This window comes from Bidens hawaiensis, unplaced genomic scaffold, assembly GCF_021521415.1.
Source record: "Bidens hawaiensis isolate Kalapana, Puna unplaced genomic scaffold, B.hawaiensis_p1.1 tig00028735_1, whole genome shotgun sequence".
Taxonomy (NCBI): domain Eukaryota; kingdom Viridiplantae; phylum Streptophyta; class Magnoliopsida; order Asterales; family Asteraceae; genus Bidens; species Bidens hawaiensis.
Window position 1 is genome coordinate 148692 of NW_027494701.1, and position 72089 is coordinate 220780.

Here is a 72089-nt window from a genome sequence, read left to right on the forward strand (position 1 = left end):
GCCGGTGGGGATGATAAATGAAGGCGAGAAGCCGATGGGTGTGAAAGATGAAGCTGATCATGAGAAAGAAAACTAATGCATTTTGAATCTGTTATAATATTATTTTTACGTGTGGGATAATAGGATATCAATGGATTACTTTTGTGTTTTGATCATTTTGTTGGTTGCTAAGTGGCTTAGTGTTGTCACTTTAGTGTAAAACTGGAGCCGAGTTGAAATGTAAAAAGTACCAAAATAGGTTCTTATTCTTTGCAGCGTGGTTATTGTTTCAAGAAATTTGTTTTTGTGGAGCCGGAAATCATTTGTCGCATTTTCTAGAATTTTGTTCACGAATCCCCGACGTAATTTTACTAGGAATATTATCATGTGAAATGTTAAGATCACTTCTAAATTGACTTTTTAAATATGTTCAATCAAACCAAAATTGGAGGCAATAGAGGCTGTGAGTGCAGAATTAGGATTAAACGAATAAATGGATGGTTTTTTTACTGTTGTTGGAAGGTTGATAGTTAGTTAAAACCGCTTTTATAACCATATAAAATCATAATGGCAATTGTGTGTCTGAAGAGGTAGGTCCCAGCAGAGCCCAGTTGGACCCGCAAGACTCACCTTGAACAGGGACGTCTGCGCAACGACCAACTGCTCCCGCAGGATCCACCATGCTCAGAGAAAACCTTACGCGCAGTACGCCAGCTGTACCCGCAGGGAAAGCCTCCCAATGGTGAAGTACCCCGCCTGTTCCCGCAGTTGCGGATACAAGCCATCAGGGAAGGCTACCCGCACTAACAGCAAGGCTACACGCACAAGGCACTAGCTACTTCAGTAGTCACATGAAGGAATGAGCAAGGCGGGAATACTCCCGCCTAAATGAGCCAGTCCGTATGCTTCTGGAAGATCTTTTGTACTATACCTGCTAAGGTATGGGCAGAACAGATGATCTGACCAGAACAGCCCATGAACCAATCACAGGGTGACAGCTCACCGACAACAGTACGAGGAGGAGTACCCTCTAGTACTGTTTGTCACTATTAGCTGCTGCCTACTCACCAACCCTTACTATAGGACGTGCGCAGTCTACAGTTGGTGGAACAGTGCATAGCCGGCAGTAAAGGAACAGTGTACAGCCGACCTTGTTACTGTCAGCCGTAGCCTATCCACCAACCAGCATGGCCTGTGCGTAGTCCACTGTTGGTAGAACAGGAATACTATTCAGCCGGCTGTACCTTCTAGGAAACCTACCTTCGGCTATAAATACTCCAACACCTTGGAATGGTAAGGACATCATCTGATATCTCATCTTATCTAGCAATCTCTTAATATACACTTATATTCAGAGCAATCTAGTCTGATTCTCACGCCGGAGGGTGGTCACAAGGAGGAACCCCCCCTTCTCAGTGACGAGCTTACGGTGTCTGTTTTGCAGGTCATCTGAAGAACAATCTTCTCTGCTGAACCTCATCCTCGTGGGAAACATTACTTAACCCCAAGATTATCTATAATCTGCCCCGGGTCACTTAGTGTTTCTTCAGTGTCCAAGAGAGAGAGATGTACAAATATACTATAGTTGAACACAAATATTCAAAGCCAGAAACGTGATGAAGTTGGGTCACCGGTGATATAGTTAGATGATGCCATTTGTTTAATATATTTATTAAACAATAGATGAGTTGTATGTAATTAGCATACTATTGTAGGTAACTTCACATTTATGTTCAAAAATACCAAGTTGAGGGACTTTAATGTGACTTTTATAAGAAGAAATACAAAGTGTGTTGGTTTTTTGTGATATTTCCCATATTTACATATATTAGTCTATTCAAAATATAATCGTATCCGCTAAGTACATAAAATTAAAAACTATTTAGTTTGTATTGTTAATTTATTTTTAATATTTTATTTTAATATTATACATTTGGCTCCTTGGCACCGGAAGCTATCCGTTTTCTAACCAGGGTCCAACAGGTTGTGCATAGCAATGTGTCGACTCCAAAGGGGCAGGGGTATGTCTTTAGTTTGTTAGGGTTTGCAATTCAGAAAGGGGTGGCGGCGCAGCTTGTTGCCCGCCTACCTGCTATATTGATGTAATATCTATGTTTCTACATATTGGAACCCAATTTTTGACAAAAAAAAAAATAGTGCCAACATTCGTATTAGTCACACACCATAAATAAATAAAAACAATTTAATATTAATTCCATCTACAGCTTCTTGTATAAACGACATGACAAATGAAACCTTCGAGTATTATCATATTGACGGAATATATTATGAATATTAATCTATTTTCTTGTCACATCGTTCACGTGTTCACATGATGAAAAACGAGAAACATTCAAAGTGGTGCAAGAACCAACAAGGATAGATGCAGATAAGGCATTTGGTTTTCTTAAATAACGTTGACTCGTAATATGCAATTTGGCACAAAGCATGGTCACCGAAAAGACTAAGAAACGTGATGCAGGCGAGCATCATATTAGAGGATTCCACTTGTGTTATGTGGCATAGGTGGTGCCTGACATCCCACATCGGTTGGGGAGGAGAACCAAGTCTTCTTTTTATGAAGGTGGATACCTTCTCATCATAACATGTTTTAGGCGCCTAATGGTAGTGGATGAGAGGATAATTTTACAGTTAAGTGTGCTCAGGTGGGATTAGTATCATGATGGTTGTTGGGGATTCTAGTACTCGTGGTTCGGATAATATACAAGGTAAAGGTAATACCTTGCTTCTTTGTTTCGGATAATATACAATGATTTTAACTTTAAGCTTACACGAACACTTAATCAAACACATATTTATGTTCATGTTTGTTTATTTAACAAATGAACATTGATTACTCATCCAGGTAATATTTAATTATTTTCTATTAATACATAAATAAACAGCCATAAACAAACGAACGTTCATGAACATAAATGAACGAACGGAATATATAACTTTAACACATTCCAAACTCATTACGCCATTTATTCCATTACATTATGTGTAATATCAAAGAAAGAAACTCATGAGACTTTGAAAAGGAAACCCAAAAACAAGTGTTTTTGAGACCGAACCAGTTTGACTAGGGATCGTTAATCCGACCGTTCTGGTATCATGTAGTTCGCTCGTTCTTAAAAAACCGGTTGGTTTGGAACGGTTCACTGGCCCGATTGGAGAATCAGACCGGTTGAACCGGTTTACTATGAAAAAAAATATTTTTAAATTTAACATTTTTTTAACCTTAACTGTCATTTTTTTTTTCATGTTTGTTTGTTTATTAAATATACGAACTTAATTCCCACCGAATGGTTCATGAACGGTTCACCGAATGTTCAGTTCGTTTACAAGCCTAAATGCAAGAGAAGCTCAAGCAGGTTAATCGTGAGTGTCTTAATATGCAAGAGAAGCTCAAGCAAGTTAATCAGGAGTCTCTTAACATGTAAGAGAAGCTCGAGCAGGTTAATCGGGAGCTTGAGGCAGAAAGAGAAAATTGCGCATTGTTAGAGGAGTTTCCAGAGATGTCACTAGAGCGGATTTCGAGTCTTGTTGAAGGTTAGGTAAATTGCAAAGATGAAGTTGACCTGAAAGAAAGCTAATGCAGTTTAAATCTGTTTTAATATTATCTTTGTTTTGTTGGTAGGCTGTGTATAATCCTCAGTGGGCTTGGTTTCGAGTCCAGTGGCGAAGCTTGGGCTTAGTCGCGGGGTGACCGAAGTCACGGACTCAAAAAATTTTGGGTCGATGATTTGGTTCGGATCGGGTCGAATCAAACAATATGACATCTATATATCTAATGTTTCTTCATTTAGTCAAACAATTGTTCTTACAACAAAAAAAACAAAATAATATTTTAACTAACAAAGACCTAAAATATTCATGATGATGCAAGAGGAAGGGTGAGTAGGGATAAGCAAATTCGGTATCGATGCCGGTACCGAAATCGGTACAAATTTGGTACCGTCGGTACTGAATGGATACCAAAGTTTTGAGTTTTGGAACCGGTATATCTCAAATTTTACCTTCAATACTGGTATCGAACCGAATATTTTGGTATCGGTACCGGCACCGGTACGATACTGATCTCATCCCTAAGGGTGAATACCTAGAAGAAGAATTACAAAGACCTAAAATATTTATAAAAACAAATCTTTTACCATTCGACTACTATTTTGTAACTTTTGTTTATAAATATTGCGAAGTTTTAGAAAAAAAAAACAAAAGATGGGGCATTATATTTAAAAACAAATCAGTAGTGACCGGTAGCATTTTGGAAAAATACATCGGGAGTGCCGCTATTAATACCTATAAATATTTTCGAGAAAAATTACAAAATTTACCATACTAACGGAGAAAACGGTAGTGGCCGGGCCACCCCTGGTCCCCAAATAACTTCGCCCATGTTCGAGTCAAAACTCAAAAGTGTAAATTGACTGTTGATAACTTGATTGATAAAGATGAAAGTTCAAAGTAATCTTCTTTCTGCATCTGATAATTTCGGAGAGTACATGTCCTTCAACAAGTCCAAAACGGTTGTTTATAAAATATATAAATGAAGCATTTTTTTTTCTAACGTTTTCTTTGGATTATTATATTTTTTCCTTTTTGCGCTTCTTTAAGATCGACACACATAGGGTTCCTGAAGTATGTCGTAGGGAATCTTATGGAAAGAGTGTTGATGTTTTCTCGTTCGCTTTGATCGTTCACGAAGCAAGTCACACTCACTTCTTCTTACTGCATGGTTTGACTTTTACTTTTTGACTTTTAAAGTCAAAAGTATGCAAAGACTTGACCTTTGTGATTTTATCGGTATTTATGTTTGCATATTTAAATCTTGTGTCTATATGTGGCTTTAGATGTCTCTGGGTGGACCGTCTAATAGCGAAGAACCACCCGGACATGTGGCGGACCAACGCGCATATGAGGCCAACATTATCTTCGTACCTATACCGTGAACATGTCAGGCGCATACTGACACTCTCTCAATATCTCTCTAAATTCTAAAATGGTTACGCTTGTATTTAGTATTTAAAAGCGTTTGATGGTTATTAAATGTCTCTCTTAATATCCCTCTCAATAAAATGCCAATGGTGTAGATTTAGGATCTAATGGTTGAGATTAATAATTTTCAGGATATTAAATAGTTTTTTAGGTCTAGGATTTAGTCTAAGATAATTTCATAACTTCAAAGTTTATGTTCTTTTTCTTACCGTTCTTTAGAAACTATTTATTTTTATTTAAACCATTCTCTCTCTATATATAATTTTAGAATTAGAAATGAAAGAATATATAACTTTAACACATTCCAAACTCATTACGCCATTTATTCCATTACATTATGTGTAATATCAAAGAAAGAAACTCATGAGACTTTGAAAAGTAAACCCAAAAACAAGTGTTTTTGAGACCGAACCAGTTTGACCAGGGATCGTTAATCCGACCGGTCTGGTATCATGTAGTTCGCTCGTTCTTAAAAAACCGATTGGTTTGGAGCGGTTCATGTAACACCCCGACCAAAGGCGGATTATACATCGGGGCGCCACATATTGTTTCATTACTCGTGACACTATTGGGTGTCAATATTTAATAAATACGTTCATTCGCGCACGCGCAACGTAGACACAAGATAACATAAATCACATAAATCAATATATTATAAATCATAATATTCGAACAGCAATAACTTGTCTTGATACATTTTAATCTAGGTCCAAAATAAAGAAAACTTCCTACGTGTCCTCAAGCTCCAAAACAGCTACAGCAAACCTGAACATGTGTTAAAATAAACGTCAAACACTTGCGTGTTGGTGAGAAATCAAGTTTAATAGATAATCATAGATAACAATAATCACTGCGCGCAACATGTGTATGTCTGGTTTTCAACATGGGTGTAATCTGATCGGGACCAACTCTAAGATTCATAGACTGCCAGTGCTCACTATTGAGCTCACAAACAAGACAAACTGTGCATGTGTAAACAAAAGAGAAAATCATAAACGATAGTTCTCCCGTGTTCATCAAATGGTACCATGAGAACTGCGGAATAGACCGACAAGACGGTTAATGATCCACACATACAAATAAACAGCCAAGTCTACGTCCTCAACACATGGGATACTGCGCGACTAAAGTTCATAAACAAGTTTAAGACTCTAAGTTTGTATGAACACATGAACATCCCAAAACATTAAAAGCAAAAAGGGATTAGGTACGAGATTACTCACTTGATAATCGGTGTGAAGATAGGTAAAGCAAGAACCAAACAAGCAAAGTTAACCTATAATTAAAGATTATTGTTTTAACGATTTGTTTTAAATGCCTGGATTATAAGTTAGCATAATTAATAAATAAATTATTATATATAATATATTACCGGAAAAGCAGGGCAGAACAGGGAGGAAGACGGAGGCAGAGAGGAGACGGCAGAGAGAGCTGGGAGGAGATTAAATTAAGTGTTTGTGTGTGATGTGTTAGGAAAAAATAATATTATTATTTATAGAGAAACCCTAGGAGACATGAATCCAGAAAAAGGGGAAAAGATCTCCAAAAAGTAAAAGATTCCAAAAGCAAAAGATATCAAAAGATATGGCAGCTGCAGGGGGCAAGGGAAAAGCTGGCAGGGAACTGTAAAAAGCATGGGCGGGTCAGATAAAGGTACCGGTCAAAGCATGGAAAAGCAGATCTCCAAAAGATAATGTCAGTCACTTTTTTTCTGTCAACCAATGGGGTTGGTGCGCATGCTGCGCCGAAAGTAACTTTTCAGACATAAGACAGGTTAGGTCAACAGCTCAGAAGATAAGACATCACAAAAGCAAACGGCTAGATTAAACAGGAGAAAAGACTCAAGGGTTAAGCGCGAGAAGGCATCGAGCGCGAAGGCAAAAGTGCGCGAGCGCGAAGGCAGACAGAACCAACCTTAACGCGTCGCGGGAAGAATTATATTTCTAAGCGCGCCGCGGGAAGAACTTCAATTCTAAGCGCGTCGCGAGAAGAACTATATTCCTTAGCGCGTCACGGGAAGAACAATATCCATAGCGCGCCGCGGGAAGAACTAAAATCCTTAGCGCGCTGCGGGGACAGTTCGTCTCGCGTATCGCAGTAACAGGTGGTCTTCACGCAGGCTTCCTTGTAAGGAGTCTGGCGCGTGGAGCTGCGCAGACAACCTTAGGCGGGAAGGAACAAAGGACAAAAAGAGGGTTCAAGGCTTAAGGGCGGGACGGCGACAAGAGGGAAAAGGAGGCGGAAAGAGAGAAGAAGAGGGACGGGACGGCGGGAAGGAAAAGAGAGAAAGAGGCGGGAAGGAAAATATATTATCATTATTAAAAAGTAAAGTATAAGCATAAATAAATATTAAATCATAAAAGAAAGAGATCGGGTCAAAGAAACGGGTACCTGGGTCGGGTCGGATCGGGGCAGATGTCACAGTCTCCCCTACTTTAAGAAATTTCGTCCCGAAATTTATCTCGAAGTAAGCTGCGCAGAGAACAGGTGCGGGTACTTGATCTTCATTTGATCTTCCCTTTCCCATGTAAACTCGGCTCCGCGCTTGGACTCCCAGCGAACTTTAACAATAGGGATACGACTGCGCTTGGTTTGCTTAACCTCGCGATCCAATATCTCAACAGGCTTCTCAACGAAATGCATGGATTCATCAACTTGAACTTCATCAAGTGGAATGTGAAGATTCTCGTCAGCTAAACACTTCTTGAGATTGGATACATGGAACGTTGGATGCACATTGCTGAGCGCGGGCGGCAGGCCAAGTCTGTAGGCAACTTTTCCTACACGCGCGAGAATCTTAAATGGTCCAACATATCGAGGAGCAAGCTTACCTTTCTTCCCAAAGCGGACAACACCCTTCCAGGGCGACACTTTGAGGAGAACAAGATCACCAACTTGAAATTCGAGAGGCTTTCGCCTACGATCTGCGTAACTCTTCTGTCGGCTTCGGGCAGTCAGCAGATGATCACGGATCTTGGCGATTTTATCGGTTGTCTCTTGAACAAGTTCGGGTCCTGTTATTTGAGCTTCACCCACTTCGCTCCAACAAATCGGAGAGCGGCACTTACGACCGTAAAGTGCTTCAAATGGGGCCATACCAATACTGGAATGATAGCTGTTGTTATAAGAGAACTCGATCAAAGGCAGATGCGAATCCCAATTACCTCCAAAATCAAGAACACAAGATCGAAGCATATCCTCAAGAGTTTGAATAGTTCGCTCAGACTGTCCGTCAGTCTGAGGATGATATGCCGTACTCATGTCCAAGCGAGTTCCTAACGCAGATTGGAGAGATTTCCAAAAGCGGGATATAAAACGGCCATCGCGATCGGATATGATGCTCAAAGGAGTGCCATGGCGGCAGACAATTTCCTTGACATAAAGCTGCGCGAGTTGCTCAACACGGTAGTTTTCACGAATGGGCAGGAAGTGAGCAGACTTAGTCAATCGATCCACTATTACCCAAATGCTATCATGTTTGCTTGCTGTCAAAGGTAACTTGGTAATAAAGTCCATCGCTACACATTCCCATTTCCACGTAGGAATTTCTGGTTGTTCGAGCAAACCAGATGGGCGTTGGTGTTCAGCTTTTACTTTAGAACAAGTCAGGCATTTAGCTACGAACACAGCAATATCCTTTTTCATACCGGGCCACCAATAAGTAATGCGCAAATCCTTGTACATCTTATCAGCGCCGGGATGAATAGAATACCGAGATTTATGCGCTTCACTCAGGATATCAGCGCGAAGATTCTCATCACAGGGAATCCAGATGCGGTTGAGATAACAAAGAATTCCACTCAGATTAGGGACAAAATGCGCTTCCGCGCCACACGCTAACTCGGCGCGAAGATTACCATTACTGATGGATGCGCGCTGCGCGTCACGAATGCGTGATTCCAGATTGCTCTGAATCGGCGCAAAGTGAAGCTGGGTGCGCGGCAAGATACAGTTAAGCTGGCAGGGTTTTCGGCTGAGCGCATCGGCTACCACATTAGCCTTACCAGGATGATACCGGATCTCATAATCGTAATCGCTGATGAGTTCGTTCCATCGGCGTTGCCTCATGTTAAGTTCCTTCTGATCAAAGATATGCTGAAGGCTTTTATGGTCAGTGTAGAGGATACACTTAGTACCATAAAGGTAGTGTCTCCAGATTTTCAAGGAAAATACAACTGCGCCTAGTTCGAGGTCGTGAGTTGTATAATTCTTTTCATGAACCTTGAGTTGCCTTGATGCGTAAGCGATAACCTTGCCTCGTTGCATAAGAACACAACCGAGACCTTGGTTGGAAGCATCGCAATACACGACAAAATCATCATTACCCTCAGGTAGCGCAAGAACAGGAGCTTCACACAACAGACGCTTGAGCGTTAGAAAGGCTTCTTCTTGCTTCGAGCCCCAAATATACGGTTTACCTTTGTGCGTTAGAGCTGTTAAAGGCAAAGCGATCTTTGAGAAGTTCGAAATGAAGCGCCGGTAATAACCAGCTAAGCCCAGAAAGGAACGGATTTCGGTAGGAGAAGATGGCGTCAACTAGTTCTTGATTGCTTCAATTTTGGATGGGTCGACATGAATACCCATCTTGTTTACAACATGACCAAGAAACTGTACTTCATCAGACCAAAATTCACACTTGGAGAGCTTGGCAAAGAGCTGCTCGGCTCTAAGCTTTTGCAACATCAATCGAAGATGTTGCTCATGCTCGGCCTTGGTCTTAGAATAAATCAGAACGTCATCGATAAATACAATCACGAATTTATCCAAGAAAGGCCTACACACCCGATTCATTAGATCCATGAAAACGGCGGGTGCGTTGGTTAAACCGAAGGACATGACCAAGAATTCAAAATGGCTATAACGAGTTCGAAAAGCAGTCTTCGGAACATCTTCATCGCGGATGCGCAACTGGTGATAGCCAGAGCGGAGATCGATCTTGGAAAAACAAGAGGCACCTTGGAGTTGATCAAAGAGGTCGTCAATACGCGGTAAGGGATATCGGTTCTTAATGGTGAGTTTGTTCAACTCGCGGTAATCAATACACATGCGAAACGATCCATCTTTCTTTTTAACGAACAACACCGGAGCACCCCAGGGCGAAGAGCTAGGGCGGATGAATCCTTTAGCAGTCAACTCTTGAAGTTGGCTGGCCAATTCTTGCATCTCAGCGGGCGCAAGACGGTAAGGAGATTTAGCTACGGGGGAAGCACCAGGGACAAGATCAACACGAAACTCGACTTCACGAGCGGGAGGGATACCAGGAAGATCATCAGGAAAAACTTCAGGGAAATCACGCACAACAGGGATATCGCGAAGCTTCTTCTTTTCTTCAGCAGGTTTGACCACATGGGCTAAGAATGCAACACACTTCTTCCGCATAAGCCTTTGGGCTTCGGCGCAAGACATAAGCTTAAGACCGCGGGAGGGTTTCTCGCCGTAGATATGAAGATCACCAATTTCTCGAGGTATGCGAATCATCTTCTTGGCGCAAATAACTTCGGCGCGATTCTTCGAAAGCCAGTCCATACCAATGATAACATCAAAACTTCCAAGAGGCATGGGGATGAGGTCGATTAGAAAATCGTTTTCATTAAGGTTAAGCGTACAATCCTTGATCACAGAGTTTATTAAAATAGTTTCACCATTAGCCAATTCAACTGAAAAATCTTCTTTTAAGTTATCGCGCGGTCGCGCAAGCTTCTGCTCAAAGGCGCGAGAGATAAAACTTCGATCGGCGCCAGTATCAAAAAGTATAGAAACATAATTTCCGTTAAGTAAAAATGTACCATTAACTACGTCATTATTCGCTTGCGCTTGGTGCGCGGTTATATTAAAAGCTCGTCCACGTGTCACTTGGTTTGAAATCTGGTTCACCGGATTCGCTTGTGTGATTTGCACTTGTAGCCTCGGGCACGCGTTCCGGAAATGACTGGGATCACCGCAGTTAAAGCACGATCTGGGTCGTGGATTTTGGTAGGTTGGTTGTGGGTTCTGCGGGTAGACTGGTGGTGTTGGCGCAATTGGATTGGCGGGAAGGACTCTACAATTTTCAGCAAGGTGACCAGCGCGGCCACATCGGTTACAAAGTCGACACGGGGTGTGAGCTGGGTGATGAAGTCTACAAGTTGGGCAGAAGGGGTGGTTTCCTGTGTAAGGTTTCTTAGTTGGCGGAGCAGGGAGTGCTGGATTGGTTAAGGCATAGTTGTGGACTATAGGGGGAGTTGGGTAGGCTGACAGTGGGTTAGGCGCATAAACTGGGTGTTGGTAGGTGGGTTGCTGGACAATGGGCGGGTTGGTAAGCCCGTAAGCTTGTCTGCGCCTACGTTTCTGGTTATGGTTTGAGGATTCTGGTTTGGTTTCTGTTGGTTCAGGGGCAGTTTTGGTGGGTTTGGTCTTCTCAGCTCCCCGCAGGAACAAGGTTCCTGCTCTGACATGGTTGTCGCTGAGCACAGCGGCCAACTCAATGGCGTCAGGGAGGGTTAGTGGGTTTCTGGCCCATACAGAATCTTGAATTTCCATGGGGAGACCCCCAAGGAATTTCTCGATTGCTCGGCGTGAAGGGGTAACAAGATGAGGGACCAGTAAGCTTAGCTCGTGGAAGCGCGTCGCGTACTCGCGCGCTTCTCCACTGTATTGCTTCAGGTTCCAAAATTCTTCCTCCAGGCGCTTTACTTCGTTGGGAGGGCAGAATTCTCGCGTCAAGAGATCCTTAAATTCCTCCCAGAGTATGCTGGAAGCAGCTTCTGCGCCACGCGCATGGGCTACTCCATTCCACCATGTAAGCGCTCTGGATTCCAGGACACTGGAGGTATATAGGGTTCGTCTGACTGAGGGGCATTGGGTGTGGAGGAAAGTGTTTTCAATTTTCTCAAGCCACTGGAGCATCACGGTGGCTCCTTCAAGACCTGTGAACTTTGGAGGGTTACCCGCATTGAAGGATTTAATGTTGTAACCGGAGGTGTTGGTATTGTTTTGGCTCAAAGCTTGGGCTATTGCGGCGGCCATTTCCCGGGAACGTTGCTGCGATCGTCTGCGCGAGGCTTCTCTCCTCTGATGACGGCGAGATAGCGGAGGCATTCTATAAAAGTTTTAATTTTTAGTTAATATCTTGGTTTTAGCGCAAGGTATAATCTTATAAAGCTTGGTTTCGCGGGGTTAGATACCATCAACAGTTAAAGTAAAATAAATGACCCTAAATGTAGACTTAATAAAGGTAACAAATTCGAATCAAGAATCGACAATTCATGTATCACCATGACTTTCCGAATTCCCAATTTAAAATGTACGAGCAAACGGGTATTGGAGATTGACGATTCATGTATCACCATGACTTTTCAATCCTCTATAAAATATACAAGAAAATGAGTATTGGAGGTTGACAATTCATGTATCACCATGACTTTTCAAGTCTCCAACCTCAGAACATAATCGTAATTGAAAATTGAAAATCAACTATTCATGTATCACCATGACTTTTCGGATTTTCAATCCCAACAAACGAATATGTAAGTAAAATCAATAAAAATCGAAATATCGCGGAATAAAACATAAAATCATATACTGCGCAGGCGCGAGCACATTCATAAATAACGAGTAATTAACAATAAGCGCGCAAACATGAGATTTCTCTCATGCGCGAGAGGGGACTCTTAGGTTTTCTAGGCCGTTACGTCTAACCACCTATCCTAAAGTCAACGAGCTCTGATACCAATCTGTAACACCCCGACCAAAGGCGGATTATACATCGGGGCGCCACATATTGTTTCATTACTCGTGACACTATTGGGTGTCAATATTTAATAAATACGTTCATTCGCGCACGCGCAACGTAGACACAAGATAACATAAATCACATAAATCAATATATTATAAATCATAATATTCGAACAGCAATAACTTGTCTTGATACATTTTAATCTAGGTCCAAAATAAAGAAAACTTCCTACGTGTCCTCAAGCTCCAAAACAGCTACAGCAAACCTGAACATGTGTTAAAATAAACGTCAAACACTTGCGTGTTGGTGAGAAATCAAGTTTAATAGATAATCATAGATAACAATAATCACTGCGCGCAACATGTGTATGTCTGGTTTTCAACAGGGGTGTAATCTGATCGGGACCAACTCTAAGATTCATAGACTGCCAGTGCTCACTATTGAGCTCACAAACAAGACAAACTGTGCATGTGTAAACAAAAGAGAAAATCATAAACGATGGTTCTCCCGTGTTCATCAAATGGTACCATGAGAACTGCGGAATAGACCGACAAGACGGTTAATGATCCACACATACAAATAAACAGCCAAGTCTACGTCCTCAACACATGGGATACTGCGCGACTAAAGTTCATAAACAAGTTTAAGACTCTAAGTTTGTATGAACACATGAACATCCCAAAACATTAAAAGCAAAAAGGGATTAGGTACGAGATTACTCACTTGATAATCGGTGTGAAGATAGGTAAAGCAAGAACCAAACAAGCAAAGTTAACCTATAATTAAAGATTATTGTTTTAACGATTTGTTTTAAATGCCTGGATTATAAGTTAGCATAATTAATAAATAAATTATTATATATAATATATTACCGGAAAAGCAGGGCAGAACAGGGAGGAAGACGGAGGCAGAGAGGAGACGGCAGAGAGAGCAGGGAGGAGATTAAATTAAGTGTTTGTGTGTGATGTGTTAGGAAAAAATAATATTATTATTTATAGAGAAACCCTAGGAGACATGAATCCAGAAAAAGGGGAAAAGATCTCCAAAAAGTAAAAGATTCCAAAAGCAAAAGATATCAAAAGATATGGCAGCTGCAGGGGGCAAGGGAAAAGCTGGCAGGGAACTGTAAAAAGCATGGGCGGGTCAGATAAAGGTACCGGTCAAAGCATGGAAAAGCAGATCTCCAAAAGATAATGTCAGTCACTTTTTTTCTGTCAACCAATGGGGTTGGTGCGCATGCTGCGCCGAAAGTAACTTTTCAGACATAAGACAGGTTAGGTCAACAGCTCAGAAGATAAGACATCACAAAAGCAAACAGCTAGATTAAACAGGAGAAAAGACTCAAGGGTTAAGCGCGAGAAGGCATCGAGCGCGAAGGCAAAAGTGCGCGAGCGCGAAGGCAGACAGAACCAACCTTAACGCGTCGCGGGAAGAATTATATTTCTAAGCGCGCCGCGGGAAGAACTTCAATTCTAAGCGCGTCGCGAGAAGAACTATATTCCTTAGCGCGTCGCGGGAAGAACAGTATCCATAGCGCGCCGCGGGAAGAACTAAAATCCTTAGCGCGCTGCGGGGACAGTTCGTCTCGCGTATCGCAGTAACAGGTGGTCTTCACGCAGGCTTCCTTGTAAGGAGTCTGGCGCGTGGAGCTGCGCAGACAACCTTAGGCGGGAAGGAACAAAGGACAAAAAGAGGGTTCAAGGCTTAAGGGCGGGACGGCGACAAGAGGGAAAAGGAGGCGGAAAGAGAGAAGAAGAGGGACGGGACGGCGGGAAGGAAAAGAGAGAAAGAGGCGGGAAGGAAAATATATTATCATTATTAAAAAGTAAAGTATAAGCATAAATAAATATTAAATCATAAAAGAAAGAGATCGGGTCAAAGAAACGGGTACCTGGGTCGGGTCGGATCGGGGCAGATGTCACAGTTCACTGGCCCGATTGGAGAATCAGACCGGTTGAACCGGTTTACTATGAAAAAAAAATATTTTTAAATTTAACATTTTTTTAACCTTAACTGTCATTTTTTAGAAAAAAAAGTTGCTCGGCCGGTTAAACCAGTGAACAGGTATCCTGTACGGTTTGTTGTCTGATCCGGTTATAAAGACATCGCCAAAAACAGAGAGATATGGTCCATATGGATCATTTACAATCCAAGTTGTTGCATGTGGTTTTCTTGACCTCATGACTTTTAAAAGCTAGTAAAGCAAAAATAAATAGATAGGGCCTATTTAGATCCAAGTTGCTCCCTGGAGCTTTCTTAGAAATTATATTGCTATTTAATTTTGTCACTTGGATTGTTTGTACTTAATTAGTTGCGAGGAATTTAAATTTGTCACTTAAAAAAGAGTTGATTACACGAAAGGTCTATATAGGTCCCTAGGTGTTATAAACATTTTTAACAATGTAATACAACTCTAAATATACAGATTAAATACATATATAAATGAATTTATGTTTAATATTTTTTATCATGTTACTGATTTTTAGGAAAATGGTAAAATACAAAGAGAGACAAAAATGAGAAGTGCGAAAAAAATTTATGACCTAAAAAACCTCTCAAAAAAATATAAAGAAAAAAAAAAATTATAACGCAAACTATAAATAAAAAAGTAAAAAACTAAAAAAATTAAAAGGTTTCACATGTATTTCTCGTTCAAAAAATAAAATAATAATAAAGAACAAAAAAGACACAATGTTAAGGAATAAGAACACAATGATGAAAATAAACAAAAAAACACTATGATAAATAAAAAAGTACACAGTATATGGCAAAATATAACACAATGCTGAAAAAATATAACACAATATGAAGAAAAAAAAGACAAAATTAATGACGAAAATAATAAAAAAAAACTATAATAATAAAAAAAGGCACAATGTTATATATCTTTCTTCTCAATATTGTTTTTTTAACCAGGAAGACGGAGAAAACATTTTGTTTTGCTTTTTATTTTTTTGTTTTCTTTTTTTTTATTTTGAGTTAGAATATTTTATTAATTTTTAAGGGAAATTTTTAGGTTACAGATATTTTTTTTTCAGTCTTATTTCTATAATCATTTATAAAATAACTTGATTCTGATTTTTATCCTGCCTAAGGTGTTTTAAATTGGCGTATGAAATACAATGATTTTAACTTTAAGCTTACACGAACACTTAATCAAACACATATTTATGTTCATGTTTGTTTATTTAACAAATGAACATTGATGACTCATCCAGGTAATATTTAATTATTTTCTATTAATACATAAATAAACAGCCATAAACAAACGAACGTTCATGAACATAAATGAACGAACGGAATATATAACTTTAACACATTCCAAACTCATTACGCCATTTATTCCATTACATTATGTGTAATATCAAAGAAAGAAACTCATGAGACTTTGAAAAGTAAACCCAAAAACAAGTGTTTTTGAGACCGAACCAGTTTGACTAGGGATCGTTAATCCGACCGTTCTAGTATCATGTAGTTCGCTCGTTCTTAAAAAATCGGTTGGTTGTATAGTCACAGGGCACTGCAACAATTGTTTGCTACAGCTGAATCTTTCATATAACTTCTATATATCAGAAATACCCTCATCAATTGGAAATCTTCATAACCTTGTCTCTCTAGATCTCTTTTGTTGCATTGGACTTAAGAGTCTTCCAGGAAGCATTTGTAGTCTACAACATTTGACAACTCTTGACCTTTCTTACACTGGCATAGAGGAACTGCCAGAGGGCCTTGGGCAATTGGAATGTTTAGAATACCTTGATTTAGAATGTACACATGTTAAACATCTCCCTAATAGCATTTGTATGTTGAAACGTCTGAAAATCCTAATTCTTAAATACTGTAATAGTTTTAAGAAATTATCTGAGGATGTCGGTGAATTAGAATCTTTGGAGATATTGGATCTGGAAAATTGCTCTAATTTAAGAGAAATTCCAAGCAGCATCTGTAAATTGAAACGTCTCAGGAAGTTGAAACTTCAAGGTTGTAAGAATATTGAGAAATTGCCTGAGGAAATGGGTAATTTAGAATGTTTAAAATCATTAGAGATCGGGGTTACACGCATAACTAATCTTCCACTGAGCATTTCTTTGTTGAAAGATCTGGAAGTCGAGAGATCCAATTGATATGGTCTGCATCTCTTCACCTCCCGATCAAGTGCCTCCCAATCAACTCAACTGGTATGTTTCTTCACAAATTGCTCCAATACACACGCCAATTCATAATTACTCTGCCTCTTGTTTTTGGGTACGATTCCTAGGGTTTCATTTTTATGCAATGAGGGATGCAATTGGTTTCGGTCAGTTCGTTTTTAGTTTAATGAATTTTGGGCTAAAATATTTGGGTTAACTATATATTAAACTATTATAAATTACTTACATTTTAAAATAAAGTTTAAAAATCTATTAATTTGGTTACATTATGTTTTTCAGTTTTAGTTACACGCAAAACCGAAACCGAAATCGAGAGTTTGGTTTTTAAGAAAACATAAAACTAAATTGTCGGTTTTTTCTTTGTTTCGGTAATTTCGGTTTGGTCTTTTCGGTTATTTAGGTTTTGGATCGATTTTTTTCGGATTCAAACACACCCTTGTCGGATACAAGTACTCAAAGTTATCTTTGTTTACTTATTTTTAACTGGTAGGGACAGGCTGGTAAATAATTATGCAATCAATCTGAATGTGTAACATGCGACTTGCACGCTTTTGATGTTGCGGATCTCATAATGTTGATCAAAGGTCAACTGTCATATACTCTGAAAATTAAACCATCTCTATGTGTTTCTAAAGCTTGTTTGTCGTGCATATACTCTCTAAAATTCTCATAACAATCACCTTCTTTTATACATAATACTTCTCTTCTATTTAAACTTGTGAACAAAGTTTAACCATTTTGGAAAGTCAAACTATTGTGATTTTCTTTTAATTTAATCTAATGACAAAAATTATATTATTACTTATCCGTCTATGTTTTTCTTTTATGTTCTAGGAGCTGTTATCTACACCAATGCAAAGAAACAGTGGACAGTCCACGGAAATGAAGAAGGTGCTTGCTCATATGCTAAGAGACAATAGGTCTGCGGCTTACAAAACTTTCGTGTTATATAATTTTTGTTGAACATTAGTATTAATGAATCTTCTTGTAAGTTGATATATGTTTTGTATAGATGAACGAAACACTATGTTTTCTTTTTTGTTTTAACAAACAACTTAATGTACAATAATGTTTACTTATAAAGTTTTACACATTAGAATTAGTTGACTTTCATTAGTCAAACATTGCAAGTTTAATTGACTTTGACTACAGTTACCTCCGTCCTTACTATTTGCGTGTAGAAGCAACTTGACAATAAACAACCGCTTTGGGAATCATGCTCCTAAGTGAATTTTTTAGTTACTTTATTAAGATTGTGAATCAAATAATTAAACTTTTGTGTCGTCTCGACTCTTCATAGATTATCTATTTGTCTATAAATACACGAACAATTTAAGAAGATTGATAATTATAATAGTTGTATTTATTATAATAGCTGTATTCATGAATTGATTAAATGTAAATGAATTTTATGTTTTAACATTTTCATTTATCATGACATTGATTTCTATCAGCTAGGGCCAGGGTGCAAACATGGTGGATGTATGAAATACAATGGATACAAAACTCATTACATCATAGAATTAGAAGACTTTGAGAAGTAAACACAAAATAACCAAAGAGATATGGCCCATTTAGGACCCAAGTTGTTGCTTGTCGGTTTCTTGTGTGGCTTTCAAAAGTAAACCAAAATTAAATAGATAGGTCCCATGTATTTATGATCCAAGTTGCTGCCTACGGCTTTCGTGGAAATTACATTGCTTGGATTATTGACTTTAATATCTCCTTGTGTTCACATCTTTGCTCAAGCTCATCATATTTTCTTTGCAATCAAAACATTCCTTACATCATATTTTCTTTGCAACCATCTGGAGAAAATTTCATCAAAACAGATTTGATCTTTTATAATCTGTCAAGCATTAGCATACTTTCAATGGCTTCTTCAAGTTCATACCTTCCAAACAAGAGCTATCAGTTCGATGTGTTTTTGAGCTGTGGTGAAGACACTCGCAAGACCTTTGTCGGTCATCTTTATGCTGAACTTGAGCACCAAGGTATTAACACGTTCAAAGACGACGAGAGACTCGAGAAAGGAAAAAAGATCAGTGATGAGCTTTTACAAGCAATTAGAGACTCGAGAGTCTACATTATTGTTTTTTCCAAAAACTACGCAACTTCATCATGGTGCTTAAACGAGCTTCTGGAGATCATGCGGTGTCATAAGACGAACGAGCATACTGCTTTTCCCGTGTTCTACGATGTGGATCCCTCTGAAGTCCGGAAACAAGCTGGATCAGTTGGAGAAGCCTTTGCCATGCATACGAACAAGAATGAATCAGAGGTTAGAGAGTGGAGGGAGGCTCTTGAAGAAGCAGCCAATTTGTCTGGTTGGGATTTGAGGAAGACCGCTGATGGGTAAATTCCTTCAACGTCTCATGTTCTATTGTCAAATTATAAAAGTATAATTAAGTCTTGTTGCAAGATGAACATTAAAACATGAAATATGCACACTCGCTTTACAAATAGTGCAGTATAGACCTAAAAAAATATTTATTTGCGTGGCTTCTTGTGCAACTTGATTAATTAAATTTTCTTCTGCGATCTACAGGGATGAAGCTAAAGTCATAAAAAAAATTGTTGAGAAGGTTTCACTTGAGTTAAATCTCAATGATATTACTGTTGATAAGAATTTGATAGGCATGGAACAAAGGATGCAAGCTCTGGATCATTCTTTAGAGATTGGTTTAAGTGATGTTCGCATGATAGGCATCAAGGGCATGGGAGGTGCAGGGAAAACAACTTTGGCACGTGCTATATTTGATAAATTGTCCATTAATTTTGATGGCAAAAGCTTTGTTGAGAACGTGAGGGAAAAAGCCTCAAAGTTAGGATTGGAGAAGTTGCAAGAACAAGTCCTTAGTGATGTATTAAAGGATAAAGGCATTAGTGTATCTGGTGTTCATGAAGGGAGAAACTTAATGAGAAAGAAGTTGTGTGGTAAAAAAGTTATGGTTGTTCTCGATGATGTGGATCATGCAGATCAACTTGACGCATTAGCAGGTGATCTTAATTGGTTCAAGCCAGGAAGTAGAATTATAATTACAACCAGAGATGTGCAGGTGCTGAACTGTGATAGAGTGAAGTGGATCCATGATGCCAATTTGTTATCGAATGAGGAAGCGATTTGCCTATTCAGTAGGCACGCATTTAGGAATGATATTCCAGCTCACGAGTATGAAAAACAATCGCTCGAAGTTATACGTTATGCTGCTGGTCTACCCTTGACAATCAAAGTTCTGGGTTCATTTCTTTGTGGAAAAGGCAAGCTTGAATGGATAGATGCACTAGCAAGACTCAAAACAATTCCTTTAGAAGAAACTATCAAAAAGTTGGAACTGAGCTATGACAGCCTAGAGGATGATTACAAAAATATTTTCCTAGATGATAGCGAATCGGAATCGGAATCAGAATCAGAATCCAGACGAACCAAATCACAGAGAACCATATAGTCTGCTTCTCTTCACCTCTTCATCGTGTGCCTACCCAATCAACTCAACTGGTATGTTTCTTCACAAATTACTCCAATACACACACCAGTTGATAATTACTCTGCTTCTTTTTGGCATTCATTCATGATATTTTATGAGTTTTTCAGAAGTTATTTTATTATTTTTTATTGCAGCTGTCTTGTTTTTGGGTTTCATTTTTATGCATACAAACAAAGCAATAGGGGATGCAATTCATTAAATGAAACAATTAATTTATCTTTCGTTAGTAGTTGGGTATTATCATGTATTAGTTTTGAAGTTAGAAATCAAGATGCTTGACCTTATTAGTCAAGATTTTGTATTGAAATTAGCTCATTGGATACTAGAGGGTGTGTATGGGTCGGTTCGATTCATTTGGTTTCGGGCTAAACCGAAGATTTTCAAAAACCAATTGGTTTCGGTTATTGGTTTGGGTTCAGTTCGGTTTTTGTTTAGTGAATTTGGTACTTAGTTTTTTTGTTATTTAAAAGTAAATTAGTTAATTTTTAATTAATTATTATACATTAGGCTAAAATATTTGGGTTAAATATATATATTAAACTATTATAAATTACTTAAATTTTAAAATAAAAACTAAAAATCTATTAGTTCGGTTCGGTTCGATTATTTTGGTTTGGTCTTTTCGGTTATTTAGGTTTTGGAACGATTTCTTCGGATTCATGCAAGTACTGTACTAACTGATCAAAGTTATCTTTATTTACTTATTTTTAACATGTTACCTGTGCTTCTTCTGATGTTGCTGATCTCATAATTTTAACTAAAGGTCAACTGTCATATACTTAAAATTAAACCATCTCTACGTGTTTTCAAAGCTTGTTTGTCGTTTATACATAAAACTTCTGTTCTATTTAAACTTGTGAACACAGTTTGACCATTATGGAAAGTCAAACTTCCGTGGTTTTCTTTGAATTCAATCTAACTACAAACATTATATTGTTACTTATTTCTAGCTTGTGCTTGTTTAAACATTTCTGGAAGATATTTGTTTCTCTTATTCTAACTAAACTAAAAGAATAACTGTATGAATAACTTAAATGACTTAACCTTCGAATTTTTTTGCTGTAATCACTGATTTTATCAGTCTATGTTTTTCTTTTCTACTCTAGGATCTATTATCTACACCAATGCAATGAAACAGTGGACGGTCCACGGTAATGAAGAAGGTATTTGCTCATATGCTAAGAGACAACAGGTCTACGGTTTTCAAAACTTTTCTGTTATATGATTGTTGTTGAACATTAGTATTAATTAATCTTCTTGCAAGTTGATATATGTTTTTTTGTATAGATGAATGAAACATTGTATTTTCTTTTTTGTTTGAATAAATAACTTAATGTATAATAATGTTTACTTATAAAGTTTTACACATTAGAATTAGTTGACTTCATTAGTCAAACATTGCAAGTTTAATTGACTTTGACTACAGTTACTTCCCTCCTTACTATTTGCGTGTAGAAGCAACTTAACAATAAACAACCACTTTGGGAATCAAGCATTCATGCTCCTAAGTGTATCCGATACCATACAAAATATAAGATGACATGTTTGACCCAATCCTTCTAAAATGTGCTTCTGCATATCGGTCAAATAACGGGTCTGGAGCAGGTGCTTATGCGGTCAACTAACAGGTGGGTTTCTGCGGTCTTGAGGTGAAGGAATGGGCCCCATTTTGTCCACTTCAGTTAACTAACAGGTCTGGACCACTTTAGGCCCACTTAGAATTGTAACTCCAAAGCATATCACATGAACTTCAAACATTTCCCAGCTGCAGTATCATGTACCAAGCAAATAGCAGTCCTGTTGACCAATTCCGATATGCACGTTCTGTTGACTTTCGTATTACCTTCAGAAGTCACAGTTCACCCCAAAAAGTCAAACCAAATAGGAGTGCCAGTTTTGACCAGCTTTCTTCTCTTTTTCATCTGATCCATAATGACCAAAATACCCTTTTTGACAAAAACCTTTCAGAGGCATCTGAACTTACCATAAACCATCCTATAATACAAAATAAAGTCAATAGAAGTTTGGAACTCCACCTAAATAGCTTTTGCCATCATAAATCACCTCATGATCTTGTAGATACTTCCATTAATGCAATGACTTCAATAAGGTGACTATGAGGATTAGTACCACTCAGCTACTCAACTGCAGTATCATGTATCAAGTAAATAGCAGTCCTAAGAGCATGGTGCTGCCAGCTGTATTTCCGGGCCAGAATGATAATGAAAAACAAGTTTTTCCTAAAGTCAAAGCTGATTCAGAATTGGTCATATGTGGAAAAAAATAGTCAAATATTTTAAATACTCAGATCTGACCCTAAGAAAGTCAACTTTGACAAAAAATTCAAACTTGACTAAAAACTCAAAATTGGTCATGCACCAAAACTATGAAAAGCGTTCACGCGAAGTTGTAGGTTATGCTTCTGGCCTTCCATTGACAATCAAAGTTTTGGGCTCAAAACTATGCGCTAAAACAACAACCGAATGGAGAGATACGCTAGCAAGACTCAAAACAATTCCATTGAAAGAAACCCTTAAAAAATTAGAACTAAGCTATGAAACACTAGAGGATGATTGCAAGGATATATTCCTAGACGTGGCATGTATTCTTAAAGATTGGAAGGAAGACGATGCAATAAGAATGCTAGAAAGCTCCGGATTGCATGCTAAACGAGGTTTAAGAGATCTTGAACAAAAATCTCTAATAACTTTAAAAGACCATTATGGTGCAACTATTATAACCATGCATGATCATCTAGTAGAAATGGGTATGAATATCGTACGTCGTGAGCATCCGGATGAACCCCATAGTCATAGCAGACTATGGGTTCAAGAGGATATCAAACAAGTCTTGGCTGATAACTCGGTAAGAACCCATTTTATTTGTAAGATAGAGATGAAACTCACATATTTTACATAAGTTATAACTCAACTTTTATGATTGTTCTTGAATTACAGGGTTGTGAAGCAAGATGCATAGATCTAAGAATCACTCCTGATAGTGTTTTGAAAGGTCTTGGAAACATGAAGAAACTTAAATGCCTTCTCGTGAACAACATAAATTCCTACAACAGAAATTCCAAGAATAAATCTTATGACCATGTGAAGATTAATGTAGCTCGCCTACACTTTCCATATTCTCTATATCAAAATTGGTTCAAATACCCCCACTTTCCAAATTCGTTACGGTATCTATATTGGTACGAATACCCTCTCCGGTGTTTACCCAAAGCGTTTGAAGCAAATAATCTTGTTTCACTTGAAATGCCTAGCAGCAAAATAAAAAAACTTTGGAAAGGGGGGAAGGTAATATGGTTGATTGGTTGTTATTTAATGGTTTTATTATTATAAATATGTATATCTATTAGTTGGTTATCAAAACAACATACGTTTACTTATTTTTTGGTTCTCTTTTCATCTTGTGTTAGGTTATGGAGAAGCTCAAATTCCTTGACTTGAGTAATTCAAAGTTGAGGAGCCTTGACCTTGGGCTGACTCCCAAACTCGAGAGGTTAAATCTTGAAGAATGTCGTGATTTGGTAAAACTTGACGTGGGCAGGGGATGTCTAAAAAGCCTTGTCTACCTAAACTTATATTTATGCAGAAATTTGAAGTCTGAAATTTTAAATACTCAGATCTGACCCTAAGAAAGTCAACTTTGACAAAAAATTCAAACTTGACTAAAAACTCAAAATTGGTCATGCACCAAAACTATGAAAAGCTAGTTTGAACATAATTGTTTTAACAAAATTTTAACTTTGACGGTCATCTAGTACTGAAATTAGCACACTGGATAGTAGTGGGGTGTGCATGGTTCGGTTCGGTTCGGTTCGGTTTTGGATTAAAACCGAATTAAATTGGTTTCGGTTATTGGTTTGGGTTCGGTTTAGTTTTAGTTTTTGACGTGGGCAGGGGATGTCTAAAAAGCCTTGTCTACCTAAACTTATATTTATGCAGAAATTTGAAGTCTGAAATTTTTAATGAGGAGTTGGAATCACTTGAGTTTCTTAATGTAAGTGGATTAGATCTAAGGGAATTCCCTGGTTGTATAGTCACAGGGCACTCCAACAATAGTTTGCTACAGCTGAATCTTGTTGCACTTGAAATGCCTAGAAGCAACATCAATCATCTTTGGGAAGAGGGAAAGGTAATATGGTTGGTTGGTGAAATTTGAATGTTATACTACTGATATATGTTTACCTTATTTTGTTCTCTTTTCATCTTGTGATAGGTTATGAAGAAGCTCAAATTCCTTGACTTGAGTAATTCAAAGTTGAGGAGCCTTGACCTTGGGCTGACTCCCAAACTCGAGAGGTTAAATCTTGAAGAATGTCGTGATTTGGTAAAACTTGACGTGGGCAGGGGATGTCTAAAAAGCCTTGTCTACCTAAACTTATATTTCTGCAGAAATTTGAAGTCTGAAATTTTTAATGAGGAGTTGGAATCACTTGAGTTTCTTAATGTAAGTGGATTAGATCTAAGGGAATTCTCTGGTTGTATAGTCACAGGGCACTCCAACAATCGTTTGCTACACCTGAATCTTTCAGGTAATGAAGATATATCAGAAATACCCTCATCAATTGGAAATCTTCATAACCTTGTCTCTCTATCTCTCTCTTTTTGCAGAAGACTTAAGAGTCTTCCAGAGGATGTTGGTGAATTAGAATCTTTGGAGGAATTATATCTGAAAGATTGCTCTAATTTAAGAGAAATTCCAAGCAGCATCTGTAAGTTGAAACACCTCAAAGTTTCAAGGTTATTGAGAAATTGCCTAACGAATTGGGTAATTTAGGGTGTTTACGATTCTTAAAAATTAAGGATACTGGCATAACTTATCTTCCACAAAGCATTTCATTGATAAAAGGCCTGAAAATCATCAATCTGAATTAGAAGATGAAATATCTGACAAAGACTAGAATGGTTGCAAGATAGAGTTTTTTTTAACTATTTGGGATATATACCTGTCTGTAGCAACAGAGCCATTACAAGGTACTCTTTCTCTCCCTCACCTAACTTTCAATTGCCTTATTTAGTTGCCTTAATGTAAATGGATAAATACAAATAAAGCTAGTTTGAACATAATTGTTTTAACAAAATTTTAACTTTGACGGTCATCTAGTACTAAAATTAGCACACTAGATAGTAGTGGGGTGTGCATGGTTCGGTTCGGTTCGGTTTTGGATTAAAACCGAATTAAATTGGTTTCGGTTATTGGTTTGGGTTCGGTTTAGTTTTAGTTTTTTCAGGTTAGCCAAAAATAAAGAATCTAGGCCTTAAAGTTCTTTTGTTAGTTAATAATAAATACGATTATTATACATTTGGGTTAACTATATATTAAACTATTATAAATTACATATGTTTTAAAAGAAAAATAAAAAATCTATTAGTTTGGTTTGGTTCGGTTCAGTTCCTTTTTTTCGCTTTTACTTACACGCGAAACCGAATCTGAATCGGGCGTCGGTTTGCTTTAGTTCGGTTACTTCAGTTTTGGATCAATTTTTTTAACTGGTGCAAGGAGCAGGTTTGTAAATATTATGCAGTCGATCTGAATGTCCGTGTAACATGTTACCTGTGCTTCTAATGTTGCTGATCGCATAATGTTTTTAATTAGCTCACATGATCTAATTTTGCTAAACTAATCACAGATCACATGCTTCTATGTTCAAAGCTTCTTTTATACACAAAATTCCTGTTCTATTTAAACTTGTGAACACAGTTTGACCATCATGGAAAGTCAAACTAATGTGTTTTTCTTTGAATTTTCTGCTATAATCACTGATTTTATCAGTCTACTTTTTAATTTTCTGTTCTAGGATCTATTATCTACACCAATGCAAAGAAACAGTGGACGGTCCTCGGAAATGAAGAATGTACTTGCTCTTATTCTAAGAGACAACAGGTCTACGGCTTTCAACACTTTTCTGTTATGTAAATTTTGTTGAACATTGGTATTAATGAATCTTCTTGTAAGTTGATATATGTTTTGGATAAATACTATGTTTTTTTTCGTTTGAACATAATAATGTTTTCTTATAAAGTTTTACACATAAGAATAAGTTTGACTTTCATTAGTCAAACATTACAAGTTTGATTGACTTTGACTATAATTGCGTCCCTCCTTCCTATTTGCGTGTAGAAGTAACTTAATAGATTTCGATTAGCCTCTTTAACTTGACAACAAACAACCGCTTTGGAAATCTTGCTCCTGAGTATATCCGATACGGCGATACCATACCAATATAAGATGACATGTTTGACTCGGTCCTTCTTAAATGTGCTTCTGCATATCGGTCAACTAATGGGTCTGGACCAGGTGGGTTTTTGCGGTCACCAGGTGAAGGAGTGGTCCTTTTCTACAAATCTAACAACTGTCTTTTTACTCTCGTCACAAAACTTTTGTTCCTTGAATAGTTTGTCAAAAGCATGACAAAGTTCCGAGATGGTGTAAAGTTGAGCTTGCAAGATGTAGAGTCAGGTAGAATAAAGACAGGGCACTCCAACAATAGTTTGCTACAGCTGAATCTTTCATATATTGAAGATATATCAGAAATACCCTCATCAATTGGAAATCTTCATAACCTTGTCTCTCTACATCTCACTAACTGCGGGGGGTTTAAGAGTCTTCCAGGAAGCATTTGTAGTCTACAACATTTGACAACTCTTAACCTTAATTCCACATTTATAGATGAATTGCCAACGAATTTGGTAATTTAGGATGTTTACGATCATTGTATATTAGTTATACCTCCAGAAAGCATTTCTTTGATAAAAGGTCTGAAAATCTACAAAACTGAATCTGACGAAGATTATAATGCTTTGATGATAGACCCTTAATATATACTTCGAGCTGCAGTCCTATTAGAAGGTACTCTCTCTCTGATCAGATAAGTTTTAGTTGCCTTAATGTAAATGGATAAATACAAATAAAGCTAGCTAGTGTGAACATAATTGTTTATCAAAATTTTAACTTTGATCGTCATCTTGTACTGAAATTAGCACATTAGATAGTAGTAGAGTGTGCATGAGACAGTTCGGTTTGGGACTAAAATCGAATCAAATTGGTTTGAGTTCGGTTCGGTTTTAGTTTTCACGGTTTAGCCAAAAATAATGAATTTGGGCCTTAAGCTCTTTGGTTAGTTAATAATAAATATGATTATTTTAAATTTGGGCTAAAATATTTGGGTTAACTATATATTAAACTATTATAAATTACTTACGTTTTAAAAGAAAAATAAAAATCTATTAGGTTGGTTTGGTTCGGTTCAGTTTTTTTCGCTTTTACCTGCACGCAAAATCGAAACCGAATTGAGCGTCGGATTTTACTTCAGTTCGGTTATTTTCAGTTTGGATTTCGCGTCGGATTTCAGTTTGGTCTTTTCAATTTTTCAGTTTTGGATCGATTTTTTTAACTGGTGCAAGGAGCAGCTTCGTAAATATTATGCAATCGATCTTAATGTGTAACATGTTACCTGTGCTTCTAATGTTGCTGATCGCATAATGTTTTTAATTAGCTCAAATGATCAAATTTTGCTAAACACCTGCTTCTATGTTCAAAGCTTCTTTTATACATAAAATTTCTATTCTATTTAAACTTGTGAACACAGTTTGACCATCATGGAAAGTCAAACTAATGTGATTTCCTTTAAATTCAATCTAATTACAAACATTATGTTCTTACTTATATCTAGCGTGTGCTTGTTTAAACATTTCTGCAAGATATTTGTTTCTCTTATTCTAACTAAACTAGAAAAATAACTTAAATGACTTCACAATGATCTTGAGATTATTGATTTTAAGATAATCTTAACCTACAAAATTTTCTGCTATAATCAATGATTTTTATCAGTCTACTTTTTATTGTTCTAGGATCTATTATCTACACCAATGCAAAGAATCAGTGGATGGTCCTCGGAAATGAAGAAGGTACTTGCTCGTATTTAAGAGACAACAGGTCTACGGCTTTCAACACTTTTCTGTTATGTAAATTTTGTTGAACATTGGTATTAATGAATCTTCTTGTAAGTTGATTATATGTTTTGGATAAATAAACGTAACACCATGTTTTCTTTTTCGTTTGAACATAATAATGTTTTCTTATAAAGTTTTACAAATAATAATAAGTTTGACTTTCATTAGTCAAACATTACAAGTTTGATTTACTTTGACTATAATTGCGTCCCTCCTTCCTATTTGCGTGTAGAAGTAACTTAATAGATTTCGATTAGCCTCTTTAACTTGACAATAAACGACCGCTTTGGGAATCATGCTCCTGGGTGTATCCAATACCATACCAATATAAGATGACAGCCTTAAACCATATATGATTGATATGTGGAAAGAAACCGGGGCGATTGAAATCTACTTAAAGAACGAATTGATCCGGAGAGGAATATACAAGACAAAGAAGGCGGTAGCGGTGAACCGAGCATCATATGATGCATACAAGAATTTACCGGATAATAACGCATGCATGGAGATGGAGTACTATGTTTACCTAAGGAAAGTTATGTTTTTTATATTCTCTGCTTTTGTTTGCTTCCAGTTATTGAAGGTGTTCCTTTAATTTTAGCTCATTAACATTGGGCTCTCGTTGTAAGTTTATTCTAGGATGAGACTTGAATCCTTAACACATCTTGGTGTTGTTAGTCTATAACTCTATAAAACTTAAACGTAGAAATGTAAATCGCTTAAAGTAAAATAATTGGTATAGGAATAAAAATCATAAATTGGTTAAATAAAAAAGAAGGGATGGAAACGTAAATCGTTTAAAGAAAAACAATTACTAAAGTTTATGGGTCATATGATTAGCTTTATGAAGGTTAAGTATAGAAACGTAAATTCAGGGTCGTCCCTTAAAATGCTTAGGCTTTTAGGGACCTTGTGCGAGTGAAAAAAATGGTCCCCTTATAAAAAATTATATAAAAATAATAATAACAGGACCATGCCATAACTATGATTAATTTTTCATTGTGCAATGACGAAACCAGAAACTTTTATACTAAGAGTTAATATATATACACACGGTATGTTATAATGGCTTTTTCCTTATATAAAAATATTTAAGGACAATAAAACTAAAACCAGAAATTTTGTTTTTGGGCCACGATGAAGATGGGCTCTGAGCGGTGGCATGCTTGCACACCCTCAGGGCCGGCCCTGCGTAAAGTGAAGGAAAAAAAATGATCTAAGGCCAACGTAACACGTGACTCATTAATGATTTAGAACTTACACTAAGGGTGAAACATTGTGGAATAACGCGGGAGACCACCATCCACGTCGGTAACCACCCACAGCCCCTTCCGGCATTAACTCTTATCGCTCCCCGCCTTTATCGCCCTCATAAAGCCTCGTTAACCCCTCCAACACGGTGTTTAACGCTCCTTATCCTGCAAAAGTGATGTCACATATGATGTGGGTTTAACACAACAATTGGCATAACAACTTTTTGTATATAGAAGAAAAAATCCAAGAATATTAATTTCTAGACTTTCTGGTCCACAAAATAGATAGAATAAATAGCCCAAGAATAAAAGCCCATTAGATTAAAAGTCCAACCCACTTTATAACCACTTCTTTTAGGGTTTCATTTCTTCTTCAGCCGACAATCGGTAACACACCTAATCATTGGTATGTTTGTTCTTTCACTTATTCATTTTCTATCTTTATTGCTTTAACATTGTTAATATTATGTTTCACTCATTTATTTTGTCCAGTTTTTGTTTGACTTTAGCTTATTAATCATTATTCCCAGTTAGCTAAGTTTAAGATTATAGAACATCACAAAGAACTTAGTTTCTTGTTAGTTTTTGCCTTTTTATTTGACATACATTATGATGCTCACAAGCCAGTTTTTTTGCCACTGATAAACGGGTCGGGTCGGGTCAGAACAGCTTAGGGTCGAAACGGGTCAAATTAAAATAGGGTTGTTTTGGGTTCGGTCGGAACGCGTCCGGGTTGGAATGGATTCGGGTCCAAACGGGTTTGGGTCATGGGTCAGAACAGGTTATTGTCGGAATGGGTTTGGGTCGAAACGATCAGATTAAAAAAGGGTGTTTTGGGTCGGGTCGTAACACGTCTGGGTTGAATGGATTGAGGTCCAAATGGGTAAAGGTCATGGGTCGGAATGGGTTAGGGGCGAAATGGGTCACATTAAGAAAGGTTGTTTTGGGTCGGGTTGGAATGGATTCCGGTCCAAACGGGTTTGGATCGGGTCAGGTATGTGTTATGAATATTGACTCAATATTTATGATCATATATATAATGATTTAGATGCTTAAATGCTGTAAACATTATTATTTAAGAATCTTTATTTGAGATTTTAAGGGAAGACATATGCCAAGTTTGACAATAGTAAACTTCTATGCTTTTGGAACGTTTAACTCGTTAATCAAGTATGACGCGTTGAATGTTAATTCTTAAATATTTTCAGAAATGGCTCCAAAGCAGCCGAATACAGGACTCTTTGTGGGTCTAAACAAAGGACATGTTGTGACCAAGAAGGAGTTAGCACCACGCCCTTCCGACAGGAAAGGGGTAAGTGATTAATCTTATGTATACGTTTTTATAAGCGCGTTGAATCTTTATTCCTAACTAGTTTATTTTCTTTTGTTTTTGATGGTAGAAAACAAGCAAAAGAGTACACTTTGTGAGAAATCTTATTAGAGAAGTTGCGGGATTTGCTCCTTACGAGAAGAGAATTACCGAGCTTCTAAAGGTTGGTAAAGACAAACGTGCACTCAAAGTTGCTAAACGGAAGTTGGGTACTCACAAGAGAGCGAAGAAGAAGCGTGAGGAGATGTCCAGTGTTCTTCGCAAGATGAGGTGAACTTCATATCTGTACTTTTACAGTTTTTACATACGCATTTATTAATATCTATAAAATATGTTTTTAAATGTTCGGTTTTATTTTAATGTAGGTCTGGTGGTGGTGCCGAGAAGAAAAAGTAAGTTCTATTTTTTACTGCTAAAGACCTATTGAGATTTGTCTTTAGTTTTGGTTTTACTGTTTGTTGAATCTTCTTGTATGAATGTTTTTCAACTTTGATTAAATTTTAATATCTTGCATGTTGTTTTGGAAAATGCTTGCTTTGATGAATAAGTAACAAAATCTTGATGCCATAGCCCATAGTATGCTGTGCACTTAAGTATGTGTTTTATGTTTGGAACAAAACTCTAGCTATTATGATATTGAAATTTGATTAGTGATGTGCTTTATGGTTTTTGGGCTTAATCGGACGGACTTTTAAGCGACTCTTAAACTGCATCTGCACTGAACCACACTTATGCGTTCGTGTCATCTGCACTGAACTGCACTCATGTAGTCATGTGTAAACCTAGCCCATCAAAACCATCTTAACGTTGTCGATGTTTTTACATCAGACGATTATCAACTTACACAATATGTTTTTGACGAATAGAGTGTTGAGACGGATTAAAAACATAGTTTTGTCTATTTAAAGCTCCGAGAGCATACTAGTTAGATGTCTGACGATACCCCAACGATTAAGAGTGAAATTGTCAAATGATTTGAACGACACGGTTTAGTTTCAAGCTGTTTGGATCGTATCGATATTATTCAGTTCAACTCGATTAGTAAATAGCAATGTGTTTTTATTTTTCTTAATGTTGTTCGCTGGTTCGAACCACGTTTTATTATTATAATACATATTTCTTCGCTAATGAAATATTGTTCCCTTGTATTACGGTTATATTTATTTTTAAGGATAGTTTCTCGAAATAGGTATTTTTAATACCTATTTCACACAAAGCAAGTTTTGACGTCTTGACGACTCCTTTGGTCTCGATGCAATCTTGAGCTTGGTGATAATCGAAGCTTAATCCATTCTAGGTACAATGTGTTAAGAAGGAACGGCTTGATGATTCCGATGATGTTGTTAATGGTTATCCTATGACCCGTGACATCACAAAGGAGACTAATGCCACGATTAGGATGGCTCGGGACTTGGGGATGGATTTTGAAGGCTATGAAGACCTTGTTCGCAAGGCTATAGAAGAAGAATGGTCTGATGTCCCGGGTCAATGATTGGTTCACAAGGTTGCCGGGCATCGGAGACCCTCACAAGGCAAAATGGTGGGTTATAAAAAAAAACATGAAATTTTCTTATTAGCATTTAGGTTTCTCAATCTGCTTTTTGTTTGTGTTAGTTGTTTAAACGGACTTTGTGGTTTTGCTACACGAAGTTGCTTATTGCAAATACATGCAGTGTTGTAAAAATCTCGATTAGGTGCCGATTAACTCTCGATTAATCGCTAGTCCCTACCCCACCGATTAATGTTGGGCTTATCGGTCAATGGTCAAATCCAGCCAAAATTATTCGGTTTTTTCTATCAAGGTTCTAGCCAAGATCAACGCTTTTCGGCAAAATTCCAGCCAATTTCATTTCAAAATTTGTTTGTATATATAAAATTGAAAATTATACATTAAAGTCCAATCCGAATAATCTCGATTAATTGTCGGTTCATATAGTTACAAACTAAAGCTCAAAACCAAAACACACAGCAAAAACACATCATTTATTATGAGATTTTATTCATATAGTTACAAACTAAAGCTCAAAACCAAAACAAAAACCACACCACCCTATGCTGTATTCGCGATTTCTGATCATTAAAAACGTAACATTATCTATTATTTCAAGGCTATCTAACCTTAATAAGTCGATAAACTGAAAACTGCGTCGTCGACCATATCCTCAAATATCGATTCTTCCACATCCATAACTATTTCTCGAGCCTCCGAATGAAGATCCATCCATGTTCCAGAAGCTTTAAAGTCTTTCTTAATTAGTTGATCTAACGACCTCGGATAATGGCAGTAGAGACATGACTCGAGTCTTTCCCACACCTCGTTTATTAAGTCCATTCCTTTGGGGACCGGATGGATACTCGGTTTACATTGTGATAACCCGGGAAATAAATCTAATGAACAGTCACAAACCTCTTTGAGGATTTCGTTAGTGGCATCGAAGAGGAGCAGCTGGTCATGTGGGGCCCGGCTCGAGAAGATTTGTAGTTCGTTATATAAGGATGGGTCGAGTATTTCGGCTGAACAAAGCCACCTTTGTTCAAACTCATCCCAGTTGAGATCAGATGCTAGAAGCACGGCTTCAACATATTCGTATGCGGATTCCTCGTTCTCGGCCTGGTTAAGGATATATGTTTCTTGGTTTTTTGTCGGGGTAGCAGTTCCTTCGAATCGGATACGTAGTGGTTGAATTGAAGATTCAGCTGAAAATATTGAAACGAATCGAGTTAGCAAGAACCATCACTAAAATACCATCTTTTGTCACGGTCTAGTCTGGCCCGACTGGTTTTGACGAAAAATTTGGACCAAACCGCTAAATACAGTTTTGAGAAAAAAACCAAACCGGCCCAGTTGTACGGGTTGGTCGGTTTTGATGGTTCGGTGGCTTGAATTAATATTTTCTTTTACAAAATTTAAACTATTGTTTATATTTATAAGACATATAATTAACTATATGTTTCAAAAATTATAAAATTATATATATAAATAATAAAGGTTAAACGGCCGCTTTGTTTTATACAGTCGATTCCAAGTTCGGAACCAGACCGAACCATTAAACCACCAAACCATGAAAACCGAACCATTTGTCACTCAAACCAACTGGCTGACTTGCTTTGATAAAGTTTAATGGTTTTTGAACACCCTACTAAAGATTACAAAGAAGCAAAATGAACCAAGAGCGCTTACAGGATCGGGAAATGGTTCTAGCCGGGCTAACATCATCATCCGAGAACAATGGCTCGAGAACTGATACAGGACTAGGCTTCCCGGTTTTATCGTCTGAGGTATTCTCAATTTCCTCATCCTTTGTATTACTTTCAAGTGTAGATTTCGTAGGGGACGCCGTTGGAGAACAAGATAACTCGTCTTCTAATTCCGTCAAATCCTACAAGCCAAGAAAATATCAAGTTACATTCTTGAAATTAAACTACTCGATCATAGAACGTTTTCATTACCGCGACATTAATAACTTCGACTTCTTTAGGTGAGAGCGATTCTAATATCTCTTCAACATCTGCATTCGTGTTCTCCGAAACAGTACCTTCATGTTGATGAACTTCATCTGAAACTTTCGGTTCTTGACGATCGTCATCTGTCACGCTCGGTTGACTTTCATTGACCACCGGCTCGGTTCTACGACCCAGTTCCGAAGAACGAGAGGTGTAACCTGGAAAAGATAGAAGATTTCCAAGAGTTCTGGACCGACTCATCATTACCAGTTCGGTATCCTCATCTTCATTTTTTAGAAGTTCATGTAAATGTTTCTTTGCCTCGATGTAGATATTAGATACCCGATCACTCATGTCCCCGAACTCCTCGTTTCCACTCAGTTTCCTTTCCGATCTGCAAAATATTGAGCCCGTGAACCCGGAAGGAATTCTAGTAAATCTTTCCGAGTAAAAATGATCTCGGTTTGGAGAATTCCACCCGCTGTTTCCATCAACAACGGGCTTTTCCAGACAACCCGAATCCCGTTTTCCGATAGCATTCTTGAGCTTTTTCTTTATTTCCGTGAACGAAAACTGTGAAACGCTTCTTTCGTGGTGAACTTTAAACGTGTTGGCGGTATTTGAACGTAGAGGGGTATCGTTGTCATTTAACGATATGCATTCGTGTGACTTGCTTCTTCTTCTAAATAAGTTTCGGGGTTTACGGGTGACGGGTGATTCTGATATTTGATTGAACCGTTTATGATCTAACGAGTTTGATCTTTCGAATGGTGTCGGTTTTTGTTCTTGATTTTTTTTCTCGTCGATGAGGATAAGTTTGTTCATTAGATCTTCAATATTGATTTCCCGATTATCGAATAATGTATTTGATATTTTTTCAGTTTGATCATTTTGCATATCTTCCTCCATGAGTTCCTTCACTCGAGTGTGAAGCAAGTCACTGTTTACACTTTTTGGAGATTCGATCGGTGGATGCATAATATCTTCTGAATCCATAAGCGAGCTCACTTCGGATGTAGCGCACGAAGGACCTATGGGAACCAAGATCATGGTGAGCCATAGTATTCTTATAATGTAAGAGCAAAAGTTAATAGTTACAAATGTTTAAAATTATAATAGTTGATATCAATTTCTTTTTTAATTTTTAATTTGACATAAAATATACAACCATTTTAATTATTATGATATAAAAGAGCATTTAAATAAATATAAACAAGTCAACCAGAACCCCAACCCATTTAGCTAAACGTGTTTGTTTGTTCGGCCAAACTTACTTAGATTAATCTTAACTGTTTGGGGATTTGGATCACGGGACTTGGATCATTTGCTATTATTATCTAAAACAACTGTTTCGATCCCCTGTTCAGATCCCACACCCGTCTTTTGGTCTGTAAATATAATGACTTTTGAAGCTGATTCTTCATGTTTGGGGATTTGGATCACGGGACTTGGATCATTTGCTATTATTATATAAAGCGGTTGGTTCGATTTTGGTTCTTTGGATACCGGAAGTGGATGTTTTGCTAACGACTTTGAAGAAATTATAACTGCATCGTGTTCTTGTAATAATTTTGAGTAGTATCCACCGGCTTCCATGGATTCTTCTCCAATATCGTCCGAGAGGCGACCATCGATAGCGAGTGAATATCTGTAGTTTTCAGGATGCATTATCGCAAGAATATATATTTACATGATAATTATAGTCTTAACTAGTGTGCAAAACGAGTGGCTAAGTAACAGGCCAAACAAGCAATCGGGATTGCCCTGAAACAACTTTCTTCCAAAACTTTCAGTTTTTATAAATAATTGATGTCAAATGATTAAAGATTATTATATTTAAAAAATCCAAGTTTCTGAATAAAATGACTTAGGAGATTTTATGCATTAAAATTCCACCATTTCTACCTTTCAACCCATTCGAACCAAAACGACCCATTTCCTTTCAGCTATCTTTCCCTGTTAGTAGAGGTGTGCATGGGTCCGTTTTGGTTCAAACCAAAAACTGAAGTTTTTGGTTTTTAAGTTTTTGAAACTGGTCGGTTTCTTTGGGTTCGGGTTCGTTTTCGGTTTTTTCAGTTTTATCATTTGGGCATGAAACTTTTGGGCCCAAATAAGAGAACTTGGGACCAAAAGTTTGTGCCTAAATCTTTTTGTTAGTTTTGTTAGTAAAAAAAAAGTTAATAATTAATTATCATAATTTGGGCTAATATAAATAGGCACTATTTATTAAATTCTTACAAAGTACTTTAAAGTTTAAATTCAAGATAAAATTTGAAAATCCATTTATTCGGTTCGATTCAGTCTTTCAGTTTCAATTACATGCAAAACCGAAAGTTCAGTTTTTACGAAAACAACCAAAGCGTTGGTTTTATATAAATTAAGTTATTTCGTTTCGGTTTTTTCGGTTAGGGGTCAGTTTTTTGGGTCCCATGCACACCCTACGACAAAAACTGATCCATTAATAAAATGGGTCAAAATAGCAACATTTTTTAAATTGAAAAATTGTCAATGACATTAAAAATCAGCATAAACCTTACCTTAACGTAACAAAAGGATTCCCGGTTTGCATTTGATGTATCCATGCCTCATTAAGCTTCTTGCACATGTCTTCTTCAACACCAACAATAACATCAATTCCTGCATCTCTTAATTTAGCAACACCTCGTGATGCTACAATCGGGTTCGGATCAACCATCCCAACCACCACTTTTTTAACTTTTGCTTTGATTAATGCTTCAGAACAAGGAGGCGTTCTTCCAAAGTGATTACACTGTTCCAAGCTAACATATGCAGTTGCATTCTCTGCTAATTCTCCTGCTTCTCTCAAAGCAAAAACCTGCAAGCATAAAGATAATATTCGAGCATAAAATTAAAACTCTTAAATACACTTTAAGCCTTGTGCATATATATTTTGACTAAAGATTCTGATATGTTGTGTAGTTGGTAACCTGCAAGGTAGGTGATCCAATCAAGATTTGTTGTTTAGATGATTGTCTTGAACTCACATATACTAATAATCCAAACTCAACTACATGGAATTCGTTTAAGTTCGTTCATTTATGCTTGTTAATATATTCATTAAACTTTTTTAAGCCCATTGCAATTTACTATTTTGAATAACTTTTATTGCTCACCACATCGTTCACATTTACTTTTGATTAGCTCAGTTATGTTTATTCGTCTATGTTCAGTTATGTTCGTTTGTGTACGTTCGTGAATCGTTCGTTTATACTGTTGACAAATAAATATAAACGAAAATGTTCATATTCTAAACAAACAAACACGAACAAGAAAACCCCCATTCGTTTAATTGTTCTTCTTCGAACGTCTGTTCGGTTAGAGTTAAACGAACGAACAGGAACATGCTCCGTTCGTAAACCATTCATTTATACTGTTAACAAACAAACATAAACAAACACGTTCATTTTCTCATCGAACGTACACGACCAAGAAATCCCAGTTTGTTTAATTGTTCGTGTTCGATAATTTGTTCGGTTTAAGTTGAAAGAACTGACACGAACATGCTCCATCTGAGTTCGTTTGTGAATTGTTCATTTATACTGTTAACGAACAAACATAAACGAAATCGTTAATTTCCGTAACAAACAAACACAAACAAGAAAACCCCGTTCGTTTAAATGTTCGTGTTCGATAGTTTATTCATTTCAAGTTAAACAGACATTCTTCGTTCGTGATCGTTCGGTTCGTTCACAAGCCTACGCTTTATAACTCAATGTAGCTAACAAAATCTGGTTGTTTGATGTTAAAAAACAAAAAACAAAAAAAAAAACACTTCTTTAAAATGTTAAAACATATATGACTTTTAAGTACCTCAGCATGAGGTTGACCAGCTTTGGGATGAAACCCTTCACCAACAATTTCACCATCTTTAACAATGACACAACCCACCATAGGATTAGGGCTAGTACACCCAACAGCTTTTTTAGCAAGCTCAACACACCTTCTTATATAAAACCCATCATCTTTCCCCTGCAGCCCATCAATTCCAATCCCAGCTAAACACACATGTTTCCTCAAACTGTTTGGTGATTCAGACACCCTTTTGGCTGAATTGCAAAACCCATGTTTGAATTTGAAAAACGGAGTTAAATTTGGTGAAATGGGTCGATGGTGGGTTAGGGTTAGGGCTTGGACAGTGAAAGTAAGACGTGGGTTTTGTGGTGTATTTTGATATTGGAAGTGTTTGTGCATACATTGTTTAAAATATGAATGAAATTAGAAGTGACTAATTGGGGTTTGAATGTTGATGCATTAGAAGTGAATAAGGTTGAAGACAGAGTAAATGGTTTTTGAATTTCATGTAACCTCCTTATCACTTATATAAGTCATCACTTATAACTTATTTATTTATAAAGTTTAACTTTTCCAAACTCCTGAATGTTGCTATTTCTTTTATTAAGGCGCAAATTAGCTCGAGCCAAGTCGGGTTTTCACGAGCTCGAGCTTTCTATGATAAACTCGTTTAGTTACAGAGCCCGAACTTGTGTCTAGTACGGAAGTTCGTTTAGGCTTGTTGAGCCTTAACAAGCCATGTGTATTTTTAAGTTTTACTTCTTTTAGACCTTTATGTATTAGTTGCACAATATATAGCCAAACTTTAACTCGTTTAAGATTTTATACGAGGAGTCGAGCTTAAATAAAGATTTTTTTCCATATAAAAATATATATAAACAATTACCTAATAAATAATAAACAAACCAAATACGGGCTTAAAATAACAACTAACAAATCGAGCTCATGATTTAGAAAAACAATTTGAAATGAGCTGAGCTCGAGCCTGATCGAACTTAGGCCTAGCTTGTTTACACCCTTAGATTTTAACATAATAATTTATTACTTTTAAAATAAATAATAAATAATGATTCCTACAATAATTGAAGTTTAAAGGTTATGCAAGTGAATATAAAGTAAACTACTTTAACTACAAACACCACCTATTTCTAGTAGACAAGAACAATTACACATGTAAATGCAGCCTCTATTTCTGGTAAACTCATTCATTGTTCTTGTTCTTCCCCAAATTCACTCTAAACATAACAAAAATGTCAGCCCATGACATGCATCTTCACCACTCCAAGGTGACAGAACACCAGTTCTGCTTAAAATACTCCATCAGCCCACACTACAAACCCACACCACCTTCACCTGATCACCATGTAACCGATTGTCCCAACGGATACATTGCGGTTGAAGAAACACTAAATGACCCAGGGCAGATTACGGATAATCTGGGGGTTAAATAGATGTTTCCCACGAGGATGCGGTCCAGCAAAGAAAGTTGTTCTTCAGGTGACCTGCAAAACAGACACCGTAAGCTCGTCACTGAGAAGGGGGGTTCCTCCTTGTGACCACCCTCCGGTGTGAGAATCAGACTAGATTGCTCTGAATATAAGTGTATATTAAGAGATTGCTAGAGAAGATAAGATAATGAGGTATCAGATCATGTCCTTACCATTCCAAGGTGTTAGAGTATTTATAGCCGAAGGTAGGTTTCCAAGAAGGTACAGCCGGCTGAATAGTATTCCTGTTCTACCAACAGTGGGTTACGCACAAGCCATGCTGGTTGGTGGATAGGCTGCGGCTGATAGTGACAAGGCCGGCTGTATACTGTTCCTTTACTGCCGGCTATGCACTGTTCCACCAACTGTAGGCTACGCACGTCCCACAGTGAGGGTTGGTGAGTAGGCAGCGGCTAATAGTGACAGTACTAGAGGGTGCTCCTCGTACTGTTGTCGGTGAGCTGTCACCCTGTGATTGGTTCAAGGGCTGTTTTGGTCAGATCTTGTCTATTTTGCCCATACCTTGGCAGGTATAGTACAAAAGATCTTCCAGAAGCATAAGGACTGGCTCATTTGGGCGGGAGTATTCCCGCCTTGCTCATTCCTTCAGGTGACATTACTGAAGTATCAAGAGTTAGTGCCTTGTGCGTGTAGGCTTGCTATTAGTGCGGGTAGCCTTCCCTGATGGCTTGTATCCGCAGCTGCGGGAACAGGCGGGTACTTCACCATTGGGAGGCTTTCCCTGCGGGAACAGCTGGCGTACTGCGCGTAAGGTTTTCATCCCTGGGCATGGTGGGTCCTGCGGAAGCAGTTGGTCCTTGCGCAGACGTCCTTTTTCAAGGTGAGTCTTGCGGGTCCAACTGGGCTCTGCTGGGACCTACCTCTTCATGGCGCCATCCGTGGGACCTACCTCTTCACGTCCCTCTTCAAGGTGTTCTTGTTCTTCCCCAAATTCACTCTAAACATAACAAAAATTTCAGTTATAAAATATGTGAAATATGTAAACAAGATCAAATGTTGTTGTGTGTTGTGTATCAATATAATGCGTTTATTTTCATTTCGATTCATCTGCTGCAAGTATATTATGTTTATCCAGATTCAAGTATGATTTCCCAACACTGACCCTTTGATTTGTGTTGCAGAAATAGGTTTGCTCAAGTACATAGAGCGGAAGGGTCTTGGTGATGTAAAACTAACTTGTCGCTTACTTGCCGAAAACGAGGACAACATTTTGGAAAGAACTAAAGGCATTTGTTATGAAGCGGGTCCAAGTCGCGTGCAGTCGGACATCCAAGGTGATGTTAATATTAATATTGGCAGGGGCGATGTTGAGATTCCTTCTGAACACATGACAGAGCCCAAAAGAATGCCGGTGGTGGGTCCCGGAAAGGACGATGTGGCCTCGTGTTCAGAGAGAAGGAAGTTTGTTGAGAACGTAGTGGCGGTTTCTACTTCTAGCAAATATAGTCGGTCGGATGATGCATATGTATCTAGTCATGACACTGCAGACAAGCAAGGAAAAAAGATTGTTTTTTCAGAATCGAGTGATGAGACGGATCAGAAGCATGATGTGCATGTGTTAGATCGGGTGGGGTGTCTCACGCAACTCGTAGGGTCTGTTCCGGATCTTGTTACAAGGTATGAGAAGAAAGCGAAGAGGGTGACCCGCTTGCGTGATCGGATCTCTAGGTATCGCCTCAAAATGACTTTACAGGAAAAGAAGGTGAGGAAATTAAAGAAACAGATGCCCGAGCATGCAACGGTTGTGGAGGCTTTAAAAAAGGAAACAGAGGATGCTCGAGCTGCGGGCGAGGTAATAGATCATGCATGATTGATGACAAATTTTTATAATAAATATTTATACCACATTAACAAATATAATGTAATCAGAAGTTTCTCAAGGCCGTGCATGAGCTGGAACACACGCGGTTCCCGTACGTTGTAGCTCTGTCTCAGTCTGCAGATCGTACGCTCGATGAGTTAAAAGCACTGGAGCCCATAGGAATGGACGAAGGTGATCAGTAGTTATGCCGATTGCAGACGGTTTTCGTTTTGGTCTAAGTGATAATTAATATATGGAATGCCATCAGCAGCCTACTTTTGTTATGATTCTGGTTGTTGGCTTGGTGTAAAATTATCAGCTAATACAAAATAAAATACTTTTGACTTTGTACTCTTTGGTGGATGAACAAACAAGGTTCAAACTGCATTAGGTAGGTACAATTATTATTATTATTATTATTATTATTATTATTATTATTGCATAGAGAAAAATGCCAAAGTGAAATACTTTGTAATATGCAAAATGGATTAAAGTTTCCTTCTATTTTTTCTTAAATTATTATGCAAACTTTTCCCATATTAGCTGGAAGTTCAGATGACCAAATGAATGTTTGTGTTTGACTTTTCTGAGGGTCAAACAGACTACTTTGGTATAACATCAGGTTTGACCTCACTTTCATTGGTTAAATGCACATAACAGATGTAAGATTGCATAATCTTGTATTTACTTAAAGGGAAAGCATCTAAAACTTAAATGAAGGTCAAAAGGTTGACTTTTTTTTGTGTCAAATGAAAGACAAGTAAGAATCATTAGTTGCGGCGAGAATCGGTTGGTATCGATTTGTTTCATTGTGGCGATGGCTCCTTTTTGCACAACGAAACGTAACCACAAAAAAGTTACGTCGCACTTTAAAATAATTGTAACATAAAACCATGCAAACGGCTTCTAAATAGTGACCTCCGATTCTACAAGCATAGATGTAATTTTTTGATGTAATTTTTTTATGTGGGTTAGCTTTTTTTAACCGGCATCTTTATTTATAAATTTTGTAGTTCAAAAAAATATTCCACAAACATAGAACCCCAATCACTCCACCATCAAATGGTTATTCCTTTTGCCCATCTCAAATGGTATTTTTATAGAACCATTTTTTAAACAAACCCCAAAAATGCATCTTTAATAAATATATACCATGATGCAAACAAAGTGGTGGTGATCCATCTTAATTTTTTTTAATGTTATTCGTGTGTGAAAATCCTTATTGCCCTTTTTAAAGTTAGTGTTAAGCCCTTCTATTACCGCCCATAAGGTCCGCCATTGTGTAAACATGGATGGAAACGAGAATGAAAATAAATAGAAAAATATCAATATCATTACCAGTTTCTTAGGTTGGATTTCGGGTTGCGGATAAAAATGACAAGCCTAGTACACAAGAAAGACGTTCATTCTCAAGTGGTTAAGTACACAGGAAAAAAATTATAATAAATGTATGAGTACATAGTATATATTATTACGCATAAAAGTTATAATAAGATAATGTATATTTATGATATGTATAAAACTAATATTACAAATATTTATATAACGATAAAATATTTGTATAGTAAATGAAACTAAAAGAATTGAACAAATTCTTTTTATTAAACGAGTAGAATACTAGAATAGAGTTTAGAAGAGCTAAAATTGTTTACAGAAAATTTGTAATTTGAAACGCATTATATAGTAGCCTTTGGTAATCAAGTCAAAGTGTTATGTAGTTTATTTACATCAAAATAGGTAACTAACTAGTATCAAACCATGTAGGATAATTCTTTTCACCAAAGCGGCAACCTATCCCCTCGTATCTCCAAAAGATTAATAACATACCTTCATTCATCATTTATATTTCATAATAATAATAATATAAATATTAACATGATATGCTAAGAACATGTTTAAGAGCTTACATTATTAAAAGGTATCATTGCATCGTCGCGTTTGGATGAGAAGAAAATGATCCCGAATGGTACCTAGCATGTATGAAAACATATAAGACATTGTTAATTTGTTAGGATCATCATATGAGGGGTCATGAGCGATCAACCTCCATCGCAATGAGTTGGGTGTATAGTATATGTAGTGGTTAGACGTCTTAACCTTTGCCAAAGGCGATATCCGTTTAGGGAATATCTCGTAGAACAGTAACAAAGTTTCAAAAGTGTTCCATTTAGGTCACTTATGCATATTTTTCTCAAATCGGGTCACTAAATCTTCAAATAGAGTCTCACCAATTTTTTTGTGTGTCAATAAATAAATGGGGGATAAGACGTGTGGGTCGGAATTTACAATATATGTAGTTAAATTTAGAAAATTTTTAAAAACGTTAATTATTTTAAAATTCAAAAATAACAAATAAAATTAACGTCGCCACTCAACGTCAACATAAAAAAAAAAGATAAAAAGATTTCCTATGTGAAACAAAAAAGAAAAAGGCTAAAAAACATGCTAAAACCTTTAATTTAATAAAATATGAAAATTGAGTGACTTGATTGGAACAATTTTAAAAGTCGAGTGACTTAATTAGAACACTTTTGAAACTTTGTTACTATTATATGAAGTTGCTTCGTTATTTTATGTCTGATTTCATTTTCTAAAAAATATTCTTTACAAAGTCAGAATAGTGAAATGATATTGACATGATGCAAAACTGATTTTATTTTCTAAAAAGTATTCTTAATAGTGAAATGATACTGACATGAGATTTGCATCTTTTACTAGAAGATATGGCTGCATGATATACGCTTGATGGTTCCTGTATTTAATTAAAAGTGAGAGCATTGTTTGCATAGGAGGAAAAGATCAAAGAGAGTATGTTGCACACATTGAGTAGTTGTTGGAACTATATCTATTAGGAAAATTGGATATTAATAATCTCAACTATCAACTATTGATCAATAATAATCTCAACTAAAAATGTGACATGACCGTTGATAATATCAACTATCAGTTTCGTTACCAATTACAGTCTCAGTTAAATAAAACAGTTAACTCCGTTAATTATTGATGACATGGCGCGTGATGTGGTGATTACTTGGCGGGTGAGGTGGACTTTTTCATTTTATTTTAAATCTTAAACGTACAGATCAAATTCTGATATCTTCTCAAAGAAAATTAACCTAGTTCGATCTACAGTCGGCTCTTCTATCTTTCAATCCTCTCAAAGAAAAGGTAAGTTTTCAACCCCTTTTGTTCTTGCAATCGATTCAATAGTGACGATTTCACTATATCAGAATCGTTCCATTATTTATGTTTTGATTGTGTCTATTTTGTTTTTTGTTTTTTTTTTGTTCGAGCAAGAGGTTGTTCATTCGATTCGCGTTGTTCGTTTAGGATTAATGGATAAGCCACAAAGTGATGAGAGTGATTCGACGTCTGGTTCAGACCAAGATAGCGATGAAGATTATGTGGAAGAATATGAGGATTGTGGTCGTGATGAAAGAATTGGTTTCGAATTATGATGACGAGTGGTTAGAATCTGTTGCTGAAATAGAAAAGGTTAATAAAATAATCATTCGAAAATAAAATATTATTTTTCATATTTGTCATTTATAATACTGTAAAATATAGATTTTCAGGATTTTAATTTAATTATTGTAAAAAGTTTGTTATATTCCTTCCGAATTTAAGTACTTGGACCTATTTTAACCTATTTATGTTTGTTCATACTACTTTATGAGTTTTCGAGAAATAAGAAAAATTCGTTCATAATCAATAACTCCATCTCACTTTAACTTATTGACCAAAATTCATTGTCGTGTTTGATTTGTTATGTTAAAATGAACTTTTACTTTATTTTCTAAAAAAAGTTAAAAGCAAAATCAGAATAGTGAAAGGGTAGGTGTCGTGTTTGTTAGAGCATGTGGTGGTTAGGGAAGACAATGATGGTAGCTAATTTAGGTGTCGTGTTTGTTAGAGCTTGTGGTCATCTGAATTGTGATGTTGAAAACAACGATAATGGTTATGAATTAATCGTTGACATGTGATAGTGAAATATTTATAAACTATAAATTTAAGAGTCAAATCTCCTATGAGTGGAGACAAAAAGTCATAATTGAGGTATTTATAACCTTAGTGAAATCAAAATGACATGAGATTTGCATCTTTGACTAGAAGATATGCACGTCATGGACTCATGTCTACTACTTCAGTGATTTTGTCAATTAATGAAATTGAGATGGTACAGTTTGCATAGAAAAAGATCAAAGATTACTATACACATTGAATAGTGTTGATTTTTTTACTGTTTTCATTTTAAACGGACATGGTAAAAAATAAAAAATAATAATAATGATTATGACTGTTTGTTTGAAATTTTGGATTTTTTTCAAGAACAACGATTAAATCATTAAAGTCCGGTTACCCCGTTAAAAGCAATTACATATGCCCGTGAATGCAAACAACGCTGAGTAGCTAAAACCCACATCTTGCGTTCCCGGAAAAAAACCACTGCTTGGAGATCCACTATGCTAAAACCCAATTAAGATGATATTTGAACTTGAAACTTTACATTCTTGAGCCCAAATCTTTACTTCTCCGTCTATGCCACTTTAGCTAAAGCTTACCACACCAGGTCAATCGTCAACCATTTTAGTTGAAAACAAGTACCATCATCATTTTCAAGAAAGATGACCTCAAATTAAATAGTTAAAAGGACAATAGCAATAAGCTAGCCTAAGCTCCATTATACGAGCAAAACTTGAGTCGAGGTCATTAAGGAGTTTAAACTTAAGCATACACTAGGTTCGGCAAGCATAATATGATCTTTTCATACAAGGCTCATGCTCAGACTCGGTAACTAAACGAGCTTTATTTAAGACGATAATGCTTAACTCGTTTCAAACTTTCTATAGATCCGATATGGAATAACTCGGCGATTACACCCCCTACACGAAACGTGTTTAAGCTATCTAATAAATTCCACATTACTTAACTTAACGGTTCAATTTTGAAACTGAACTCACATTTGACACCTTATTTCATTTTTGGCAAAACATTGAACTAGGTTCCTCTATCTCTGAAATGCATATACAGCTGGTAAAGTTAAACCACTTAATTATTCTTCTTCTTCATCTAATCATCTTGGTTGGCTTAAACTTCAAACCATAAATCCACCTGCTTCTAAGTTCTAAGGATATCAAATCTCTTTCTGATCAGATCAGGTGCGTCTTATTTCATTCTCTCATTTTCATAACAATAACAATATTATTATTATTATTATTATTATTATATTGACCTCAAGAAAACTTAGAAATAGCTAAAAGCTTTAAAAAAAACTTCTTTATTTATAAAAACATCTTAAGATGAAGTATCACATTCCATAATCCATATCATATCATATATATATATATATATACAGGCACCAACATAATACACCATCATTAAGTGTTAACCTAGTACACATGTACTATGTATGTATGCATATACCATACACACATAGAATGACAAAAACATGTCTTGAAATGATAGCAACTCATAAGATTGCACACGTACGACACAATCCAACACCCGCCTTTGTATGTTCATTCTCCAAAATGTTTTCAAGTTCGGTTATTATGTCTTCAAACTTTGGCCTCACATCAGGATTCCGGTGCCAACATCTTTTTAGGAGCCTGTAAAATTGATATTATTAAGATCCTAACAAACTTCTTAGCTAATTGTAATTATAACTATCCCTAATCGACCCATTTTCATATAAATGGATTTAAATTTTACGAAGTAGCTTACATCCTCACAGGTTCAGGGTATAGATACGAAGATAATGGTGGCCTCGAGTCCTCATATGCCCGTTGGTCCGCCACATGTTCGGGTGGTTCTTCTCTGTTCGATGGCCCGCCTTGAAACATCTAAAGACACATATAGACACAAGATTTAAATATGCAAACCATAAATAATAAGCAGATTCAATGAAATCACAAAGATCAAGTCTTTGCAAGACTTTTGACTATAAAAGTCAAACTATGCAATAAGAAGTGAGAGTGACTTACTTCGTGAACGATCAAAGCGAATGAGAAAACATCAACACTCTTGCCATAAGATTCCCTACGATATACTTCAGGAGCCATGTATCGATCTGAAAGAAGCACAAAAGGAAAAAGATTAAATAATCCAAAAAAAATGTTAGAAATTTTTTTTTAAAATTAAAAGGCTTCATTTTTATGATAAAATATCGGATTTTATTACATGATCCAGTTCCTCCAGTCATTTTGTAGCCATAAACATCTTTCTCCTGTGCAATTTTGCTCAACCCAAAGTCTGTAACTTTAAGACGCCCCGCTTCATCTTGCAATACATTTCTGAAAGATTTTGATGTTATTGTTATAGTTAAAACAATTTTAATTTTAGTGCATATCGAAAACAAGGATTGTTTGGATGCGTACCTTGGTGTTAAATCCCTGTGAATTATAGCATGTGGTTTATGGTGATGAAGATAATTCATACCCCTGTAGATCGTAAATAGTCGACTTTCACGTTTTAAACATTCAAGAAAATGTAGATAATTACATTGAAACTCGTAGAAGTAAAAACATTTCAAAAGGTTTCGGTGTTAAATTTGACAAGAAATTCCACTTCAAATTTGGATTAGAAAAAATTAGTCAGTTTGACCACAAAAAAGTCAAACTTTACTCTTTGGATGAAGTTGAAACCCACAAACAACATACCTTGCAATATCCAAAGCATAAGAAACAGCGGTGAATGGATCAAGCCTTCCTTTCTTTTTAAGAATATCATACAAACTCCCCTAAAAAAATCCCAACGTTTTAAGCACACGCTAAAATAAATGAACCCAAAAATAAAAACACCCACATTTTTTAGATATTCCGTTAAGAAAATAAGTCGGTCCGAGTCTTTCAAAACACCAAGAAATTGCACTATGTTTGGGTGACGCAGCTTTTGCCATAACGCAAGTTCCTTCAAAAACGCTTTCCTGTAGACATATTATAAAACAGAAGGTCAGATGACCAAGTGAATACCAGTGAGTTCATGCTTGACTTTATGAGTCAAACAGACTACTAGGTTTGACTTTAATTGGTCAAAGCTAACCTCACTTTCTCATTTGATGCAATTTTAGACCGGATTGTCTTCGCAGCAACTTCTGTACCACGCCATTTTACTTTATAAACTTCACCATATGCACCCTGCTGACATAAACAAGTTTCTTTAATATAAAATTTATTTCAAAATATATATATATATATTTTATTTGACGACGCCCTGCTTGCGGTGCGCGCATATAATGTATATATGTGTGAACCCTCGGGCGGGCAAAAGTAAAATTGCACTAATTTTGACGTTATTTTACTAATCTCGTGAAAATAACGTTAAAAGTGGCGGAAGGTTAATCAGGCATCATGTGGTGGCGTTGATAGCCGAAAGACAAGGGCACATGCACCGATCAGCCGGTGTCCCGATGATTGAGTGCTATGTGCCTTATGTCCAAGGCTTGATGCAAAACTACTATCGAGCCGGGGGTCTCACCGGAAGCAGCCTCTCTATCCCTATGGGATAGAGGTAAGGCTGTCTACATCTTACCCTCCTCAGACCCTACCATAGCATTGCTATTGGTGGGATATACTGAGTACGATGATGATGATGATGATGATATTTTATTTGACGATTAGATGAAGTATTTACTTCTCCAATAAGAACTGCGTCTTTCAATTGAACTTCAGTGTAATGAATCCAGTAAGATGGAGTCTGAGAATCAGCTGCAATCTGTAGAAAGATACGGTTTGACTTCTGAGGTCAACTAAATAATCTTGAACTACAATCTTTAAGATTAGTATAAATGTTGTGATGATATTATTAAACTTATATCATTATGTTTCATTAACATTTTTCTATTTAGATTTTCAGTTCAATATATTTGAAACACTTATTCAAAAGTCACATTTTATATAAAATCAAATCATTCGAAAGGCTAAAATGGTAATTTACAGTGTTCCAAACTATCCATTCATAACATTTATCAAACAAAAGTCATGGTCCATTTTGCATCTGGTAAACAATAGGTTTGACTACAAGGCAAACATTTTCGTTGACTCGTTTTCAATAAAGGGAAAATAAGGTACCGGATCAATTCCTCCATGCGCCTTAAGGATTTCGCAAATTTCCAAATGACCTGCGCCGAGTGCATCTGAAAGCGGCTGCAAATAATAATCAAAACCAATTATTGCAACCTCAGCAACAACAACAATAATAATGCACATCGAAACACCACGTAAGTTTACATATTCATGATCTTATGAAAAGAATAAGAAAAAGATGAAAAACTTACAGTCCGGCCCCACCGGTCAGTAGAGTTAATATCCGCCCCTTTCTCAAGAAGTAAAAGAACAATTTCGGTACAACCTTCACAAGCAGCTAAATGAAGTGCGGTTCTTTTATCATAATCACCTACATTAGGTTCCACACCCTTATCAAGCTCTTGCATAACTCCCCATTTGTTGCCCTTACCCGAGCAGTAAAGAAGGCGGTAGGGCCCATCTGAGTCAGTTTTTTGCACTTGACTTTGCTGCAAACATTAGATGGAATTAGTAATCATTCAAAAGAGAACAAATGTTGTAAAAAGTTGCAACATATTATACCTAAATTAGTATCATTTAATGCACTAAATTTGACTAAGACTTGGAAACTAGATATGTGGTTTGACATTTTTTTGGTCAAACAAGTTACCACTGGGATTCATAAGTAAAGGCTTAAACTTATACAAAGAGGAAAACAAAGTTATATTAGTTTGAATTGTGTATAAAATGTTATGAAAAAAAGATTTAATCTTTAAAAACTAACACTAGTACTCTGCTGGTTTTGGATATGGAGACTTGTTTGTCTGAATTATGAACATGTTATCTCAAAAGAAAATAAGTGGATGTATTAAAAATGCATAAACAAGAACCCGGGTCATATTTTGATTATTTTCCTTTTCCCCAATTGCACCAAACATATAATGATATAAAGGATTGTAAGGCTGCATAATCTTATATTTACTTAAAGTTGACTTTTTTGGTCAAATGAAAGACAGGTTAGAGCTTAGAATCATTAATAAATGTAAGTAGCACTCATTGTTGGGTTCAACTACGATTTCAAGAAGCAAAAGGGGTGACGGGTTAGGGCAGCCGGCCCTAGCTCATTTGTCGGCCAGTTTATATTATTAATTAGCATTGTAATCTCGTGCACTTGTAATCAGTTATCACTTAAATAAATAATACCACGTTGCCACCCGTAGACTGAACCACGTTAAATCCCCGACATGTACGTCGTATTATTGCTTTTGTATAATGTTCATGTGGTTTAATCCTAAGTTCCTAATAGTCATGGGCGGAAACAAGAATGCTATGATGAATTATGTAAAAAAAATTGCATACAACAAGAATCCTAGTTTGACCACAAGATTCAAACTTTATCTTAAAAGATTAATTCAAATAAGTAACATGGTGTGATCATATATATACCATATTCACTAGCATGCTTCTTAAACTTCAAACCTTACTGAAGAAACACTAACCGGATCCCGGACAGATTACTGGTAACCTGGGGGTTGGAGAGATGTTTCCCACGAGGGGTTAGACCCTTGGAAGATGGTTCTTCTGATAACCTGCAAAACAGACACCGTGAGCTCGTCACTGAGAAGGGGGGGTTCCTCCTTGTGACCACCCTCCGGCGTGAGAATCAGACTAGATTGCTCTTTAAATATAAAAGTATATTAAGAGATTGCTAGAGCAGATATCAGGTATAATATGATGATAATATGATAAGATATGATGGTAATGTGTTAAGATAAGATGATCATACCATTTGGGGTATTTATAGCCGAAGGTTGGTTTCCAAGGAGGTATGGCCGGCTGCAACAGTGTTCCTGTTCCACCAACAGTAGCCTACGCACGTGTCCTGCTGGTAGTTGGTGGGTAGGTAGCGGCTAATAGTGACCAGGCCTGCTGTATACTATTCCTTTTCCACCAACTGCCGGCTACGCACGTGGTATGACAAGAGTTGGTGAGTAGGCAGCGGCTAATAGTGACAAACAGTGTAGGAGCATGCTGCTCGCCATACTGTTGTCCATAAGCTGTCGTATCTTTAGTCAGATCTTTTTCCCATACCTCGTCAGGTACAGTACAGAAGATCTTCCTGTATCGTACGGACTGGCTTATTTGGGCGGGAGTATTCCCCCTCCCGCCCTTGTGCGGGATTGTTCCTGGCTTCGCTCATTCCTTCAGGTGACACTGAGTGATTGAGAGCTAAGTGCCTTGTGCGTGTAGCCTTGCTGCGCGGGTGGCCTTCCCTAATGGCTTGTATCCGAGGCTGCGGGGACAGGCGGAGTCCTTCACCATGGGAGGCATTTCCTGCGGGAACAGCTTGCGTACTGCGCGTAAGGACGTCACGTCTCTGAGCATGGTGGGTCCTGCGGATCCAGTTGGTTTCTGCGCAGACGTCCCTGTTTACGGTGAGTCCTGCGGGTCCAACTGGGCTCTGCTGGGACCTACCTCTTCAAGTCCCCCCTGTCCAATGTTCCTCTCATGCGTGTTTAATAAAGTGAGGTGAACTTTTGGACTTAAGCAAAGGGTTTTGAAAGGGTTTTTTAAGGTTTTCCATGGGGATTCCTCCCGCGGAAGTCCTTGTCACTTGCAGAAATTCCCGAGTTTCCTGCTTGGTCTTTGGGTATGATGCGGGCAGGTCTGTAACCTCCTCGCAAGTCAGGAGCGTTGAGTCCCACTTGTGTGGTCTTTCCATGAGGTTTTGGTAGTTTTGAACATAGTGATCAATTATGTTAAAACCACCAATTCCATCCTGGAGCTTCCAACAACGTAGTTCTCGACGTTCCCGCTATGCGGGGATGTTATTTCCGTTTACGCAAGCATTGCCCAGAAGATCCTTCTTGGTTTCAATTCCCGGCGGAGCGCTAGGTATGTGAAGGGTTTTGCCTTAACACTGTACCTGCGCTCGTCTTACGGTTACTTTACTTCCAAGGTATTCCTGGCGTCAATTCCCTGCGGGTGCTAGGTACGTGAAGGGTTTTGCCTTTACACTGTACCCGCATCCGTCTTATAGTTACTTGGTTGCCGAGGAATATTTGGCTTCAATTCCCTGCGGGTGCTAGGTATGTGAAGGGTTTTGCCTTTACACTGTACCCGCATCCGTCTTACGGTTACTTGTTCGCCAAAGTTTACTTGGCTTCAATTCCCTGCGGGTGCTAGGTATGTGAAGGGTTTTGCCTTAACACTGTACCCGCAGCCGTCTTACGGTTACTTGTTCGCCAAGGTAAGGGGGTATTTTCCCGCTTACTTTTTAATATTTTTAAATTTTGAATTTTGAAATTCGAAAGGTTGGTGGAAAGATAGGAACAGTCCAAACCTCTGAAACGTCGTGCGACAGTTTCTTCTGACTGTGTCAGGACGTGCAGGAAGTTATGGTGACGTGACATTATATGGTCATTCCAGACGCTTTTTACGGCGCGTGGGCGCGATTTTTCGGGCGCGTGGCCGCGAAATTACTGGCACACGTCCTGTCAACAGCTGTTGCCAGCCTGCTTTTTGCCACGTGTCATAGTTTCATTGCACCTTCGATTTCTCTCTCCTCCGCATTAAATTCACCGCATTTATTGCGATTAGTATATAAAGGGGGAGAGGCCTCTTTGTAATCCACACTTTCACCTCTCTTCTTCTTCTTCTTAGTGATTTCCGGCAAATACTCCCCTTTTTCAGGCAAGCATTTTCCCGAAATCACTTTCTTCTTTCTGCAAAATGTCTTCTCATGATGCTGAAGCTGTAGCCGACGATAGGAGTACTGCTGGCGAGTGCCAGTGTGCTCTACCTGTCGATCAGTACCAGTACATCGTCAGGAAGTTCATGCTTGAGTCTCTTGAGCCTGAGTTTCCTGAATCCCACCAGACTGTGTACGATGCCCCCAGTGGCAAGATCGGGGTATATGCTGCATTCTTTGTTTATGGGAACCTTAGGTTCCCATTGACAAAGTTTGTGTACCGTGTCCTGGAGAGGCACGGTGTGCACCTGACCGAGGTGCATCCGATGGCGATTGCCAAGGTCCGGCACTTCGAGTGGGTGTGCCGGATTCTGGGTATTGAGCCCTACGTGGACCGCCTGATGACCTTCTATACTTGGAGGTGCGTCCAGGGGTGGTACACCCTGACAACCCGTATTAAGGGTTTGAAGATCTGCGTGACCGAGCGCAGTCTACGATCGTGGAAGCGGGAGTTCTTCTACATCTCTGCCCGCGCCATCCCCATTGCCATGAAGTTCAAGAAGGGTCAAGCGCTTCCGAGCCTTCACGCTTCCAGCTACCAGGAGGCGGAATGGTTCGCGAAGATATCCCGGGTCCAATCTCCGGTTTACCGGTTTGCGGAGTCCGGGATGGTGCTGCTGGGGATGAGCCGGGTATGGAAGGAGGCGTCTCGGTTTCCCATCCTTCTCGAATACGGTTTGAACTCTATTCCTTATGGTATGTCTTGTCTTTCTTGCTGATATTAGTTTATTTTTTAACTGTTTCTTTTCTTTCAGAGGGAAATAATTTGGAGTCGCTCCTGTTCCCGCGGGAAGCTGACGGTCCCGTGCGGGTGGGCACTCGTGCTCTGGACGACAATGAGTTGCCATCCTGGAGCAAACGGCGGATCGGTTTGTGGAGGTCTATCCGCCGGGCCAAGAGATCCTGAGCCACCGGCGGCCAGGTAAGGCGATATTCTATCCTGAACCCCTCAATGCTGTACCCGCTGCTGGAAATCCTTACATCCTGTCTTCTTCTGAGGAATCCGCAGATGGTCCTCCGCTTGTGCGGAAGAAGAAGGCTGCCGGAGGGAAGGGAAAGGAGAAGGTGGCCTCCACGGCTGATCCGGTGCTTCTATCTGACACCGAGTCAGATAGTGAAGAGGTGGCGGGGAACCCCGGTGGTGAGAAGACCACTGCTCCGGAGGCTACGACTGTTACCTCCGGAGAACCAATGACGACGATGGTGACCGGCGTCAAGAGACCGGCCCCATCGGGCTTGTCCCCGCCCCTCCGTACGTTCAGGCTCAAGAAAACCCGTAAGTACAAACATTCTTTTTGTAGATTTATCATACTTCATAAATTTATTAACACTTATCTTCTTGTGCAGGCGTGGATGTTGACGCATTCCAGGGTGAAGTACCGAGTAGTACCTCTCCGCCGATGACGGTGGGCTTGGTCAGCCTACCTGAGGCGTCGACCCAGGCGCCTGCGCCTGGTCCCGCTGGTTCAGTTGCTCATTCTGAGCCGACTGTTCCAGCCGAGTTTACGCCATTGCCGGCCGTGAGTGCGATTTTTACGGCGTCGTTCACCGAGCCGGCGGTTACGATTGCTGCGGATTCTGCGGCAGCGACTGCGGCGGCTGCCACCATGCCCCCGCCACCGGCCCCGATGGCCGGTCCATCAGGTACGCATGGGAGTACTCGCCAGTCCTTGCCACCTTCCCATCTGCCTGACCTTTTGGATGGGTTTCCTTTGGGTTCAGGTGATGGGTTCGGCGGTTATCGGCCTGTTATAGACCCTACAGGTGCGTAGGGTTCCTTTGGCCCTTTTTCACTTTTAATTTTTTTATCATCTTTTTCCTAACTGCTTTTTTGTTTTTTGCAGTGTCGGATTCCAATGAAGTGTATGTTCCTCGATGGAACATACGCCGAGGAACAACCCTTCGTACCCCTGTGGAGTGCGTGGACTGGGCTCGCCACGCTGCTCCTCATGGTGCGTTGGGGGAAGCCATGGCTAGCTACCAGGAGGGTAGGCTAACCAATGGGCTTCGGGTTCTCCAGGCCCGGATGCAGCCGCGCGTCGAGCTGCTTTGTCGTGAAAACGACAAGTTGAAAGCAGCTCGCGCCAAAGACGTATCTCAGGCGCGTGCTCTTCGGGAGGAGAACCAACGATTGACCGCAGCTGCTGCGGAGAAGGAGAAGGCCTTCAAGGCCCTCGAGGTTGAAGTTCAAGCGCGACTCGAGGCCCGCTCCAAGGCTGCCCAAGCTGTTAACGAACAGCTTCGGCTGGCTAAGGAGACTGCGAGGAACGCGACTGAGAGGGCTACCAAGGCTGAAGCCGTTGTTGAGCCTTTACGCATGGAGAACGAGGAGCTCAAGGCCCAATTAGAGGCTCTCCAACGTGCTCATGATGCCTTGGCCATGGAAGATGCCAAGAAGCTCCAAGAGATCCTGGACCAGAGGGGCGTGCTTGACCACACCGAGCGGAAGCTTAAGGGCGTTGAAGAGGCTGCTGCAAAGGAAGTGCAACTTGCCAACCTTAATAAGAGCGAAGCCGAACGCGCCTGCACCCAAGCCCTGGTTGCCAAGGAATGGCTTCTTCGAGAAGCGTTGCCTCAGGTATTTTAGCTTTACGTCTTCACGCTTTCCTTTGTACATAGAAAAGGTGTTTGACACTTGTATTTTCTTTGTAGGTTGTGCATCGGGTCTTCTCAGAGACATCCTACGACGATGCTATGAGCGCAGCCCTCAATGCTTCTCACGAGGATGGGGAACGGGCTGGCTTCCTGCTTGGTCTAGGGTTCGTTGAGAAAGGCTTCCCGCCTTCCAACTTCCCTTTGTACAATGTTGACACTGAAGCCATATATGACCAAGCAGTAAATCAATATGCTGCCTTCCCGCATCCAGTGGTGGAGAAGGTGAACCAAGTAGCTGCTGCTGATGATGGGTTAGCTGTCCTTAAAGCTTTCCTCGAACCGCCCCATTCTGATGGAGCGGGTCCAAGTGGAGGCGGCCCTGAGGCTTGATCCTGAAGATCCCTTCCCACTGCTAGGATAGTCTTGTACAGATGTATTTTTCTTTTCGTAGGCGGGTAGTTACCCGGCCATTCTTGTAATAATTAATGTGAAATATAAATCTTTTTGCGTATAAGATTGTTATTTCCTTCTTTGGGTTCCTTGCTTTATAAACTTATGACTTGCATACTTAGTTTAAATTAGCAATTTTCCAAGTGTTTAGAATAAGTTAACCTGTTAAACGTGGTTGATAATGGGTTAAAGTTTTGCTTCCTCTTTCGTGATTGTGCGGGTAGAACCGTCACTTGTACTTAGTAGGATGGCTAAACTTTAACCATCATCTGACCTGCGTGTAGGTTTTCCTCATCTTTTTGAGGATAAGTTAACCTTTGAACGTGGTTGATAATAGGTGTGAAGTTTTGCTTCCTCTTTCGTGATTGTGCGGGTAGAACCGTCACTTGCACTTAGTAGGATGGCAAGACTTTACCCTTATCTGACCTGCGTGTAGGTTTTCCTCATCCTTTGAGGATAAGTTAACCTTTGAACGTGGTTGATAATAGGTGTGAAGTTTTGCTTCCTCTTTCGTGATTGTGCGGGTAGAACCGTCACTTGCACTTAGTAGGATGGCTAAACTTTAACCTTCATCTGACCTGCGTGTAGGTTTTCCTCATCTTTTTGAGGATAAGTTAACCTTTTAACGTGGTTGATAATAGGTGTGAAGTTTTGCTTCCTCTTTCGTGATTGTGCGGGTAGAACCGTCACTTGCACTTAGTAGGATGGCAAAACTTTACCCTTATCTGACCTGCGTGTAGGTTTTCCTCATCCTTTGAGGATAAGTTAACCTTTGAACGTGGTTGATAATAGGTGTGAAGTTTTGCTTCCTCATTCGTGATTGTGCGGGTAGAACCGTCACTTGCACTTAGTAGGATGGCAAAACTTTACCCTTATCTGACCTGCGTGTAGGTTTTCCTCATCCTTGAGGATAAGTTAACCTTTGAACGTGGTTGATAATAGGTGTGAAGTTTTGCTTCCTCTTTCGTGATTGTGCGGGTAGAACCGTCACTTGCACTTAGTAGGATGGCAAAACTTTACCCTTATCTGACCTGCGTGTAGGTTTTCCTCATCCTTTGAGGATAAGTTAACCTTTGAACGTGGTTGATAATAGGTGTGAAGTTTTGCTTCCTCTTTCGTGATTGTGCGGGTAGAACCGTCACTTGCACTTAGTAGGATGGCAAAACTTTACCCTTATCTGACCTGCGTGTAGGTTTTCCTCATCCTTGAGGATAAGTTAACCTTTGAACGTGGTTGATAATAGGTGTGAAGTTTTGCTTCCTCTTTCGTGATTGTGCGGGTAGAACCGTCACTTGCACTTAGTAGGATGGCAAAACTTTACCCTTATCTGACCTGCGTGTAGGTTTTCCTCATCCTTTGAGGATAAGTTAACCTTTGAACGTGGTTGATAATAGGTGTGAAGTTTTGCTTCCTCTTTCGTGATTGTGCGGGTAGAACCGTCACTTGCACTTAGTAGGATGGCAAAACTTTACCCTTATCTGACCTGCGTGTAGGTTTTCCTCATCCTTTTAAGAGTTTTGTTTTGAACCGTTCGACGCGCGGTTGTCAACAGGTTAGTGTTCAGTTTCCCTTAATGATTCATGCGGATAGACCGGCAATTTCATGTAATGGGATAATTGAACTCTTCCCCTTTAACTGACCTGCGTGAAGGTTTGTCACGTTATTGGGTTCGTGCGGGTAGGACCGCCTTCCCACGCAACGACTTCACGTAATGTGAATGCCGTCACCAGTGTTGCATAGTTTAACCGTTCGACGCGCGGTTGTTGATAGGTTATTATTCAGTTTCCTTTAATGATTCATGCGGACAGACCGGCACTTTCATTTTTGGGTGCTGAACTTTTTCCCCTTCAACTGACCTGCGTGAAGGTTTGTCACGTTATTGGGTTCATGCGGGTAGGACCGCCTTCCCATGCAATGACTTCACGTAATTATGCGGTGAAAACCGGCATATTAGTGTTCAGAAAAGTATAAATGTAAAATCATCAGCTTCGATGTTCTTAAAGAGAATCATTTCCATTAGAAGTGGCTCTTGGCCTTTTCTTTACAAGTTGGAATTGATTTACATGCAAACTGTGTAAATGAGCTCCCTTCCATGTTGTTGGGATGGGAGTGCCATCGAGCCGATACGCACCTGGTTCGGGATCTCGTTCTTTACGCAGCATGTAGTCTCGATATTGAAGCTGGAATTGATTCGTGTTTTCCCCAGCTGGGGTTCTACACGCACCCGCCTGCTCAGCCTTTATTGCGCCACGAGGTGCGCGAGCGTCCCATCTCTGACAAATGCTTCGACCATGTCTTTTACGTATGTGCATTCTTCAGTGTTGTGGCCTTTAGTCTTGTGAAAGTCACAGTATTTGCTCCGATCAGCATCGTGACGATGTCGGATTATTGGAGGCTTTGGCCACGGGAGCTCTTCAGTGGCGAATATCTCAGTGACGCTTTTGCTGAGTGGCGTCCATCTGGAGTTCCGGTGCGGCTGTGCATTATCCCTTCCGCCCAATCGATGTTGCAAGCCGGATGAGGTGTCAAAGTTTACCCTTGACTGCCAAATGCCTTGCTTCCGTTTTTTATTTAGTCGGGCGGTGAGGACGTTGTCTTCTCTCGTCTTCTGAGTGTAGAGGTTTGTACTCTGTGGGAGATCTCTACCCAGTTGCTTCTCCGTTTCCGCATAGCGTTTTGCTGCTGTCATGATGGCATCCCATGTGGATGGCATGCCATCTTTACTCGTTAGGGTGCGGATGAGCTCTGGGTCGTGCGCGCCCTGGATGAAGGCAGCGCGAACAAGATCTTCGCTGATATTGCCCAAACTTAGCTTCTTTGAGTTGAAGCGAGTGATGAAGTTTGGCAGAGATTCATCTTCCTCTCGTATACATTTGAGGATTGTCCATTGTTCCTCGGTATACTTCCGTTGCTGGCTGAAGTGTTGGCTAAACTTCTGCTGGAAGTCTGCCCAGTCGTAGATGTGGTTGACCGGTAGGCGATCAAACCAAGCTCTAGCAGCCCCCACCAGCGTCATTTGGAACATGTAACACCACGTGGGTTCCGTCCAATTGCTGACGGTTGCCCCCGCTATGAACCTGTTCAAATGATCGTCTGGATCAGATAAACCGTCATATGTGCCTATGCTAGGCATTTGTTTGGCACTCTTTGGGGCAATTGCTTCAGCAATGTCCCTTGCAAATTTGGACGTTCCTGCATTTGCAACGTTTGGTCTGAACGTTTTGGAGAAGTCTCGTGGACTTCCACCAGTGCTTTTTGGTTTGAAGGCTTGTCCAAAATGCCTTTTCGGTTGGGATTCCGTTTCCTTACGCTTCCCTTTTGCCCTATGGCGAGGGTTCGCGTCGGAGTCGGATTCCTCCGATTCATCTTCCTCTCGTATGCATTTGAGGATTGTCCATTGCTCCTCGGTATACTTCCGTTGCTGGCTGAAGTGTTGGCTAAACTTCTGCTGGAAGTCTGCCCAGTCGTAGATGTGGTTGACCGGTAGGCGATCAAACCAAGCTCTAGCAGCCCCAACAAGCGTCATTTGGAACATGTAACACCACGTGGGTTCAGTCCAATTGCTGACGGTTGCCCCTGCTATGAATCTGTTCAAATGATCGTCTGGATCAGATATACCGTCATATGTGCCTATGTTAGGCATTTGTTTGGCACTCCTTGGGGCGATTGCTTCCGCAATGTCCCTTGCAAATTTGGACGTTCCCGCATTTGCTACGTTTGGTCTGAACGTTTTGGAGAAGTCTCGTGGACTTCCACCTGTGCTTTTTGGTTTGAAGGCTTGTCCAAAATGCCTTTTCGGTTGGGATTCCATTTCCTTACGCTTCCCTTTTGCCTTATGGCGAGGGTTCGCGTCGGAGTCGGATTCCTCCGAGTCATCCTCCCAGTATTCGAGTTCGTCGGCCTGTTGTACGGAACGCAAGCGTTCGTCCAACTCAGCCTGGAATTCTTTTTGTCGTGCCTCCGCCCATGCCTTAACTTCATCGAGAGTTTGGCGGGGGAGTCTTCGTTTCTCAAGCTGGATATCAGTGGATCCCAGTAGGCGATCATTTACTGCACTTGCCCCAGCTTGAGTAACTGGGGTAGTGTTCGTAAAATTTACTTCACTTGTCCCGGCTTGAGTAACCGGGGTAGTGTTTGTAAAAACTGTGTTACCGGTATTCACCCCAGTAGCTGGGGTTGTGGTTACCGGAATTTCTCTAACCATCTTTTGTAGAAAGTTTGAAAAAACTGGAGAAAAATAAAGTTCTAGCTTTATGCACGGATGGCGCCAATGAAGAAACACTAACCGGATCCCGGACAGATTACTGGTAACCTGGGGGTTGGAGAGATGTTTCCCACGAGGGGTTAGACCCTTGGAAGATGGTTCTTCTGATAACCTGCAAAACAGACACCGTGAGCTCGTCACTGAGAAGGGGGGGGGGTTCCTCCTTGTGACCACCCTCCGGCGTGAGAATCAGACTAGATTGCTCTTTAAATATAAAAGTATATTAAGAGATTGCTAGAGCAGATATCAGGTATAATATGATGATAATATGATAAGATATGATGGTAATGTGTTAAGATAAGATGATCATACCATTTGGGGTATTTATAGCCGAAGGTAGGTTTCCAAGGAGGTATGGCCGGCTGCAACAGTGTTCCTGTTCCACCAACAGTAGCCTACGCACGTGTCCTGCTGGTAGTTGGTGGGTAGGTAGCGGCTGATAGTGACCAGGCCTGCTGTATACTATTCCTTTTCCACCAACTGCCGGCTACGCACGTGGTATGACAAGAGTTGGTGAGTAGGCAGCGGCTAATAGTGACAAACAGTGTAGGAGCATGCTGCTCGCCATACTGTTGTCCATAAGCTGTCGTATCTTTAGTCAGATCTTTTTCTCATACCTCGTCAGGTACAGTACAGAAGATCTTCCTGTATCGTACGGACTGGCTTATTTGGGCGGGAGTATTCCCCCTCCCGCCCTTGTGCGGGATTGTTCCCGGCTTCGCTCATTCCTTCAGGTGACACTGAGTGATTGAGAGCTAAGTGCCTTGTGCGTGTAGCCTTGCTGCGCGGGTGGCCTTCCCTAATGGCTTGTATCCGAGGCTGCGGGGACAGGCGGAGTCCTTCACCATGGGAGGCATTTCCTGCGGGAACAGCTTGCGTACTGCGCGTAAGGACGTCACGTCTCTGAGCATGGTGGGTCCTGCGGATCCAGTTGGTTTCTGCGCAGACGTCCCTGTTTACGGTGAGTCCTGCGGGTCCAACTGGGCTCTGCTGGGACCTATATATAATTCAAATAAGTAACATGGTGTGATCATATATATACCATATTCACTAGCATGCTTCTTAAACTTCAAACCTTACATACACAAATACCAATAATATTATGATCTGAATTTAGGATTAAAAACTGACCATGGAAGGTGATGTTGAGGAATCCATGGTTCCAAGATGCCTTTGTTGAAGCTGATGAAAGTAAACAGCTTGAAGATGAGCATTGAAGGTTTATAATAATAATAATAATGGGCCGATGGTTTTAAGGAAGATGCAAATAAGAAGACAGAAAAACTGAGTTACCAAGAAATGTAAAATGTTGTGATTGTTTAAGGGTAAAAGATAAAACATTGAGTAAGTCGGCCATGGATGATTGGTGGGAATAAGCAAACGAAAGGAGTAGTGGTAAAATTGGTGGAGAAAGAACACTCCTGCTTTTCTTTTAAAATTGGTTCAAACTATAAATTATATATATATATATATACACACTAGCTTGGTGCCCGCGCGATGCAGCGAGGTACACGCTTAAACACGACATCGAACGCATAAGCTGTTACCTCACTATAGTATGCACGTAGCCTGACTATAGTATGCATGTAATGCGGCGTCGGATGTGTAACCATTCGTCGGTGAACGAGTAATTCGATCTGAAACATGACCCGAGCCCACCAGACCCGTTGCGGCCCTGATTTCATGTCACGTAACATTTTATTTTTTAAGTTTTAAAAAATATAACAATATCATACTCAAATTAAAGAGAATAAAATGCTCTTTTTTATGGTGTAATTTTTTAAAAAAAAATATTAACATGTAAAAAAATTATGGTCGTTAGAACTTCGTGGGGTTTTTGGTTTAGAATAAGGGGGTTAATATGTAACTATCTAATAAGTTAACAAACATTACCCTTAAGTTTAAGGACCATAATTGTAAGTATGTTTAAAACTAAATTGTTAAAGCTTTAACTTCATAGTAAGCAAAGACTATACTACCCTTAGATTTTCAAAATTGGTTGCATTAGTGATTATACCTTAAGAAATAGTGATTGTACCTCTTAAAATTTAAGAGGTCATTCACTCATGCTTTATATATAGTATAGATATACACACACTAGTTTTTATCACCCGTATTACGAGGTTGTTTTATATTATTTGTTTTTAATATTTATTTACTTTTTGAATTTTTATTTTTTTTATTGTATGAAAGTTAGTAATATACTTATGGTTTGATGATAAATTGTTTTACAAATAAATGAGATGTTATAACCCGATTTATATGATAAATGGGTTTGATGACCCAAGACTCGTTTATTCTTTTTATTATAAAATTGGTTTTTAATTATAAATAATATATATCTTTTTTTAAATAAATCATATATTAATTTTTAGTATATCCCTATTTTATAAGATTTTTATATCAAATGTTTGGTGAGTTTAGTTTTTATAATTTAATGAGATGTTATAACCCGTTTAAGAAATATGGTTTGATGAGACCCATACCCGTGAATTCGGGTCAAATGCATAAGAAGCCTCCATTAAAAAATCAAACAAATATGCTGACTCCAAAAAAGCGAAGTGACCACATCGCGACAAGTAATATTTTTATGGTTTCGTTTATATATGTATAGTATCAGGATCATGAGAGAACCTTTTTGAAATTGAGAATTTTGAGAACCATTTTGGACCACAAAAATAAAAAAAAACACAAAAATGAAAAAAGTAAAAAAATCCAAAATTCTTATTTTAACATCCCGGTTTCATTAAAAAAATCGGTTTAGCAAATTATATACACATATGTATAATATATACAAATATGTACATTTACATGATTTTTTATACACATGTTTATAATTTAAGATAAATGATATTGTACATATGTGTATATTACGTAACTAAAGATTAAATAAAATTATACATATGTATATAATACAACGTTTTTTTTTGTTTATTTTATTTTATTTATTTATTTTTTATTTTTTTAATGAAACCGGACAGAAATATAAGAATTTTGGTTTTTTACTTTTTTAAAATTTTTGTTATTTTTTGTTTTATGATTTTTTTAAATATTTTTTTAAATGTGTTTTTAGTGGTCCAAAATGGTTCTCAAAGTTCTCAATTTACAAAGGCTTCTCTTAGGATCCTTACCATATATATATATATATATATATATATATATATATTTCCGGTGTGTGTAGCTTAGAAGTGGAAAGTAAACGAGTGTATGAATCGTTGTTCCGAAAAAAATAAAAATAAAGGGAGCTTAGTTTTATGGTATCATTTGAAAGCTTGCGCGTGAATGAGGTGTCATGTATAAAGATGGATCAAACGGTCTCATGACCATTGAACGGTTATAAATTAAAAATAAAATATAATAAATCCGTATTCAATTTCTCTTATTAATACCCCTTTAACAACATCATAAATGGAATCACGCAAGTGTTATCATATAGGTGAGTTTACATACCTCTTTTTCCACATTTACATAAATGGCAGACTATGTTTACTCGTATCCTCAAATTTCAAATACACTCCCTCATTTCTTGTGTGATTCATTACTAGTTGATTGTTTATGCCTCATACTATTATGTTTTTATGTGTTTAATTGCTAATTGGCTTAAGTATCCTCAGTTGCCTCAGTAACGTCATACGCTATCCTATTATTTTGGTTTAATATTCAGATAGAACGGATCCTCATTTACATTTATTTCATATTCATTTATACTTGTAATTGATCTACAATGCACGTGAGCTATATGATTTTTGCCTTATAATATATATATATATATATATATATATATATATATATATATATATATATATAACTTGTGTAATTCTCGCCAGCTTTTTAGTTGATCATTTTATTTTTATGCATGCTACATGTATCTTTGTGTGAAGATTTGCCAAGTTGCAAAGACATCTAGTAGACCCTCGGTTATTTCAAAAGGATAGAATATTGAATTGTTTTGATTAATTTGTTGTTGTGTAACATCTTAGATTATATAATAAAATTAATAAATAGTTAGTGTCATGATGAGCAATTAATGTATCGCCCGGACATATTCCGTTTCGGTTGAGATGTTACAGAAAGGACCAACATTTATATGGAGATCACTAAAGTTGTTTTGTAGTGGTTGAGTTTGATGACCGTTTACCTCTCACTCTTGAAGCAACTAACGATTGTGACGACCCATACTGAAGCATTCGAACACTTGTCCAACAACATCAACGACCTACCTGCCAGAGTTCTACGTAATTGGTTGCTATATCATCAGACTAAGGACGTGATCAGGTTTGAAGTCAAGCTCAAGAAACCCAAATCCTTACCGAAAGCTATAGTGCTTTCTCGATTAATCGAGCAAAAGCTTAATTTCTAGGGGACTAGCTTGGAGATAGCCTTGGTTCCAAGTGAACACTTCACCAATAGCCCATGTGCCTTAAAATATTGTACAACATATAAAGCTTGTTGAAGAGAGGTAAAATGGTGCTTTAAAAATATTTAATGAATTCTTTAAAATGGTGCTTTAAAAATATTTAATGAATTCTTTAAAATTAGTTACAATCTTGTTGTATCAACTTTAATTAATTTTTATAAATTTAAATAATAATTATAACTTGGTCCTTTAACTTTTAACTATATATTTTTTTATTAATTTCATATTTAACTCAACTTACACCAATGATTTTTAAACGTTTATAATTTTTTCATACGTTAACATTTTTTTTAAATAACATCATAAAAATGATAATTTTATTCTCTTTAATTTGAGTATGATATTGTTATAGTTTTTTTAGTTAAAAAAATTTAACATTTTACGTAGTAGTGTTTGCGATCATGTTTCGATTTTTTAAATTAAACCACTAGTAGCGATTTTTTGTCATCAAAACCCGAAAAAAAACTTTTAAAACTTGAAACCCATATTATTTGTTGTGACCCAACAGTTGTCTTCATGGTATATATAGGACTATGTATGACATACATTCTATTGGGATTTTATACTATCCTAGCAAGCACTCATAGTCATTCATGACAAATATATTAAATGTTTAAAGATCACTTGAACTTTCATCTTCATCAATCAAACAGTCCATTGATTATTATACACAAAGCCTACCAACAAAATAAAAATAATATTAAAACAGATTTAAACTGCATTAGCTTTCTTTCATGTCAACTTCATCTTTGCAATTTACCCAACCTTCAACAAGACCCAAAATCCGCTCTGAATACTCCTTTAACAATGCACATGTTTCTCTTTCCGCCTAAGCTCCCGATTAGCCTGCTTGAGCTTCTCTTGCATGTTAAGAGACTCCTGATTAACCCGCTTGAGTTTCTCTTGCATATTAAGACACTCCAGATTAACCTTCTCTTGCGTATTAAGAGACTCCCAATTAACCTGCTTGAGCTTCTCTTGCATGTTCAGACACTCCCGATTAACCTTCTCTTGCATATTAAGACACTCCCGATTAACCTTCTCTTGCATATTAAGAGACTCCCAATTAACCTGCTTGAGTTTCTCTTGCATGTTAAGAGACTCCTGATTAACCTTCTCTTGCATATTAAGACACTCCCAATTAACCTGCTTGAGCTTCTCTTGCATGTAGACCTGTAAACGAACTGAACGCTCAATAAACCGTTCAAACCGTTCGGCGGGAAGTTCGTTTATGTTCGTTTATTTAATAACGAACGAACATGAAGAAAAAATTGTGTTCGTTTAATTAAACGAACGAACTTGAACACATGTTCTGTTTGTTCTTTTATGTTGATGAACGCTTGTTTATGTTCGCTTATGTCTGTTTATTTATGTTCGCTTATGTATTAATAAAAAACAATTATATATTATCTCGATGAGTCATCTACTTAAAGGTTTTATATTTGTTAATTTGTGTTCATTTACATATGTTCATTTTCAGTTATGTTTGTTTAGAATTTAAATAACCAAACATAAATGAACACAAATGTTCATTTTCTAAATAAATGAACATGAACATATATATTTGTTCGGTTACGTGTTCGTGTTCGTTCGATTCGTTTACAATCTTTCATTATTCACATTGATGAATACATCAGTCTCAATCTCTAGGTTCTGCCGATTTAACTTGCGTTCATGTACCGTTCGTGAACTTTTCCTTAATGAACGAACACGAATATAAAATCTCGTTTAGTAAGTGTTCGTGAACCGTCCCTGAACACATTATTTCCTTAGCAAAAAAACATGAACAAGGCCTTGTTCATGTTTGTTCGGTTCGTTTACAGCCCTACCTGCATGTTAAGGGACTCGGCCTCATGCTTATCACGAGCCTCCTTCAGTTCTCTTTTTAAAACGTCCACTTCTTTTGCGTGCTCACGTGTCTTCTTGCGTTGAATTCTCATATTCTTGCGATACATCTCTATCCTATCAAGCAAACGAGCCTCTCTCTTTGCCTTTTTGTCATACCAGCTGGTGACAACTTTCGGGACATCCACACTTGTCTGACCTACATTATAATGGTCACTCGAAGACTCACCCGATTCTGTAAAATCAATCGTTTTTTCACGTCCTTGACTGGTGGTGTCATCACTAGACGACTGACTCTCATCACTAGAAACTACCACAACATCCGTGCCTGTATCGAACTTCCTTTTCTTTGGATCCAAGGCAGGCCCCTGCCCCTTTTGACCTTCAGAAACGGTCTCCGACTTATTGTAGTTGCCCGTAAGGACCAACGGGTCCAACACGGTCTTTGAACAAAGACGCAAGGTATTACCTTCACCTTGTATATTATCCGACTCACCAGTACTAGAATCCGCAACAATATACATCCCTTTAATTGAAGTTAAGGCTGGGTTCACCGGCTCAACCAACCTGGGCTCCACATCTCCACCGCCGTCATGGCAAACATCTTCAGTCCGCTTTAAAACGCGTTCCTCGTTTTCAGCAAGTAACCATGAAGTAAACTTCACTTCATCAGCATCACCAAGACCCTTCTTCTCAATATAGTTTAGCAGGCCCATTTCTACATTAACACAAATCAAAGTGTCACACATACATAAACAATTAGGGTTGTAACCGAATTGAACAAGGCCTTGTTCATGTTCGTCCATTAAGCTTTTTATATTGGACAAGCAAACGGTTCACCAACAGAAAACTGAAGGAAATTTCTTGTTCGTGAATGATTCACTAGCACAAACGAACAAACACAAATGAAGACAAAAGATGTTGTATTTGATTCGGCTAACCAATAATGTGCAATGTCAATGGTCGGTCCGGCTACCAAATTGTGGCGCTTTTTTTATAAATTTTTTATATATATGGTAAATTTACATATAAACTAATCACATAATACTCATATACATATTTTGGTTTTATAGTTAATAATTTTGCTTAGATCTATAAAATCTATATGAAAGAATAGAAAAATCATAAAAAATATTTCATGAACAAAACATAAGCAAACAACCATTAACGAACATAAAAAGACGAAATCGAACAGAATTGAACGAACATCGCCTCTGTTTGTGTTTGGTTTCATGGTTTGAGGCCTTATATAAATTGAACGAAATAAAAGATACAGTCTAATTTTGTCTGTCAAATTGATTCAAAGTGCTTGGTGGCTACTAATTATAAAGAAGTGAAATATTAGTTAATGAGAAATGCTTAAACTAAACGAATCTGCACACATTGAATCAATTAATCGTCATAAATCAGATCATGTGAGTTTAGAATTTTAGATTGAACAAAATACAGCAAAATAGCTAGGTCAGGTAGTTAATATTGCATTACCTTCATTTCGGGCATGTATTTTTGGATCAGCAACATCCGAGTGGTAGTAGCATCCGATGATATTCTAAGAACATCTGCATTAACATGACATTCACAAAATGACAACAAAAAAAATGTAACATGAGTTACTGTGATGGGAACGCACCGCCAATGGAGGATAAACTTAAATCTCTAAGTTCCTCCACCACAAATGTATCCACAGATTGCTCTGGAGTATTTACCACCGCTGAAGGCCTGCCACTCGAGCCAGTACCAGTACTGGAAGTCAGTTCACTTAACTTTCTCTCGAACCACTCTCTCGGTTTCCTCTGTGTTTTATACTTCTGAATTGGGGGATGAGGGTCCCCAGACCACGTACTCGGCCGCATTGATGATATACGATCGTATATAATAGTCTAACACAGTATCAAGAAAAAGGCAATGTAAAAAAAGGCGAAAATGACAATGACAGTTGTACTCAACCGCATGGATGATAAACCATACCTCCGAAACAGGAGCAGCACCCGTGAAAATATGTTGACCGCTAGCACCACTCTATCCACATTTTCACTTTACTCATAGAGGAATGCAGGTGATTCATTGTCGCTTTCGCCCAGTTGACCTTTTCACATGCATCAAGATCATCGACCAACCGCCACATCTTTTTGCGCGGCTTCTGGGGGTTAGGGCCACACAAGAGCACTTGCTCTATGAGGTAGTATGACATCAGCTTTCTAAATTGTTGTTTGCTCTCATCGTCATCAACAGACATTCTGCTCAAAATGTCCTTTAAGTCAGAACTCGTGATAGTTTCTCTTTTAGCAACGCTAACAAACTTTGTTCGTAGTTCCCATATATAATTAGGAAACTTTGCATTGAGATGTGAGCATTGTTGCAAATACTCTTCGTAGTCGATCCCAGTATCTTCCATACCAAGGATGTCGGCTACCTCTTTGGAGCAAAAGTCAAAACACGCCCCGTTGTCCAACACCAAAAGCTTCCTTGAAGCATTGTAGTAGTTGCATAATGCTTCAACAAGCGTTCCCGAACTTTGCTTTTTGTGGGTTACTGATGAAAGGCTACCAAAAACGGAACCCTTCATCAAATTAAGTTTGTCCCCTAAATTTAACCCGGTTATTTTTAGTAAGTTGGAACTTGGTTTAATAGGTTGACTCTGTTTTGGCTTACTAGTCTCCATATTCTGCTTTTGCTCCCTATAAACTGCATTTTTAACAAGAGCATCATTAATAAAAAATAGAACAATGATTACAAAGGCAAATATATAAATAAAATGTTTTCTTACAGTAAGATAATATGCAATATATTATTTTATTAATATAAAATATTTTTTAAACTTAGGTGACTGTTCGAGAGAAGAAAGGTACACCGAGAATTCGATGGGGAAATTTGAAGGACGAAAATCTCATTGTTAACATTTTGACTAATGGTGTTAAAAACCTCAACTTGAAAAACGCAACATTTTTAGATGTTATTCCCTTTTGAAATCTAATACTGATTATTATTATTGGTTCTCAAATCTCATTGTTAACATTTTGACTAATGGTGTTAAAAACCTCAACTTGAAAAACGCAACATTTTTAGATGTTATTCTCTTTTGAAATCTAATACTGATTGGGAGTGTAGTTTTCAGTTGGTATCTATCATGATATCCCCCCAATTATGTGTTTGATTGTTGATTGGCTAACTGAGTTACAAATTAAAATTACCATTTGATCAAATATGTGCAGATTGGAAGAGTCCATTTGGCTTAAGCTTATTTTGCTCATGATCTGAAATGCAGTCTTATTTTTGGGTTCATTACAACATAGCTTTCATTTATATGATTAGATTCTCAAGCATGAAGACGAAGAATCGAAAGTCAGGCAGTAGTCTTATTCTTACTTTTATTGTTTAGTGATTTAAAGAACTTGGTTGCAGCTCTTTCTAGCAGCCTAGCAGGTTACTTAATGAAAAGTAACATTAACATTAGCTGGATGATGATTTCTTTACTAAATTTCTAAACATTGTTTTTTAACTTTTTATATACTTGGTTTTGTTTTAGACAAGCATTAACATTTAAACATATGTCAACGACCACGAGAATCGTGTTGTAGACAAGCATTAGCGTGTAAACAAATGTCAGCGACCACATAAATCGTGTTTCCGCCGCAACGCGCGGGGCAAATTGCTAGTTTATTATAAACTTCATTTTTTCAATTAATAAGTGTCTTTTCATTTCATTTATTTAGTTACTTTTATTATATTTTTTTTTTACTTTTAAGAAAAAACCAAAGAGTCTGTTTTTTCTAATTTGTTACTTTTCATTTTAATGGGTCTTCGGACGGGTGAGTTTTTATCAGAAGCATTCACAGTTCAAGTAACTTCAAAGCAATTATCTTTTCCACAAACTAACGCCTAACATAGCAACAATTATCAAGTAAAATCATGAAAATGTTTATAGCATAAAAATAACAATCAAAACACGTATTCATTACCACGAGACAAACAAACACACACTCTGGTTCAATAAGCCCTAACAATCACCAAAATCAATCAAAACATGTATTAACCACTACGAGATAGCATAATCTGGTTCAATAAACCCTAAAATCACCAAACTCAATAATAATAGAACCTACACACCAAACATCAATAGTAACAAAAGGTATGAAATTAAACCTGATATGGGGGAATAGAAGACGGCGGGGTTGCAGCGGTGGGGCGGCACTGGAGCAGTAGAGCGGCAGCGGCAGGTTGCGGCGGTGGGGCGGCGGCGCTGGAGCAGTGGAGAGATGGGGTTGCAGCGGTGGGAGAGTTGGGCGGCAGTGGAGCGACGGGTTGATGGTGGGTGAGTTGGGTGGCAGTGGAGAGGATGAGGGGATTAGGGTTTGGGAGTGTCTGATGGAATAAGAAAGATGGAAAGAAATAAGAAAGATGGAAAGAAATTGGTTAGAAGAGGTGAGAAGTAACAATACCAACACTTTTGGGAGAAGAGGGCGCCCTGACGTTTTTTAATGAAACGTCTTCGGAAAAACAAACACACTGCAGAGCCCAACGTCTGCGCGCCCTCTTCTCAGTGCAGACAAAAGAGGTGGAGAAGTGCTTTTGAGGAAAAACAAACAGCACCTTAGAGTCGCTTAAGGGCTCCGTACGGCTAGGTTGGGCCAGCTAGCGGTGACATTTTACCTTTGGGTCACCCCGTACGGAGTACCTAAGCATTCTATGTTTGTTGGTCGCCTTGTTTTTAACCGACCATGAAATACCTAAACCTAAGACCACGCGTAATGGCTCGTTTTTGACTCCAAAACGAGCTCAACGCTGCCCCAACCTCGTTGTCTTGCTCGTTTTGCCCAACCGCGTTGAATATACAACGTGCATTGTGTGAGAGAGAATGGAGGCTTTGGGTGAGCAGGAAAAAGTAATGATTGCAGGGGGGTGGGGGGCTTGATACTTTTTACCACTACGTCATTTTTTACAAAAAGTTAACTAATCATTGTTGACTAAGACGTCACGTGTCAGAAAACCCCCTGTATATTTAATTACCACTAAACACGGTCTAAGAATTACAAGGGACTTATCCATGGCCACACACAAACTCCTTTGGGTGATCTCATTGGTGATGTTTCTATAGAATTAAAATTGAGTTTCAAGCAAATATAGCACATACATCATACATGCATACACATCATGACCTTAGCTTTGTAATGTTTAGTATGATCGGTTGTTTCCATTTAAAAGGGGTTGCGGTGTAACTTGTTTACCCGCTTACCTGCCACTTTAATATTAAACGGGGTTAAATTCATTAGGTACCCCATGTGCCAACCACGTGTTAGGGTAGATTTGTAACTTTG

The 72089-nt window shown here is 38.3% G+C and overlaps 4 protein-coding genes and 1 pseudogene across 5 annotated transcripts; 2 read left to right on the top strand and 3 right to left on the bottom strand.

Annotated features, from left to right (window-relative positions):
- The first annotated feature begins 18718 nt into the window (after positions 1 to 18718).
- LOC143577557 (TMV resistance protein N-like) lies at positions 18719 to 27046 on the top strand. The gene is made up of 9 exons (XM_077061357.1): positions 18719 to 19200; positions 19394 to 20106; positions 21440 to 21496; positions 22642 to 23198; positions 23291 to 23638; positions 23761 to 23945; positions 24290 to 24479; positions 24564 to 25079; positions 26744 to 27046. Exons 1-9 carry the CDS (start codon positions 18719 to 18721, stop codon positions 27044 to 27046), a joined length of 3351 nt encoding a protein of 1116 aa, XP_076917472.1.
- Positions 27047 to 30713: 3667 nt separating this feature from the next.
- Positions 30714 to 31340, top strand: LOC143577568 (large ribosomal subunit protein eL36y-like). Its single transcript, XM_077061364.1, has 3 exons — positions 30714 to 30865; positions 30954 to 31153; positions 31249 to 31340. Exons 1-3 carry the CDS (start codon positions 30764 to 30766, stop codon positions 31277 to 31279), a joined length of 333 nt encoding a protein of 110 aa, XP_076917479.1. The 5' UTR covers positions 30714 to 30763; the 3' UTR covers positions 31280 to 31340.
- A 1662-nt stretch (positions 31341 to 33002) lies between these two features.
- On the bottom strand, positions 33003 to 35377 carry LOC143577558 (uncharacterized). The gene is made up of 3 exons (XM_077061358.1): positions 34334 to 35377; positions 34065 to 34263; positions 33003 to 33580 (listed from the first exon to the last, which is right to left on the bottom strand). The coding sequence occupies exons 1-3, from the start codon at positions 35375 to 35377 to the stop codon at positions 33003 to 33005; spliced, it is 1821 nt and encodes a 606-aa protein (XP_076917473.1).
- A 270-nt stretch (positions 35378 to 35647) lies between these two features.
- On the bottom strand, positions 35648 to 38543 carry LOC143577559 (riboflavin biosynthesis protein PYRD, chloroplastic pseudogene; annotated as a pseudogene). Its single transcript, XR_013143134.1, has 3 exons — positions 38159 to 38543; positions 36865 to 37163; positions 35648 to 35975 (listed from the first exon to the last, which is right to left on the bottom strand). The product of XR_013143134.1 is annotated as a riboflavin biosynthesis protein PYRD, chloroplastic pseudogene (transcript).
- Positions 38544 to 47367: 8824 nt separating this feature from the next.
- Positions 47368 to 49656, bottom strand: LOC143577561 (serine/threonine-protein kinase VIK-like). Its single transcript, XM_077061359.1, has 8 exons — positions 49519 to 49656; positions 49082 to 49162; positions 48491 to 48585; positions 48254 to 48374; positions 48109 to 48188; positions 47827 to 47889; positions 47630 to 47742; positions 47368 to 47519 (listed from the first exon to the last, which is right to left on the bottom strand). Exons 1-8 carry the CDS (start codon positions 49654 to 49656, stop codon positions 47368 to 47370), a joined length of 843 nt encoding a protein of 280 aa, XP_076917474.1.
- Positions 49657 to 72089: the final 22433 nt, after the last annotated feature.

Excerpts from the sequence above, each read along its gene's own strand:
- LOC143577558 (XM_077061358.1), bottom strand. The coding sequence starts at position 35,377 with ATGATCTTGGTTCCCATAGGTCCTTCGTGCGCTACATCCGAAGTGAGC. Across the intron at positions 34,264-34,333 it reads TCGAAGTTATTAATGTCGCG|GATTTGACGGAATTAGAAGA; the intron begins GTAATGAAAACG and ends CTTGGCTTGTAG. Across the intron at positions 33,581-34,064 it reads TAGAACCATTTCCCGATCCT|CTGAATCTTCAATTCAACCA; the intron begins GTAAGCGCTCTT and ends CAATATTTTCAG.
- LOC143577561 (XM_077061359.1), bottom strand. The coding sequence starts at position 49,656 with ATGTGCATTATTATTGTTGTTGTTGCTGAGGTTGCAATAATTGGTTTT. Across the intron at positions 48,586-49,081 it reads ACGCAGTTCTTATTGGAGAA|GGTGCATATGGTGAAGTTTA; the intron begins GTAAATACTTCA and ends TTATGTCAGCAG. Across the intron at positions 48,375-48,490 it reads GCATCAAATGAGAAAGTGAG|GAAAGCGTTTTTGAAGGAAC; the intron begins GTTAGCTTTGAC and ends ATATGTCTACAG.
- LOC143577568 (XM_077061364.1), top strand. The coding sequence starts at position 30,764 with ATGGCTCCAAAGCAGCCGAATACAGGACTCTTTGTGGGTCTAAACAAA. Across the intron at positions 30,866-30,953 it reads GCCCTTCCGACAGGAAAGGG|AAAACAAGCAAAAGAGTACA; the intron begins GTAAGTGATTAA and ends TTTTGATGGTAG. Across the intron at positions 31,154-31,248 it reads AGTGTTCTTCGCAAGATGAG|GTCTGGTGGTGGTGCCGAGA; the intron begins GTGAACTTCATA and ends ATTTTAATGTAG.
- LOC143577557 (XM_077061357.1), top strand. The coding sequence starts at position 18,719 with ATGGCTTCTTCAAGTTCATACCTTCCAAACAAGAGCTATCAGTTCGAT. Across the intron at positions 21,497-22,641 it reads GGTCCACGGTAATGAAGAAG|ATCTGACCCTAAGAAAGTCA; the intron begins GTATTTGCTCAT and ends TTAAATACTCAG. Across the intron at positions 23,199-23,290 it reads AAGTCTTGGCTGATAACTCG|GGTTGTGAAGCAAGATGCAT; the intron begins GTAAGAACCCAT and ends CTTGAATTACAG.